We start from the raw sequence: 72,089 nt of genomic DNA on the forward strand, positions 1-72,089 counted from the left end.
CTTCACCCAATCAGATCCACACCTGGTGAGACTTTGGCAGTCCCATCCCATTGGCTATAGCCTGGTGGAACCCTACTATAGGTCATTCAGTCCCTAACCTGAGGACCTGGTACCTTTCATCACCTTTTTCTGGTAGCAGCTACCACTAGAGAAGCAATAGCCCTCATATTTTGAGTATCTACAACACACCAGTAGGCATGGGGTCCAGCTAGCTTCATAATTAATCTCAATTAAACTTTATCACAATCCTACAAGTTCTTTAATACTCTCAATTTAAAGATGAGGAAATTAGGTCAGAGAACCAGGATGTGGCTGAAATAGAATTGAAACCTAGGTCTGTCCAACTCTGAAGCCTGTACTTTTTCCAATATGTCACACTGCTCCTCTAACTACAAGCAGAGTATCCTCTTCCTCTGCAGCACCCACTCCTTTCCCTGATCTTTTTCCAGTGGTAAGCACCATGAATCTACCATAACATAGCTCTTCAATCAAGCAGGATGCTTTTATTGTCACACTACAGTTCCAAGTACTAATAAACCTAACCCAAACTGGGTTAAACAATCAAGGGGGTCTATTTAGTTCATGTAACTAGAAAGTCCAGATGTAGGGAAGCAGCAAGCATACATTCCTCAAGACTCCAGTCCCCTGTCTCTGACATTGTGTTGGCTATGCTTGACTCCACAAGTTGGCTTTGCAAGATGGTTACAAGCAACAGTTTCAATCCTTACATATAGGAAAAAGGAAGTGTCATTTCAGAGAACCATCAAACAAAAGTACTGAGGTTCATTCTGATGGAACTACCCCCAGCCCTCCACCCCCACCCCACTTAAATTAGTTTCAATGGCCAGGGGCAGTAATACTAAGGAGACAGTGGCTGCCTTGGGTCTACATTCTTCATTTCCAAAACAACTCCTGATTGAAACATTCTAGCAAGAAAAGTAAGAGAACCCACTGGTTCTCAGCCCTGGTTGTATATTAGCATCTTCTAGTGAGCTGTGTAAACACTACCAATTCTCAGGCTCCAACCTCGATCAATTCATCTCTAAGGGTGATGCCCTAGTATCTGTAATTTTGTTCAATTCCCCCAGTATTTGGAATGTGCAACAGAATTAGAAACTACTGGTTTACATTAATCAAACCCCGCTAGAGTTAGCAGCCAATCCCACTGACACCCTAGCTCCTCCAGGAGAAGTGGAATGAGTGAGATGAAGGGGGAAAGAGGAAGTCTCCACGCCCTCTACAGCATTTACCAAGCTGTGGTAGCTGTACCTTATTTTAATTGTGTCTCTCTCCCTCTAGACCATAAACTCCATGTCACAAACTGTGACATAAACATTATGTCAACATTACTCATCATTTTATCCCCAGAACCTAGCATCTAGGTTCTGGCATCCAGTAGTAAATGACCACTGGAAATTTTTCTTGAGAATGAAACTCAAACTCTATTAGACTGGCCTTGCAAATGAGCCCTATTATCCTTGAAATGAGTCAGGCATCTCCTGCAGATTAATCTTTCAATGTTCATTGTCAGTCCTCCTCCACCCCCACATACACACTTGAAACTCTCAGGGGTTCTCTTCTGACTTTGTTGTAAGCTTTAGCAACTTTGCCACATGTTAAAGGTTCCCTACAGTTTATCCTTCATCTACCTCTCCAGTCTCATCTCTGAGAATTACTTGTACTTAGAAGACCTCATATTTATTGAACTCCTCTCAAATGCATACTACCTATAAGAAGCTCTGTTTAATTTTTTTCTTTTTGCCAATATAGAGCATGACTATAAAATAACCTATTTTATTTTCCCCTCTTCTTTTAAATTCAAAACCAATTTAATTAACATAAAGTGTATTATTAGTTTTAGAGGTAGAATTTAGTGATTCATCAGTTGCATATAATACCCAGCATTCATTACATCAAGTGCCCTCCCTAATGCCCATCACCCATTTACCCCATCCCCCCCAGCAACTTCTTACACTGTTGCTGGGAATGCAAACTGGTACAGCCACTCTGGAAAACAGTATGGAGGTTCCTCAAAAAGTTAAAAATAGAGCTACCCTATGACCCAGCAATTGCACTGCTAGGTATTTATCCAAAGGATACAGACATTAGTGATTCAAAGGGGCACATGCACCCCAATGTTTATAGCAACAATGTCCAAAGTATAGAAAGAGCCCAAATTTCCATCAACAGGTGAATGGATAAAGATGTGGTGTATGTATGTAAATATATATGAATGAATATTACTCAGCCATCAAAAAGAGTAAAATCTTGCCATTTGCAATAATGTGGATGGAATTAGAGGTTATTATGCTGAGTGAAATAAGTCAGTCCAAGAAAGATAAATGCCATATTATTTCACTCATATTTGGAATTTAAGAAACAAAACAGATGAACATAAGAGAAGGGAAGGAAGGACAAACATTATATGTTCTCATTCATTTGGGGAATATAAATAATAGTGAAAGGGAAAATAAGGGAAGGGAGAAGAAATGGGTGGGAAATATCAGAAAGGGAGACAGAACGTAAAGACTGCTAACTCTGGGAAACGAACTAGGGGTGGTAGAAGGGGAGGAGGGCGGGGGGTGGGAGTGAATGGGTGACGGGCACTGGGTGTTATTCTGTATGTTAGTAAATTGAACACCAATAAAAAAAAAAAAAAAAAAAAAGAGAAGGGAAGGAAAAATAAAATAAGATGAAATCAGAGAGGAAGACAACCATAAAAGACTCTTAACTATAGGAAAATGACCTATTTTACATTTAAAAATTGAACTGATGTTCTGTGCAAAGCAGTCTTGAATTGTATGACGGATAATAACAATAAAAATAATATAACCAACATTTTTACAGCTCTTGTATAAGCAAGGTAATGCTCTTAGCACTTTATATGTTATATATTACCTCATTTAATCATCCCAATAATCTTAGGAGATGGATATGAGTATGATCCCTAGTTTCCCAGATGAGAATACCGAGGCACAGGGAGACTAAATGACTTATTCAAAGCCATACAGCTAGTACATAGCAAATCCAGGATTTAAGACCAAGTTATCTGGCTGCAAAATCCAGGAATTTAACTGCTACAACTCTGAGGTGCCACAAGAGGCTAAACTAAGATGATGGCAATGGAAATGAAGGGAAAGAGTCATCTGTGTATTCACTGAGATCTATTAGAAAGGAAAGAACAGTGAGACTTCAACAGTACCATGGCTTACAACTGTTATCATGAATATATAAATACTACTGTAAAGGACAATAGAGAAATCTTGTCAGATTATAGGCATCCTTAAAAAATGAGCTTTTAACCGATTTTATATGATCTGAAGATTAATAATATCCAGGGAGCTGCCTAGAAAGGGTGTGAAGGTGAGGGTAGCAGGGGTCAGAACCATATGAGAATCTGAGGATCAGGGCCCCATAACCACTGTTATCTGAGTCAGAATAGGACTCAAAACTAAAAAATTCAACAACAAAGTCAAGGTCTCAGAGGCCCAGCACATGTGGCATGCGTCCTCTTGAGAGAGGCCCCTGGATTTCAGAAGTCTAGAAATGTGCATAGAGAAATAAGGCAAAACACAGCAGGTGATGCCAGCTGGAACCTTCTCTGTTTTATTCATGCCTCGTTGGCAGACGGCTGGTTCCCAGGAGGTGGCTGAGTCTCACAAGGTTCAGATGTTAAAGGAAACAAATAACTAATTGTGCTGAACCTCAGCTTGGATTCATTCTGGGGTGTGGACAAGCGTTTGTGTCTCTAGAGCTTGCAGTGAAGTGGAAAGCATGTATTAGCCAGCTTGGTGATCTGAATTGAACAGAATAATTGAACTGTTGCCAAGTCTGTGGGTGACTAGATGTCCTGTGTGAGCCTGGACAGTCCTGAGAAATCGTAGTAATTATCAACCACGGCCTACATTTGAAAGATAAGGCATGTCCCTCTTTTCCCCTGGTAAGACCTTATGCATCTCTCTAAACTTAAATGTAAGTTAAATTCTCATAGGACCTATGTGTTTTTTCATCTTCCACATTCTACCTGGATGAGTAACAAGTTTACTCCTGCCTATCAAAGAACATTTCCCTTTTATTTGCTTTAAAACTACCAATATCATGCACCAAGCCCTCCCTCCTCTTCTAGTTCAATTCAGAGAGGCTAGAATTAGAACAGTTTCTGATCTCTCTCCTGTTTGTAGGAGCTTATGCTCCAAGTTGGACAGGTGAATAGAGAAGGATTAAAAGGTTATTCCCGGCCTTCAAGGAACTCCCAAGTCACTGGGGATACAGACACAACTTTTTTATAATACGAATTTATGATAGTGGTACAATTAAAATAACATGAGATCTCAAGTGGTGATTCCATTCATTATATGGTAGGGATGTAAGGAAGCTTCCTAGAGGAGACAACTCTCAGATTAATCTTAAAGATGGAGTAAAATTTCAACAGGAAGTAGGAAATGATAGTTTGAATCCTCTGAGGTTCCTTTAGAAATAAGGTATGATATGAATACAAAATAAATATTCAAACTGCAGGATGTGCAGAGACCTATATGAAGACATACAAGAGGTGGTAGGAATTCAAGATTGCAACAACAGACATGGAAGCTACATACTTACAGAGAAAAGCAAAGCCATGGATGTGTATATGACATGGCAGGAGTAGAGAGTCAGAAGGGCAGGCTGAGCAATCTTGGGGATCTTGGGGGACACCTGAGTTTGAGGCAGAGACAAAAGTGGAGCCAGCAACATGGGCTGAGGAGCACTGGTCAGAGGGAATAGTAAATTAGCAGTATATCGACAAGAAAAGGGCTCCTGAAAAAAAAAAAATCATATAGGATCAAGATTGGGAAGAGGCCATAGGATTTGACATTGTGAAGCCACTGTCAACTTTCTTAAGAGTAGTCTCAGTAGGGTAGTGAGGGTGGAAGTCAGATTGAAATACAATAAGAAATGAAAGGCAAGTGAGGGAGTTTTGATAGATTGATTGATTGATTGATGTAAGTAAATGGGGTGAAGGAGATATGGCATCTTGAATGGAAGACAGTGGCTAGGCACTATGTATATCAGTTGAACCAACTGATTTCTCACATTTTTAGAGTTTATAGTCTGAGAGAGAATTACAACAGAGAGTGTCAAGATGGGGGAGTTACACAAATGAATAAGTTATTTATGGAAGTTAACATGAGTTATAGGTTTAGAATTTTAGTAGGTGTTGTGGATTTTTATTGTTTTCTTTGCCTGGTTCTTCTTTAGGAAAATCACACTTCTTTCTCTGATGAAATATAGCTGCTCTACTAATGATTGCAATGAAGACTACCAATCTTAGTGTGCCTACACACAGTTGTTGGACCAAGTGACGAGTATGTAACCAACCAAGCTGATCAGAGTCCTTACTAGGATTTTTCAAACAGGAGCTACAAGAAGAGACTGAGTTCCTCTCATAAGACAAGGTTAAAACATAAGCCTGGAAGCTGCTAGTAGCTACGTTTCATGTCTAGTGGGGAAAAATTAAGAGTGAGAGAATAAATCCAACACAGAATGAGAAGCAAAAAAATAGCAGATAAAAAGAAAGAAAGAGAGAGAGCCCCACAGATATTCCAGTCCCTAATTCCAGAGGTTCCTAAGGCCCAACTGGATCCCCACCCATCTTGCACTTCTGTAAGCCTCTCAATAAATCTCCCTGTTCATGTAAACTAGATGGATTCCTATCACATGCAGTCAAGAGGCCTGACTATTATGGAAGAATTGGTAAAGGGCAAATAATTTTTTTTGGAATTTTTTTATGGGTTCAAGGTTAAGAAGTTAGGGTTAGAGTCAGGGTTAGGGATTAGAGTATATGCCTAGTATCCTGCAGTTCAGAGACCTCTCTAGACAATAAAACTCCAAACTTCTGCTGGAGTGAGAATGGACATGGCAGCCATCTACTGAGCTGAGGCAAGGAGGGGGATTTGAGCTCTAAATACTCTTTAAATAGATATTCAATTGGTCCTTCTGTTTTTATTTCTACCCTCACAAGGGGTGATCAATTTTTAGGAGTTGCTGATTGAAGCAGCCTAGGTGGTACAGTTGGTCAGAGTTGGACTCTTGATTTCCACTCAGGCCCTTATCCCAGGGTTGTGGGATCGAGCCCAGCATGGTGATCTGTGCTCAGCACAGTCTGCTTTGGTTCACTCTCTCTCCATCTGCCACTTCCCCACCCCTCAATGCTCACTTGCTCTTGCTCTCTCTCAAACAAATAAATCTTTTTTTAAAAATATAAGTTATCAATTGATGACAATATTTTCAAGATTTCTTTTAGTTGACAATCGTATAGTAAGCTGGAGTTGGAAGAAGACGGCATAGACAAAAAATTACATGGTAGAAAACTTGTAGATACTATTAGATATATAACACTCACTAGAAGATACTCAGTAAATGTTTTAGAGGCAGAATAGAGTAGGTTTATGTACCCAGACTTTGGAGTAGACTGCCTGGGTTAGAAGTCCGGCTTCACCACTTACTAGCTGTGTGATCTTGGGCAAATTTTCCTTTTTATTGTGGTGAAATACATATAATTTAAATTTGCCATTTTAACTGTTTTAAAGTGTGCAATTCAGTGACACTTGGTATATTAATGATGTAAAGCCACTATCTAATTTCAGAACATTTTTATCACGCCAAAAGGAAATCCCAAATCCATCAAGCAATTGTTCCCCATTTTTCCCTACTCCCAACACCTGGCAACCACTAATCTCTTTCTGTTTCTATCAATTTGCCTATTCTTGGACTTTTCCTATAAAAAGAATCATATAGAATGGGGTCTTTTGTGTTTGACTTCTTTCACTTAGTATATTTTCAAGATTCATCCATATTGTAACATGTATCAGTCTTTTATTCCTCTTTATGATTGACTAATATTTCTGGCTGAATAATAATGCATGGGTACTATCCATTTTGCTTATCTATTCATTATTTGATGGACATTGATGTTGTTTCCACCTTTTGAGTGCTGTGAATAATGCTGCTGTAAAGATTTATTTTTTAACTGATTATTTAAGCTTTCTTTATTCATCAACATTAACATCAGGGGTTGAGAAGTATAATTGCTATAGTAACATTCACAACAATTTCATAGGCAGTTTTATTTATTTCAAAAGTTCTCATTACCTAAAGTCTATATATCTTCTTATTTCTGGATCACCTCTAATCCTCTGCATTAACTGGGAGCATGAGTAATGTCAAAGAGTTAAAAATAGAGATTCATTTCTGGGGTGAAGATGGCCAAAGGCTGGTTAGCAAGGCTGCGCCGAGGTGGTTGGTGTTGCTGCTTTTGGCAAAAATCCTAATGAAAACCTCCCGGAGCTGAAACCACCTCATGGACCCATCTGATACACTGGGTCACCAGCTTGCATCTTGCCAATTTTCTCCACTGAATAATAGAACCTGAAAAGTGGGGATGACTTGTATATTTGTTTCTCCAAAGGAGCACACAGGGGGTAGCTCTTCAGGGTTTCCAGGGGCTCCTTCCTATCTATGATTCCAGTATCTGGGTCTGTGGTGGTCAAGATGCACCTGGGGCAAGACAAAACTTTTATCATTTCTACGTTGCCAATGAGGAGTTCATCCCAGGTGTCCTCCTCGGAAGCATCACAGCCTGTCACCATGATATTGGATCTGAACTGGTCCATTTTCACTTTCTTCTCCAGCCTGGTACTCAGAGCCACCAAGGAGGCTTCAGGGAGGACCATGATGGGGCTGCAGTCTGGGTAGGCCAACTGGTAATTCAGTACCACAGGAGAGAAAATTTCCTTCAACCATCTTCCTTTCATGTGCTTCTCAAACTGAACCAGCCTGAAAGCTTCTGTTTTCAAGAAGCTGGTGAATCACTGCGCTGCCTCATCGCCACAGTCCCTGCCCTTAATGTCCATGCCCAATAGCCTGCAATCGTGGACCTTGTTTGAGGGAGGCAGCTTGCTCAGCAAAACCAGCTGGTCCATGCCCGGAGCCTTGAAGATCAGGCGCTCGCCCTCACAGGTGATAGACACCAGTACCAGGCAAGGCTCCTGCCAGGCGGCGACCATGTGCCCATCTTCCTTAGTCACCAGCCAAAACCTCTGACAACTGCAGCATTTTCCTGCTGTAAAGATTTGTGTACAAGTTTTCACCTGAATACCTGTTTTCAAATCTTTGCTTTATAATATAACTCAAAAGCCTCCACCCCAAGATTGCTAGAACTCATACAGCAATTTGGTAGCATGGCAGGATACAAAATCAATGCCCAGAAATCAGTAGCATTTCTATACACTAACAATGAGACTGAAGAAAGAGAAATTAAGGAGTCAATCCCATTTACAATTGCACCCAAAAGCATAAGATACCTAGGAATAAACCTAGCCAAAGAGGTAAAGGATCTATACCCTCAAAACTATAGAACACTTCTGAAAGAAATTGAGGAAGACACAAAGAGATGGAAAAATATTCCATGCTCATGGATTGGCAGAATTAATACTGTGAAAATGTCAATGTTACCCAGGGCAATTTACACGTTTAATGCAATCCCTATCAAAATACCATGGACTTTCTTCAGAGAGTTAGAACAAATTATTTTAAGATTTGTGTGGAATCAGAAAAGACCCCGAATAGCCAGGGGAATTTTAAAAAAGAAAACCTTATCTGGGGGCATCACAATGCCAGATTTCAGGTTGTACTACAAAGCTGTGGTCATCAAGACAGTGTGGTACTGGCACAAAAACAGACACATAGATCAATGGAACAGAGTAGAGAACCCAGAAGTGGACCCTGAACTTTATGGGCAACTAATATTTGATAAAGGAGGAAAGACTATCCATTAGAAGACAGTCTCTTCAATAAATGGTGCTGGGAAAATTGGACATCCACATGCAGAAGAATGAAACTAGACCACTCTCTTTCACCATACACAAAGATAAACTCAAAATGGATGAAGATCTAAATGTGAGACAAGATTCCATCAAAGTCCTGGAGGAGAACACAGGCAACACCCTGTTTGAACTTGGCCACAGTAACTTCTTGCAAGATACATCCATGAAGGCAAAAGAAACAAAAGCAAAAATGAACTATTGGGACTTCATCAAGATAAGAAGCTTTTGCACAGCAAAGGATACAGTCAACAAAACTCAAAGACAACCTACAGAATGGGAGAAGATATTTGCAAATGACATATCAGATAAAGGGCTAGTTTCCAAGATCTATAAAGAACTTCTTAAACTCAACACCAAAGAAACAAACAATCCAATCATGAAATGGGCAAAAGACATGAAGAGAAATCTCACAGAGGAAGACATAGACATGGCCAACATGCATATGAGAAAATGCTCTGCATCACTTGCCATCAGGGAAATACAAATCAAAACCACAATGAGATACCACCTCACACCAGTGAGAATGGGGAAAATTAACAAGGCAGGAAACAACAAATGTTGGAGAGGATGCGGAGAAAAGGGAACCCTCTTACACTGTTGGTGGGAATGTGAACTGGTGCAGCCACTCTGGAAAACTGTGTGGAGGTTCCTCAAAGAGTTAAAAATAGACCTGCCCTACGACCCAGCAATTGCACTGTTGGGGATTTACCCCAAAGATTCAGATGCAATGAAACACCGGGACACCTGCACCCCGATGTTTCTAGCAGCAATGTCCACAATAGCCAAACTGTGGAAGGAGCCTCGGTGTCCATCGAAAGATGAATGGATAAAGAAGATGTGGTCTATGTATACAATGGAATATTCCTCAGCCATTAGAAACGACAAATACCCACCATTTGCTTCAACGTGGATGGAACTGGAGGGTATTATGCTGAGTGAAGTAAGTCAATCGGAGAAGGACAAACCTTATATGTTCTCATTCATTTGGGGAATATAAATAATAGTGAAAGGGAATATAAGGGAAGGGAGAAGAAATGTGTGGGAAATATCAGAAAGGGAGACAGAACATAAAGCCTCCTAACTCTGGGAAATGAACTAGGGGTGGTGGAAGGGGAGGAGGGTGGGGGGTGGGGGTGAATGGGTGATGGGCACTGAGGGGGGCACTTGACGGGATGAGCACTGGGTGTTATTCTGTATGTTGGTAAATTGAACACCAATAAAAAATTAATTTATTAAAAATAAATAAAAAGTCGGAGTCAAAAATAATAATAATATGATAACTCTGTAACTTTTGAGGCTTTTTCTACAGTGGATATACCATTTTACATTTGACAGTATTGTAAGAGTATTCAAATTCCTCCACATGTTTCATGGTGTTTTTCATGTTTTTTTTTCACTTGTCATTTTTCATGGGTTTTTAAACTAATATTATAGCCATCCTAGTAAGTGTGAAGTAGTATCTCATGTAGTTTTATTTGCACTTCCTTAACAATTAATAACACTAAGTATCATTTAATGTGCTTGTCGGTTATTTGCATATCTTTTTTGGAGAACTGTCTATTCAAATCCTTTGCCCTTTTAAAATTCAGTTATCTTTTTATTGTTCAAATGTGAATATTCTTTATAGATTCTGGATACTAGACCCTTATTAGATCTGTGATTTACAAATACTTTCTTGCTCACATTCTGTGGGATTTCTTTTCATAGATAGTGTCCTTTGATGAACAGAAGTTTTAATTTTGATGAAGCCAAATTTATCTATTTTTCCCTATTTGTGCTTACAGTGTCAAATTGAAGGAACCACTATCAAACCCAAGGTCATAAAGACTGAGCCCTATATTTTCTTCTAAGAGTTTTATGCTTAGCTCTTATAATTAAGTCTTAAATCCACTTTGAGTTAATATTTGTATACGGTGTAAGGTAAGGGTCTTGAGCAAGTTTTAACCTCTCCATATCTCAGTTTCCTTATGTGTAAAATAAATATAGTGAAAGTACCTATCTCATGGGATTTTGTGAGGATAAATTGTAAATCAATAAGTTAAGATGTGTAAAGTACTTAGAATGGTACCTAGCACATTCAATAACTAAATATTCACCACTGTTAATTATTATTTTCTGTTGTTGATTTGGGATGGGAGAGATCATCTGAATATGAGCTCATGAAGTAGAGTGGAAGAGAAGAACAAAATTTACCTCTCTTAGTAAAACAAATGTTTTAGATGACTTAAAATCAAGTACCATCATGTGTGTATTGTGGAGTTTTTTATAAGTTAGTATTATCACTGCAGTAATACTGGTGTAAAGTTCTTAAATAAAAGAAGATGATAGTCCTCTGTTATCCTGGGCTAGTCAGAATACACCTGTAATCTTGTGCTTATTCTTGAGTGCACTTAAAAAGAGATTTCAATAACCCAAGTTAAAGCAGGTAGAGCAACCTAGTTGCTAGAAGTCTCAAAATGACTAAATTTGGAAAAGAGCTGAAATAACTGAGAACAGAGGAAAATTTTTCCATGAGGCTGATGAAGCTTAAACTTCAGGGCACCTCTGTTGCACAAACTCCTCCAGGCCCTAATTTTGTATTCTTCTTAAGAAGGAGTCCAAAATTACATACACTCTAGCGCCAACAAAATCTGTACCACCGCTGACTGAGAATACACAAAACTGCCTCCATCTATCTTAAAATCTCACTGCCACTGTAGGTCATTGAGCAGAGGCCGGACCCATGCAACTGATGATCTGTAGAAAGAACTGAGTCCAGCATTCAGCAGAGAACAGAATCCAGGACTGGTAGGGTGCTTTCTAAACACTATGGTTCCAACCTTGAAAAGTTTCACCCCTTTTCTAGAGAGCAGTCTTCAAGGATTTTTTTACTCTTAATTTTTAGTACAGTAGTTCTTAGCCATTATAATTAATAATGATAAATGAATAGATGGATAGGTAGATAGACTGGATCTAGTTATATGTGATTTTGACATATAACTTCAATATGAGAAAATGTTGAAGTTTTTTTCAAGTTCTAAGCCTAATTGTACTACCAACTCATTGTGTGTTCAATTTTATTCTACCTTAAAATGAATATAATTCTTAGATTAACCTGAAATTTTTAAAACTGTCTGCCTGCCTCTAGCACCTTTATTTTTAATTTTCTTTATTTTTTTAATAAAAATAGTTTATATTGATTAGAGTGTCTCTAAGGTTTTGGTATAACTGATCCCTTAGCTTTGTGAAATTAATTGAAAAATTTACCATCTGTTTATTAAGGAGCAGTTTATACATAGGAATTCACCATTCATTGCAAGTTGTTAAAAGATTGTCTGTAAATCCATTTAGCCTAGGGCCTTTCTAGGAGTTAGTTCTTTTTTTTAAAATAATTTTTGTAATTCATAATTTTACAATTTTTATAATTTCTCTAGTGGTTACTGAAAGTTCAGGTTTTCTAACTCTTGTTGAGGTCATTTTGGCAATATATTTTTCCTAGAAAAATAATTTGTTTTATCCAGATATCCAGATCTTTAAAAAACCTTGCAATGGTATTTTTAATAATTATTTTAATAATATCTATATATAATTCTTATTTTCCTTGAGTACACTTGCCAAAAATGTACACCTTTGTTCACTGTTTCTTTATTGAGCAACAATTTTTCCATTTTATAATTCATTAGTCTATTTTCAAATTTCAACTCTTCTGAACTTTGACTATATCTTTCAATAGATGCCAAAGACATCTTGGCAGTGGCCAAAGAAAGGGCTAGGTTGAGGCACTGTTGTAGTTGCCGCATGCATGTGATCTTGGCCATGCATGTTCACCCCATTGTTACCTTGGAAGAGTTAATTGCATTGACAGCCCAACATAGTGTTAAACATTAGCCTAAAATGAGATTCAAAATATCATATTGTATAGCAGTATTGAAATGAAAATTTTAGGGTATGCAGATGATTTTCTGTCTCATATAAGGCAATACAATTAAAGGTAGTCAAAATGGACAAATTTCTCAGACAAATAATAGAACTTCCAAAGCTAGAAACAGAAGTGTGACCAATGCTGGCTGACTTTCTAGTGATGCTAATTGTCATCCAGCTATATATACTTCAATTAAGGGGAAAAAATTATTAGTTTAACCCAGCAGAAAAAAACAAGTGAACCCCTTTCAGTATGCTTTCAAATTAAACTGTCAACTCTAAATGTGAATAGTGGTTATGCTCAGAAAAACAGGAATAAAAAGCAGTGTGTCACCATAATGTTAGATAAAAGCGATGACTACAAGAGATGTAGGAGGGATTTCAGACTTGGAGTATGAAGAAGTCTCAAATTAATACTAAAAAAATAATAAAGTAATATGGAATTGTATTGATAAATATGTACTATATGTATTTATTAGTAGATAAAATGATTGTATACATAGAAAATCCTGAAAAAATCTACCAAAAAACTACTAGAACTAGTAAGTGAATTGAACAAGATCAAAATATACTATGTAAATAAATATATACTGCATTTTTGTATAACAGTAATTGAGAAATTATATCTTAAAAAAACAAGATACAAACTAAATATGCAAAATCAATTATGATTCTATATAACAGCAATTGGTAATGAAATTTAAACAATTTCTTTTACAGAGGTATCAAAAACATAAAACATTAATAAAAGATGTACAAGACCTTTACACTGAATGCCAAAATAAATACCTAAGAGAAATTTAAAAAGAACTAAAAGTAGCAAAGATAAATCATATTAATATAAAGATGTAAATTCTCTCCAAATTGATAACTTGGTTTCAATGCAATTCTAATAAAAAAAAAAATGGCTTAAAAAAAAAAAAAAGAAATTGACAAACTGGGGCACCTGAGTGGCTCAGTGATTAAGAATCTGCCTTTGGCTCAGGTTGCGATCCTGGGCTCCTGAGATGGAGACCCGAATCAGGCTCCCTGCAGGGAGTCTGTTTCTTCCTCTGCCTATATCTCTGCCTCTCTCTCCGTGTCTGCCATGAATAAATAAATAAAATATTAATGAAAAAAAAAAGAAATTGACAAGCTGATTCTAAAGTTTTTATGGAATTGCAATAAATCTAGAATAACCAAAATAATCTTGAAACAGGAGAACAAAGCCAAAGAAATTATAATATCTACATCTAGATTATTATCAAATTAATTCATACACTATAAATCTCCTTTAATAATCATTTTTAACGTCTATATTCAGTTCTATAGAAAGATTTACAATAGATATTTTGGAGCAGTCATTTTCAAACTTTTTTCCATAGAGTCTTAACATTTTGGGGAGGTACCTCACAGGTTGTATGTGGACAACCTCACAGGTTGTTGGTTCTTCATATCCTCTTTAACCTGTCAATGGCAATTGTAGCTGTTTTATATTTGAGGTTTTCTTTTTTTAAGATTTTATTATTTATTCATGAGAGTGGCAGAGACTTAGGCAGAGGGAGAAGCAGGCTCTTCACAGGGAGCCCAATGTGGGACTTGATCCCAGAACCCCGGATCACGCCCTGAGCCAAAGACAGATGCTCAACCACTGACCCACCCAGGCATCCCTATATTTGGGGTTTTCAAGGAAGATTTCCTCTAGATAAAAAATTTAATGACTGAAAATCATTTGATAAACACTGATTGAACATATCCCTATTTTAACTGGTTTCAGACCTCAGGACAATCCTTATCTAGCCTCTTCTCCATTTTTTACGCTTTTCCAAGTAATCAGTTTCAATAAGGGTTTCTGAGTCTTGCATATCTGAGATGTCTTTTTGTGATTTCACCAGTTAAAGATAATTAGACTGGGTATAAAAGCAATAAGTTACAAACTTTGGTTCTCAAAACTGTGTAAATTCTCTAGTTTCTTCTAAATTTAGACTTTTAGAGTAAAAGTTGCAGTTTTTGTTATTTTTTTTTAGGTAATTGGTTTATTTTGCTTACATACTTGTGAAAATTTTTTTCTTGTCTTTATGAATTAAAATTCTTGCCAGGATACATCTTATGTGTGCTTTTGAGCATTAACTTGTCTGGAACACTATGATTTTTCTTTTCCAATATGGGTCTTATTTCTGTTCCTGAATTTTTCCTGTTACATCTTTGGTGGGGAGGATGAGGTTTTTTTTGTTTGTTTGTTCATATTCCTGTATAGTTAACTTACAGTGTAATAATACTTTCATGTGTGCAAAACAGTGATTCAACACTTCCATACAGCACCTGGTGCTCATCACAACAAGTGCACTCCTTAATCCCCATCACCTATTTAACCCATCTCCCACCCGCCTCCCCTCTGGTAACCATCAGTTTGTTCTCTATAGTTAAAAGTCTGTTTCTTTGTTTAGAACCTATTTCTTTATCTCTCTCTCTCTCTCTCTTTCTATTGTATTTTTAATTATTGGTTTTTTTTTTTCATTAGCTTTAGTGCCTTCTTCAAGGATGCCAATTATTCATGTATTTACTCTCTGCTCTTTAACATCCATATGTTTTGTATCTTGCAGTTTCTGGACTCTCCAGTAAGTCACTTCAGAGTTGTGCTCTTCCTTTGGGTGTCTTAGGTACTTTTTCACACATTTGATGTGGTTTTATCCTCCTCCTTATTTATCTTTGAACAGGATGAAACTTATTTCTATTTTGTGTTTATCAAAACACAGAGAAACTAAAGTACCCTTGGCTCCACTCCATTTATTCAATGTGCACAGCATCTGCCCTAAGTCCTGCGTTTCCATCATGGCCTCATCAAAAATTAATTCCCAGCATGCACTGTTAACTGGAGTTTTAGTCATGGTGGTTCATTTTTGTTTGTTTGTAACCCAACCTAAATCTAAGGAGCTTTACCCTTCAGAAATTTTGCCTTGAAAATGCAATATACCTCCACTAATTCTCTGGCTCAGCCAAAGCTGACCTCGTTTTCTGAGGATCCAAGTTGTTTTCTGAGAATTTTAATTTGTGGGATATAGAATGATGTGCAAATACTCTCAGCCTCACAAAACACCCATGGGTAAAAGCCCACTGGCTCAGTTGTGTTGATAATAAACAAGACAGTAGAAGGAGCACAGTAACCTCCCCTCCCATTTCAAAAGTTTTTTTGTGTCATGTAGTAAAGCCAACTTTGTGTGCCATTGAAAGATATTTGGGAAGGTTTGTCTCAATCTTGCCTTATAACTAGTGTAGATTCTTCCCCCCAATTTTGAGATTATTCTATCCATTGTTTTTATATTTGTGTTTAAATTTTCTTTTTCTTTGTCTTTACAGGCATTTTATTTTATTTTTTTAATTTTTTTAATAATAAATTTATTTTTTATTGGTGTTCAATTTACCAACATACAGAATAACACCCAGTGCTCATCCCGTCAAGTGCCCCCCTCAGTGCCCGTCACCCATTCACCCACACCCCCCACCCTCCTCCCCTTCCACCACCCCTAGTTCATTTCCCAGAGTTAGGAGGCTTTATGTTCTGTCTCCCTTTCTGATATTTCCCACACATTTCTCCTCCCTTCCCTTATATTCCCTTTCACTATTATTTATATTCCCCAAATGAATGAGAACATATAAGGTTTGTCCTTCTCCGATTGACTTACTTCACTCAGCATAATACCCTCCAGTTCCATCCACGTTGAACTTTACAGGCATTTTAGTAGGAAAATTGGAAAGACTTCACCAGGGACTTCCAGCCAGGCTCCATTTTTAGCTGGAATTCCTATAGTTTCTTAATGAATAATTAAAACATGTCTGAGGAGGATATTCAGCAACTAAATCAATGCTAGAGATTGTTCATTAAAGATATAAAATCTGGGTATCTCAATATGAAGAGAGAGAAATATTATTTGTCAGGAGCAAAATAAAATTCCTAATAACTGACTAACATTCCTTGCAGAAATGGTGACAAAGAATGGTATTCCCAAAATAAAAGGCTTATGCTGAGAGCTCAAGTTGCTCTCCACCCAAGCAGAATTAAGAGTACCATTCTGCAGATTTGGGATTAATGTCACCACATCGAGTCCTAGCTATAATGCAGGCAATAATGTTTGGTAAAAAAGAACACCATGTGGCGGCCTTGCTAATCTTCTGGATGAGAATCAGTTGGAAGTTGGCAACACGTAGTGACATGCCTTGGACTAAAAGGAGTTCTTAACATGACACTGCAGTTTTTAGGGTTATTCAGAGATAAGAGCTATATGGTCAAATATAGTGTAGAACATGGGCAACTATAAAATAACTGAATACTAAGCACTTAAGTCAAACGAAATTTTTAAAATTTAAGATAGTTCAAACAAAAGCCTTGAAGTAATTAGAGACCACAGATAATAGTTGATATCTACTCAAGTGGGATATGAGAACAGTGCTGCTAGATGAGGGTCCACTTCAAGTTGAATCTTGCCATCCTTTTTAAAAAGAATTTAGGTTAAGTTATTTAGCTTTAACTCAAGAACTTTAATAAAGGAATGGGTAGATGGCTCATTCTGGGAGTTGAAACTGTCTCCACCAAGAATAAAATGTTCCCCCATGAGAAATATGAGCTCTCCATGGCTAGTGCCCTAAATAAAGGAGGCCCAATCACCTTTCTGAGGTCAATGTTAATATCCTCAACCTTCCAAGCACTGAACAGCTCCAAGTTTTTCACCAGCCAAATGAGCAGAATTTAACAAGAAAGGCTTGCCTTCACTATGCTGAAGAAAGGCTAAAACTACAGCCTGCTTAAACCTGATTTCCCAAGAAAGAAGTACCATAAAGAAAGACAGGAACAGGAAAACAGAAAGGGGATAGAAACTGAGCAGCTGAGACTGGGATGGGATCAGGAGGTGGGCAAAATATTTTTAAAAGCAGAGCCTCACTACTCTGGCAACACATAACAGGGAAACATCTTGTTTGAACTAGTCTGTCCTGTCCTCCCAATAGGAGGGGCCCTGCTAATCCTTGGATAAATTTATTTTAGAGCCGAAAGAGAATTTAGAGATTATCTAGTCCTGTCCCCTCACTTGAGGACACTTAGGCCACAAGGCATTAAAAGGCTTGCCAGGCTCATGTGGTAAATACATTGCAGAAATGGAATTATAACCCCAAACCTCATATGCTCATTGTGATGTTCCTTCCATAACAACACCAATCTCCTCATAGCCCTTCTTGTGGGAATTCTAAGGGAGGCAGTATATTACAATGGAAAGAGAAGTATATCAATTATAAGTTCTGAGTTTTAGTCTTTGGTCTTCTAGTTTGAACGACAAAACCCTAGAATTCAAGACTTCATGTAGGTCAACCTGCCACTCAAAGCAAGAAACCCCTAGGTAATATCCATGAACAACTGGGTGGATGGCCAGGCTCTTGTGACCACTTCCACAAGGGTAGATATCTCACTACCTTGGTGAGAGCTGATATGACTCAGTGACCTGAAGTCTGCTTCTCTGAAATTTCTATTCTGATCTCCAAGAAGGGGCTTTCATCTCTTCTACATGATAACACTGCTCAATTAGTTCAACATTCACTAAAAGCCCATGCTTACTAGATTCTGGAGCTATAAACTTAACATTAAGGAATGCATAATCTAGTCAGAGAGACAGATGATCCTTAATCACTATTATATATGATAATGCATGCCTACTAGTGCCAGGCACATATAAACACTCAACAAATATTAGACATTATTCTTATTAACTATTATATAGCTCTTCCATTGCCTTGTGTTCATACTGAGTCTCCACTTTCTATGTGGCCCATAGATCATGAATCAGCAAGCTCTTTTTTCTGGAAAAGGCCAGATGGTAAATATTCTAGGTTTTATAAGCCATATATTGCTGTCACAACTACTCAACTCTGCATTTCTAAGACAAAAGCAGCCACAGAGAATATGTAAATGAACGGTGTGTTCCAATAACACTTGGCCCATAAAAACAGAGGGCTGGCTGGATTTGACCCCCAGATAGTTTGCTAACTTCTGTGCTCCATGCTTTGCCATCCTCACACCTGTCTCAGTAAAAACAAGGGGAGTAAGTGAAAGTTGCCATTCTGAACAATGAGGAACCTCCAGCCCCCTTTTTCCTAATCACTCTCAACATTCTGAGAGGGAGATTTAAAACTCCTACTCACCACTAGGGCAAGAGATTAAAGGATTCTGTTCTAGGGAAATAGAGAGGCCTAAAAAAAGATACTGGCATTTGAGAATCCCCAACTAATAGGAGCTGAGTTCTTTCTCAGTGGGCAGTGAAGTCCACTCTAGCAGTTGCCATCTTTGCCCATGAACATATAGTTTTCAGTCAGCTTTTTAGTGCCTCATTTCAAAATATGAACAGACAACCAAGGATCACCAGGCATTTCAGGAAAACCACAATATCAATATTTAAGACAGAGACCAATATAAACATACAAAAAGAATAAGAAGTAGAAGAAGTAAAACAAAAGAAGAAGGCGAAGAGGATGATGAGGAGGAGGAGATGAGAAAGGAAGCAAGTGGGAGGGAGATGGGGAGAAGAAGAAGGAGAAGTCACCATCACCTGAAGAAATGGAAACAATACAAGGAATTTAAAAAGAAACCCTCCCCCAAAATCTATTATAAATATCTTCACAGCGTTTGTTTAACCTATTAGTTTCACTAAGCAAGAATAAGATGCCATGAACAAAAGGAATATTTAGATATTTGGAGAATAATGAAAAAGAAAAAAGTAAATAGAAAGATTGAAAGATGAAATTGAAGAAGTTATCCAGAGAGCAGAAGAAATAGAAAAAAAAATGAGACTATTAATAAGGAAGATTTAACATTTAACTAATAGGAATTCCAAAAAAAGAAAGAATAGAGATAACAGAAGAGAGGACGTTCTCTAAGAAATAACATAGGCAATTTTCCTAGACCTGAAGAAAACTAGATTCCCTATTGAAATGATCCATAAAAGCTCAACACAATGTGCAAGCACCTTGGCATTTTATAGCCCAAGTTTTAGAAGTTATTCAGACAACTAACCTTTATTGAGCTGGGCTAAGTACTGGTGGTCCAGCAACAAATAGGAAAGACACAACCCGTGACTTTGGAAGTTTATAGGCTATGGTGGGTAAGCTTTTTTCATATATCCTCCAAAAGATTCTCCTCTAAAATGTACGTTTACCCCCAGGCTACAAAGTGTTTCTTAGTAAATCATAAGCCTGGTCCAGATGATCAACTTGCCCCATCATGACTAACAGATTCACTCCTAGCCCCAAGTGGCTAGTACAAATTTAACTTCCTTACACCTCTTCTCTGAAACAGGTTTTGTAAATATTTATGCTTTCTTGCTTCAGTCCATCCTGACAACTGACCTTCCCACAGAGTTGGTATATAGTAGGAAACCATGACAACAACAACAAGCATGATATACATCTGCTGTGTCCAATTCTTTCTGGAAAAAAAAATGGTATCTTAACAAGCAAATGAAGATAAACAGTTATATAACATTCAGTTCAGCACTTTACTGGGCTTTTTCACACATTAATTTTCTTACAGCCACTTTAATCCTCTTTACAACCTTGTGATGTAGATACTCTTGGCCATTTATGTACAAAGTTCAAAGAGGTTAAGTAACTTACCCAGGAGCCCACAGCTAGGTAATGGTACTTCTGGAGACACTTGCAGGTCCTCTGACCCAAAACCCAAATTCTTCCTTCCATTGTACAGACTTAATTGCACAATGAACACCCCTATTTGACTACCCTCAATATACACACATACAAACAAAACTCAGTTTGTGTAAAGTAACATCTACCACAAATCACCTCTAAAATTAATCATTAGCAATCATGACTCACAAACTAATCTCTGAATTGGCACAACAGAGCACTTGGTATTGCCGAGAAGCATGTATAAGGTACCACGCATGTACCTAATCTGAGAAAAACAGCAAAATCTAACAGAAAGCTCAATGAGTTGACAGGTCAGATACCAGCCATAATTCTCTCACATTTGGTCAGATTATATAACCTCCCTGTACAAACTGAACCTTACCTATGAAATGAGAGATTGAGACTAGATGGTCCTGATTCCTTTCCAGCTATAACATGACTCTGAAAACACAAGACTTTAGTCCTTATTTAACTATATTTTATTAAGTAAGTAATAAACATTAAAAATTATTTAAACTCACTAGTAATCAAAAACTTAAATCAAGAGGCCAATTTGCCTATCAGATTATCAAATGTTTTTAACTCTTAAGGTTTCTTTAATATCCAAGAAATAAAATCCAAGAGGGAAAATCAGAAATAGGATATGAAAATGTCATTACCCACAGTCCTATGAGTCAAATATAACTACCATTCACATTTGTATGTCCTTCAAAAGCAACATCATATTATTCTTTTAGTTTCATAACGAATTTACTCCCAAAAATGTATTGCAGATACCTTCCTATTTCAATACAGAGCTACATCATCCTTTGATGGGGCTATATCATTATTTATTTAGCCAGTTCCCTAGTTATAGACATTATTTGTTGTTATTTTACTATTATCAACAGCACCAGGGTGGACATCCTTGTAATATACAGCTTGTCTGCTTACTTCCTCAGGCTAAATTCCTACAAGTGGAATTTCTGTTATGCAAATATTTAAGACTTGTGGCAACTTTTGCCAGACTGCCTCTAGAAGTATATTTCAGTCTCCTACCAGCTCCATATGAGACTGCCTATTTCCTATAGCTTCACCAACATGAGGTATAATAATCTTAACTTTTGCCAAAATGACAGTGAAACCCGTTTAACTTGAAATTCTTTGGTTTTTAGAGAGTTAAGACTTTTCATACATGGCTTATCAAAATTTTTAATTATTTATTTCTTTATGATGATTATATCTTCTGCCCATTTTTCTGTTGGAATATCATGGCTGGCAAGATGGCAATTACTATGTCCCCACGGAATTTTTCATATTAGGAGTAGTTGAAGGAAAAGAAGTTTGTTTAACCTGTGAGACATGATTATAAACTATAAGCATTTGAAGAACTTCCCTGGACACAGAAGCCTGTGTAGGGTACAGAATGTGGACCAACATTTATTAAGTGTTTGAATATGACAGCTGGGATTTGTACAAACCACATAGCCTGAGACAGGTCCCATGCTAATCTGGGTGTCATTTGAAGGTGGTCTCCCATCAATCCCCCCTGCCTATGGATAGATTAGGGACTCTAACCATCCTACCCCAACCTGCAGTAGGTATAGACCCCAGCCCTACACAGCCTAACCCAGAAAATCAGGGACAAGTGGAAATGAATTCTAGTTTGAATTATTACCACAGTCAGGAGATGTTACTCACAGCAGAATTGTGCTTGTCCCATCTTTTGTTACAAATAGTATCACAGAACTGGGATATTGCAGGACAAATGAACCTTAGCCACAAATTTTTGCCAATATGTTTTCAGAATTCTTGGGCCCTAGTTTCAAGAGGAAGTATACTCCTTTAGGTTGGAATTCAATTACAAGTACAAGGATAATTTCATACTCTCAGCTAATGGTAGGCAATGCCATGCCTGGCTTCTCACTCTGAGAACAACCACACAAGGTCCACTTGGAAGGCAGGCTGTGTAGTGATCTTCAAGAGCTACTTGAGTTCTGGAGGCAGTATAACCACCCCAAGACCAAAGTCCAACCACCCCAAGCCAAGCTGGACTCAATACCCAAGATAACATGGGAAGTAGGGAATTCAAAAATGAACAGCCCCATGTGGCCATCTGCCTGGACATCCAAGAGTAAAGTTACTTTATCTACTGGGCAAGCTTTCCCAGCATTAGCTGCCTAATGATGCGTTCACTTTCCCCCACGGGATTTCATCCATGTTAGAAGCTACATTGGTAAGCTATATTGGTAATCTTTTAAATCTGGTCAATATTCTACAGTCCATCACCCCCATGGTCAGCAGGCAATTGCAGAGCTCATCATTCAAAGCCTTTGGAAACACTCTAGAGTAAGTTGTCAACTACAAAAGAAATGAGGACACAAAGCTAGACCTGATGACTTCTTCCCTTAGAGGACAATTCAAAAATTACTCAATAGCTGTAAGTAAGTGATTGAGGAGTCTAAGATTACTACAGCATAGACAAAGCATCACTCCAGTTTCCAGCATCAAGCATTTAGGTAGGAGAGAACCCCCTCATGCTGCCTGGATTCTTCCTCATACATGGGCACAGTCTATCCCAGGACCCCAGCAGGTCTGATTAGCTGGTATGGGCAGTGGTCACTCTACCTTTTCATCAATAACTATACACAAGAAGTCAAACTTGGACAGACATCTCTGCTAGCTTATTTTAAAAAAGGTCTGACAAGGCTCTTCAAAAACTTGGCACCTAAGGCATTAACATTCAAATAATAATTACATCCAAATAATAATTAATATGATCCTCTCTCACTGTTTTTACTCCACTCTCTTCAACCAGAGTTGATAGATCTACCTTTGCCAGGATGGTGCATATTCACTACAGCACTCCTATCACATAAAAAGTTTTCCCACACATGGAATTTCTTTGGTTTGCAGGTGAACATGAAATTTCTCCACCTTCCCATTTAAGAAATACTAAGAGATTTGACTACTTGATATTTTTAAATTCTGTAAATAAAATCACAGCCAAAATAAAAATGTAAACAACCAGCTGGGAAAAATATTTGCAGCAAAAATGAAAAATAAACAATTCATATCTTGGTTGTTGAAGAAGCTGATTGATAAGAAAAACACAAAATCATGAAAGGCAATTAACCAAAGAGAAAACATAACTATTATAAAACACACACACGTACACACACTGACCATCTAAAATATTCAAACATGGCACAAGATTTTATTATTACTTGGCCTCTCAACAAAATGCTTTTAATGATATTTTTCAAAGCCTCTGAACTATAATTTCCATGTTTCTGAGCATTACTATGGGAGCTTCTAGAGACCCTCAGGACAACTAGGATTTGTGCTCCTTTAAAAGAGATTAGTGACCAAGTAGCAACTAAAGCCCCCTGGAGACTCCTACCATCTTCTCCTGCTCTAGACACTATCTCCTTCACTTTGTCCTCTTGGGCCACCCTAGGAATAAGCTCACATAAGCCCCTCAGAGTTCATAGTCCTACTGTAACACATCAGATTTATCAGCTTCATTTCACCACTGAATGCCCCTTATCTCTTTCTGTGGATTCTTTCATGATCAGTCTAGCAAGAGGGAAAAAAATTGGGAGACCAGGCACTTCATATCTGAAAATGTATGGGCCCTTTCTTAAAGAAAAGTAATTCTAACTGTAGAGCAAAAAGTAAGTGTATAAGAGATTGGAACTTCGTAAACTGGTTTACTAAAGATACAACTGAATTTGAATTACTAATTGACACAGTATAAGAGACAATCAAGGAGTGTAGAAGGAATACTGCTGACCTAGGACCTATCCTGGCTTTCACACTTTCACAGTTTTTCAAAACACAGGAATCACTCACTAAATAGTGGTAAGAATTCTTAACATAGAACAGAGGGTCCACTAGAAAAGAAATTTGTCCCTGACCTTTGATTGGTCTACATGCAGGCCAAATGGATTCCATGACTACTAGTTTAATTAAACCCCAGGCAGCTGAGAACCACCGAGGGAGATCTGACCCTTAGAAACAAGGAAAGAGCCTTGGAGACTAGAATGTGCTCCAAGAAGGTATTTCTGATTCTAGATAGAATAAATCATCAGGGATTAGAAATAAGTGCCCACCCTAGGAAGGAATCTTAAAATTTTAGATTGGAGAAGACCTAAAAGGCTATCTTAAGATCCAAGTACCTATGCAATGCATGAATGTCCTCTACAGCATTCTGCATGGGTGAGTTCTATACAGTTTCCTTCCATTTCTTAAGCTAAAAATCTCCCTTTGTGTAAGTTTAACTTTAGGCGTGGGAGGTGTTGCTCATGTCACTTGGAAATCAGTCCTGGTTGCTTCCATCTAATATGGGAGCTGAAAGGCAGAATGTTACTACTCTGAAAGTGTAGGGAGTGAGTGGAGCTCAACTTCATGCATCCCTCTTCTCTTCCCCTTCCTTCCCTTTGCCTCAGAGGAAGGGGTGCTCTCCTCCAGCCAAAAGCTAATCTTTCCATCTGAACTCTATTCCAATGATTCTCAAACATTAAGATGTATCAGAATTACTTGGAGTGCTTAATACAGATTTTAAGTTACCACCCCAAAGTTTCTGATTCATCAGGTCTGGCTGTGACCCAAGAATCTGCATTTCTAAATTTCCAGGTAATACTGATGCTGCTGATCCAGGAACCACACTTTAAGAACCACTGCTGTAGAACAGATGTCAAAGCCCTCTTTCAAGAGACAAATAGTAAATAGGTTAGGTTTTGAAGGCCCTATGGTAAAAAAAAAAAAATATATATATATATATATGTATATATAAATATATACATATATATAAATATATACATATATTTTTATATATGTGTATATATATATATATATATATATATATATATATATATCCATATCCCCATCCATCCTATGGTCTCTTCTGCAATTGTTCAGCTCTGCTGTTACAGTATGAAAGCAGCCAAAGATGATATGTAGATAAATGGACATGGCTGCATTCAAATAAAACTGCATTTACAAAAAAAAGCCATAGACTGGCCTGCAGGTTGCCATTTGCCAACCTTTGCTCTAGACTCTCTTGCTGCTCATAGTTCTACTGTCATCCCTAACTTTTACAGACCAATTTCTTGAACAAGTCAACACTCTTTGTTTCTACCGCCTCACTTCCCATTCACTCTGAAATCCTTGTAATCTAGCTTTCATCCACTCCATTGCACTGAAATTGATCTGAGCAAAGTCTTCAGGCCTGTCATATGAGAGGGTTCGGTCCTTTTCTTATCTACACTTTTCTCTTGCAATGACTCTATTGACTTTTCCATCTCTCTTAGAACATCTTCCATCAGCTTCTTTGACACCACTCTATAGCTCCTGTCATATATCTTTTTTTGTTGCTTCTGAGTTTTCCTTTTCTCTCGCCAGCCTCAGCTTCACAGAACTGAGTCCAGTGCCATTGCATAAGACCCAATGTTCAGAAGGGCCCCTGCTTGGGATTTAATGTACTGCAGTCACTTTTTTGAGATTCCTAATAATTTTCCTTTTGAATTTCTGCTTTGAAGTGAAGTCCAGTGGGACAATGGCAAATGCAGTGGGTTTGGAGCCTCAGCTCATGTTCATCCTGCCTCTGTCTACCTCCCAGAGATGAGTTCTTGCTGTCCACTGTCATGCCACCTTGCATCTCAGGGCCTGCATGGCCTCCCCCACTCATTTCTATTCCATGACTCTTGCTACTCTCTGTCCCTAGAAAGGGTCTGGGCACAGTACTGGGAGGATCAGGATTGGGTACAACATTCCATTCCTGTGCCACACTAGTGTATGTGGCAAGTGATCAACTGGAAGCTGAGTCTTAGTCCACCAACCTCTTGGCCACTCTCATCCAGGTACTCTGTTGTGGTTCAAAGTGCAGAGGTTTAAACATCTTTGGGGGCCACCTATCTGCCATGAGTAAGGGCAGCAGACCATGGTTAGAAGAAATGACTGGCTTCACATCCCCAAACCCACATTTGCCCAGGACTTGGTGTAGAATTCATGGTGACAGAAGGGAAAAGCTAGTAGCCTTCAGGTCCAAGCAAATGAGTATCCCATATCATGGGGCAGGGCCCACACTTGCCTCACAAGCATTCCCTTGCCCAATAATGTTCCTTCAGCCAGTTCAGTAAGAGAACCAGATGTGGGAAGGAGAATCCTCCTTCTTCCTTTGCCAATCTTCTGGAGTTTGGCTTCAATTTGTCTCTTCTGTCCAGCTTGAGGTACCCTCCAGAAATGAGCCATGAAATATGAAATGTATCATTTCAGGAATTCCACATACTAGTTAAATACTCAGATATTTGCCCTTAAAATTGGCATTGCCAAAAGAAGGCACAAAAGACCACATATTGTATTATTCCGTTTATATGAAATATCCAGAATAGACAAGAATACAGAGACAGAAAGTAAACTAGTGGTTACCTAGGGCTAGGGGGAGTGGGTCACCGGGTATGGGGATTTCTTTCTGGGATGATGAAAATGTTCTAAAATTAGATTGTGGTGATGGTTACATAATTCTGTGAATATACTAAAAGCCACTGAACTGTACTTTCAATGGGTGAACTTACTATATGAAAATTATATCTCAATAAAGCTGTTAAAAAACTGGCACTGCACAATATAAAGATGAATGATAAAATTTATGCTAATAATATAAAGTTTCAATTTTTCTTTATTGGAATGACACTAAATGGCAAAATAAAAGCCATCATAATGTCAAAGGAGAGACCTCAAAGAACAGAAAATCTTCGTAATGTAACCATAATATATAATAGTACTTTTTTTCTGTGTTTTGAGCAACTGGTCCTGTATTTCATTTACTTTGACTCCACCTCTGACCTCTTATATTTTAGCATTTCCCGTCATTTTACCTTAAGCTTTTTTTTCCTTACAATCTCCCCAGGAAGTCTCATTTGAGACCCAAATTTCAGTTACCATATGTTTCTTCATGATTCCCAAATCTTTATCTACAGCCCAGAAAACTTAAGATACAAATATCCAAAGGCCCAGTGAATATCTCCACAGGCACTTATATCTCAACATATGTACACATGTAATCATAATCTGCTCCTTCTTTTACTTCATATTCTGGTGAAGGACATTACTATCCACACAACTGCTCAAACCAGAAACACTGGAGTCCTCTTGTTCTCTCTACCCACCCCACCCCCTTTCATTTAGTCATTCACTGAATTCTATACATTTTAAAACCCCAAGTATCTTCCAATCTAGACCTTCCTTTTGGTTGCTATCTTCATCAAATCTTAGCTAGATTACTCAAATAGCTTTTGTATGAATCTTTTCATCTTTAATCTCAACCACCTATAATTCATCTTCCATTTTTCTAAAATACAAAGCCGAACATGCAGATATGTTCAGAATGCAGATATGTGCCACCAGACCATAATTAAATGGAAATTCATCATGGCATGCAAGACCCATGAATTTATAGTAGAAAAACACTGGAAACAAAGTAAATGTCCAATAAAAGGGGAGTAGTTAAGTAAGTTGTAGTATATCAACTTGATGGATGCATTCATTTGAAATGTTAAACTATTAATTATTAAAATAAACAGTGATATATTCAGATGGTACTTTATTAAATTATGCAGTCATTTAAAATCAGATATTTAAAAAATAATTTCTGGTAGTATGGTGCTATAATTGCCAAACTGGTCATCAATTAAGAAAAAAAACTAAAACTGAAAGATAAAATCTTCTTAAATTAATGTATCAAATGATAAGACAATAAGATACCAAATCAAAAACTAAATAAAGGCAAAAATTCAGAGAAGAAAACAGCACTAAAGCTGGGTTTAGCCATGAGAGTATTTGCCAAGTTACCTCAATTTGAGTTTAATTTTTCACAACCTCTTGAGGATTGGTCAAGGTGGGAAAACTAATGGGTAACTCTTCCCATAAAGTTGAGATCTCAAAGGGCTATGCCCCCATGGTAAGAATGAACTAACAGAAATAAAATGACCCCCACCTTCAAAGAACTTATAAAGAAAACTTCATGTGTGGGAACTTCATCATGAGCAGACGTAACAAAATTTAAATCTGCCCTGAGAACTTATAATGACAACCAGCACTCATATGGGTTTGTACCTCCAAACTTCCATAACTTGAGAGATTTCAAAGAAATAAACTTAAAATCTCAAGCTGAGAATTTAACTTAAAATGTCCCTGCTACACACTGATGTTCCTCCCCAGCAGGCACCTGGCAGAAACAAATGCAAATTCTCTCTGAAAGAAACTATCTTCATGAGGGTCTCATAGAGTTTACCCAGAAAGAGTTTCAAGGCACAAATCACAGAAAAAAATCACAAAATGCATAATAAAATAAGATGAAATAACAGCAAAATTAGAGCTGTAAATAATTAAATACTGTAATTAACAGACCAAAACTAACATTTAATAATTTCAGGAAATAATAGACTTGAAAATACAAATAAACAGCAATTCGATTTTTTAAAAGAGTAAAAGGAACATCTAGATATTAAAAATGTAATCTTTGAAAATAAAATCTCAATGGAAAGGTTTAACAACAGAGTAGAAACAACGGAAAAGAGAATCAATGAATCATTAGATCTAAGGAAATTATCCAGAATACAGTGCAGAGGGACAAGCACAGAGAAAGTATGAAAGTTTGAAAAACAAAATGTATGTAAAAGTCTAGAGTCTATTAATTTGGACTTACAGAATAGTTTCATAACCTTTAAAATTGGATTAGTTTTGTAACCATTAAAGCAACTGAATCAGAGTTTAAAAGTTTCCACATCTGGAGAAACCTCCAGATATGGAGGGCTTTGCTAGCAAGTTCTACCAAATGTTCAAGAAAAATGTAATTCCAAACTTAAGAAAACTCTTCCAGAGAACAAAACGTATTTTGCAATTCATTTCTCATTTTAGAAGCCTAGCATAGTCTTGATTCTAAAAGCTGACAAGGACCTGTAGCAATGGAAAAGCACAGACCAATTTCAATCAAGAATTCTGAGGCAATAATCTTAAACAATGTATTAATAAATTAACAACATATAAAAACTTATCCACACATAGAAAGGATAACCTAGCCATAGCAGGTTGATGTATGCCAGGAATATAATACTAGTTTAACACTAAAAATCAATGTAATTGTTCTCCATATTAATAGAGTAAAAATAATGTGATTTCTTCTTATAGACAAAGAAAAGACATTTTTAAATTCAATATCCATTTGTATTCTTTAAAAAAAAACTTTTGATAATCTAAAATTCTTTAACTTGATAAAGGATATTAACAACAACAAATACAAAGCTACAGAAATATCACAATTAGTAGGAAAACTGTGAAAGCTTTCCCTTTGCCATAGAGAATAAGACCCACTATCTCCACTTTTATAAAATATTATACTAGAAATCCAAACCAGTGTGGTAAGGGAAAAAGAGAAACAAATGATATAACAACTAGAAAAGAAAAACTGAAATTGTCATTTTTGTATATGATAGAATCCAAAACAATTAATAAATAATTAGAATTAGAAAATTTACATATTTTTCTTTATACAAAGTCAATTTACAAAAATCTATTATATTTCAATTACAGAAGAGACAGATAATTAGAATATGTATTTTTTCAATAGGTTATTTTCAATAGCATTAAAAAGGAATTTAACAAAAGTTGTACAAATCTTCTATGAGTAAAATATTTTTTTAATTACAAAAAGCATTCACTAAGACCTAGATAAACAAAATTATATTCCACATTCATTTGACTTGAAGACCTGACATTACCAAGATGTCCATTTCCCCTAATTTAATCAATGAATCCAATAATATTCTAATAAAATCCCAGAGCTTTTTTTAAATTGACTTTGCCAAACAGTTTGTAAAATTTATTTGGAAGAATAAAGGGCGAAGATTACTCAAAACACTCCTAAAGAAAAAACTAGGATATTTGCTTTACTAGATATAAAAACTTCAAATAAAGCTGACATAATTAAGAAAATGTAATATTGGCATAACAATAAATAAATTAACCAAAGAAGCAGATTACAGAGCATAGAAATTGACCCATTCATATATGGAAACTTGGTGTATGGCAAGGCTGATATCTCAAGTCAGTGGAGAAAGAGCAAATTTTTAATAAATAAATTGTGCTGAGCCAATTGATTATCCTTATTTAAAAGAAAAAGAAAGAAGGGATGCCTGGGTGGCTCAGCAGTTTGGCGCCTGCCTTTGGCCCAGGGTGCGAGCCTGGAGTACCAGGATCGAGTCCTGCGACCAGCTCCCGGCATGGAGCCTGCTTCTCCCTCTGCCTGTGTCTCTGCCTCTCTTTCTCTCTATGTCTATCATAAATAAATAAAAAATAAAAAATAAATCTTTAAATGTTAAAAAGATAAAGAAAAAAATAAAAGAGAAAGAAAGAAAATATGCTTTTACCTCACTTCACACACAAAGTTAAAAACCTAACTGGAAGACAAACTATAACATTTTCAGAAGACATGTAGAATACCCGTCATACTTGAGGGAGGAAATTTTACTTTAGACACAAAAGGCACAAATTTTAAAATAATTTTTTTTACTTTTGACAACATCAGAATTATCATTATCTGTTTACCACTAGATACCAAAAAGACAGTGAAAAACAGAATGGGAAAAGATGATTGAACCCATATATTCCAAAGAATTATTATCTAGAACTTCTATACACCAGTCAAGAAAAGAAAACCCAAGAGAAATATGAGCAGAAGATTTGAACAAGCTCTCCACTAGAAGATAAACCATATGAAGAGATGTTCTGTCTCATTACTAATTGGAAAAATACATATTTAAACCAAATGAGAAAGCATTTCATAGCCACCTTATTAGCAAAAATTATACTGTCTGACAATATCAAACATTGACAAGGGTGTAAAACAACCAGAATTCTTACACATTGCTGTTAAGAACATAATTTGGTACAACCACTTTGGAAAATAATTTGGAATTATCTCAGTGTTTGAAGAAGAGTTGCTCTTAGTTATACTTTACAAAGAAACTCTTAAATAATTGTAATAGGAATTATATATATTACAGTGTTCTTTGCCCTACCATTTATAATGGGAAGAAAACTGAATAAGCCCAAATATTCATTATGGACAATAAGTTGTGGTATATTCATATATTGGAATACTTTACAGTCATGCAATGAGTACAATGTAACACATGATTACATGGAAACAACACAGGTGTTTAATACTGGATGAAAAAAAATCACAAGAGAATGCATCCAGTATGAATCCACTTAAGTATAGATTAAAAAGTATCTACTAAACCATATGTTGTTTAGAGAAATAACCAAATACATATAATAAAATTATAAAGAAAATCAAGGGTACAATAAACACAAGATTTAGGATAGTGGTCATGTGAACTTCAGGAGGTAAGAAAGGATGAGATAAGAAAAAGGCACACAGGGACAAAGATAATGGTAATGTTCTTCATCTTAAACTGAATGATAGGCATATGGGTATTAATTATACGTTGATTCATTACAGCTTATATGTAATTTATAAATTTTTGTATGTATTAAACACTGAATAAAATTTTAAAAGAGTACCTACTGATATGAAAATGTGTATTTGTTCAAATGGTCATAAATTATACTATGTAGCAATATAGAAACATGCTTTTGATGTATTAGTTGAAATTAGGATACTAAATTATGGATCAAAAACTATGGCTACAACTACACACAAATTATGGTTATAAAGGGATACAAACTGAATATAAGCAAGGCCAAAGAAAAGGTACTTGATTTTTAGATCAATTTTTCTTCTTTATTTTTATTTTCATTAACACGATCATAATTCCATGACAATAAAATGATATCATTAAGACAGAAAACTGATGCTCTGAACAGGTCTCCCGTGAAAACCATCTGGACTCCAGATCAAATAACCAAGGCACCACCATTCACCTGGTAGTAGCATATCTCAGTTGCAAACAAAATATTTAAGGAAAAAAATCAATCTCTTGATTGCTGCACTTATGAACCTTGCTTTATATAGCAACCAAAACATACCTCATCGGCCTTCTTTATCCATCTTACCTTTGACCATAATCCTGACAACCGTAGAAACATGGTACCCAGAGAGCTGAGAAAGGACACTGCCACAAAAATCTTTCCTAAGGACAACTGCAACCCAATGACCTCATTCTATAAAAGACATTAGAAGAGAGAGATAATGACCAATTGACTCCTTGTTACTAGGGGACTAAGAAGCAGGAATATGATTTAAGGAAACCATACCAGGTTCAATTTGATTTGCAACCAAAACTGCTCCTACTATCCTGCAATTAAGTATCATGAATAAGTCAAGGTCATCAGAAATATTTCATCTCAATCACCTTAAGAAAAAATAAAAATGTTTAAGGAGATATAAAAAGGAAATTTGAGGAAGACTAATAATTATTCCTGTACTCATTCAAATATCTAAAGTTTGTGAAAAAATAGAAAATGAAGTATAGATTAGTGATGGTGTTGAAATGACTTTAAATCACAATTAAGCGTTCATACCATCAAACTTAGAAGAAAAAAAAAAGCCAATACTGCTATATTGAAGTTAAGAATAAATTAGAGGCATGTAAAAGTCTGGAATAACAATATGCTATAAAAATTACTGATATAAAAATATGCCATTTAACAAATTTGATACTACAGAGGCATAAAATTCTACATAGAGTCTGGAAGCAACCATGTGAGCATAAGGAGGTAGCTGGGGTAATGCCAACATGGTTAATTCAGAAAGGAACTCAAATTTATAACTGGTTAGGTTTAATTTCTGTTTTGAAGATAAATTACATGCCAGAAATCTATATGTTTCAGAAATTTTTCTACTGATATTTAAAGGTAAAAGCTGGACAATATAAAAAATATTTTTCAGTAAATATCTTCCATCTTTTTTACCCAAATCTCACAAACCCCTCAGTTCACACACATGTATGCACACACTCTCACACATAGTCTCATGCACATCTCCTAACTAGATTTCCAGTGATGAACAATTCTAGGTTACCAACTATCATGCAATATATAGGTATAAAACATTGTTATTTTTTTAAGAACTAGTTGTGCAATTTTGGTGTTCAAAGATTTTAAAAGAAATTGATTTGGGAAAAGTTGGAAAGGAAGCCCAAGTTGATTGACAGTCTGGAGTTTGTGTTTCCACCATCTGAGCATAGCCAAATGCAAATGTGATTAAGTTCTGAGAGACAGGAATCTGGGAAGTGTCTGAAGCTTATTAGAATCTTCTCTCTAGACACTATCCTGCAAGGGCATCAAGGGTGACCTCCAGCTTAATGTTTTAGGAGCCCCCTAGATTAGGGAAGAGAAAACAATCTTTATTCTACACATCAAATCTAATCCATTGGTGGCTGTTATTGGAAGTTAGGGTTCTGAGTTCATGTCCAGGACCAATGGGAAGAAGAACAGAAACAATTTGTCTGCCATAAGCACACCAAGAGAAAATGGTGGCAGAGCTACTACATGGTTGCTATCTTTGCCCTAAGCAAATTCTGCAATTACTTACATCATTAGGAGGTTAAACATACACATGTTCTATGACAAGTACATTTCCTATGCCATTGCTTTTGTAAATAGAAATTTCATAAATGTAAACCTATTTCATGCAATCATTCAACAAAGACATTCTCCAGTTCATTTAGAAAACCCATTTTTATGTATCCACTTAACAAACTGAGTCTTAATTATATGTACCACACATCATTCTGGGTACCTAGAGATATAAAATAAGAACGGGCTCATGCTCTCAACAAATTCACAATCTAGACTAAAAGATACAAAAATCATCATCATACACTATGCCAGTGGAGAAAGGTACAAAATATGAAGGAGACACAGAGAAGGGGGAACTAACTCTTTCTAAGAGAACTCATAAGAGTTTTATCAGAGGAGGTGATACTGCTTTTGGTCTTGAAAGACAGGTGTTTGTCAAGTGAGACTGGTCAAGGCATTCCATTCAACATTTAATCAACAAACAGGTTCCTTTAGTTGAGCCAGACTCTTTGCAAATTGCTGGGAATAGAAATAAATGCCAAGTCATACCCTTCAAGAGCTGTGGTCTACAAGTTTGGAGGCAGATGAGTAGAATCTGATAAAGAAACAGATTGGAGTGGTAATAAAGATTGGAATGGTAATAGGAATTGTGATTCAAAGGAATATTACAAAAAGATATTTTACCAAGTGAAAAATATCTTTATAAATCACCCTCCTGGGAATTCTGTTTCAATTTAGAATACAAAAGGCTGGAAAGAGCTCCAAACCTAACAATAAGAAGCTGGACGGACTACAAATCATAACTTTTCTTGAACCATCAGAGAGCTGCAATTATAGGACAACCTAGTAACCTGGATTCTAAGAAAAGAAAGGACTTTCCAAGGAAAGCCAGGGCAGGAGCACTTGCTCATCAGAGCCAGAGCAACGGAGGAAGAGATACTGGGTGCTATATAAGTGGTTAAGAAATATGCAGCTAAAATTTTTAATCAGTTGCAAAAGGTCAACCATCTTTTACCTCCCTCAGCTTGTAACAGCTATAGTGCAACCATTTGAAATAGCAGGCTTGAGTAAAAAGGCAACAATTTATTTAGGTTCAGGAATAGTTGATTTTTTCCAACCCTAATAGGCCCTATATTTTGAGACTATCTATTATTCCCTCTGCTTCTGCTATCAAATCAGCTAATTCTTACCCGAGCTCATCTAATTCTTGAAAGATGTTGCTACAAGCAGCAAGTGAAAGCCTAACACATCAACACTCTGGTTCTTTTAACCACTTTCCTTAGAGTACCCACATGAGGATCATCATATAAATGATCGTGGGTTCATTGAACACACACACACAAATCTTCAGGTGGTAAAAGATGCTTAGTATAGGATTCCTACACTAATTCATAAACCTCTAGAAACCTAAGACTCTCAATCCATTCCTATTTCAAAATCATTACCAACACTTAGAAAACAGGTCTAGAAACAGAATAAAGAGTCCAGAAATACACCCACTCACATTTAGTCAAGTGACTTTGACAAGGCACCTAAGAAATTCAGTGAAGAAAGGAAATCTCTTCAACAACTGTGTTGGAATAACTGGATACCCATACCAAAAGTGAGAGAGAGAGAAAAAAACCACCTTATACCATACACAAAAGTCAATTAGAAATCGGACATATACTTAAATATATATAAAGGTAAAACAATAAAGTTACTAGGAGAAAAAAAATCATAGTAGAAAATCTTTACAGCCTTGTAATAGGCAAAACTTTTTCAAGAATGATATAGAAAGTATGAACCATAGAAGAAAAACATTCACATGACAAATACATTGTGTCCAGAACAAATAAATCCTATAAGCCAATAATACAAAGAATTAAACTTTTTTAAAGATTTTATTTATTTATTAGAGACAGAGAGAGAGAGAGAGGCAGAGACACAGGCAGAGGGAGAAGCAGGCTCCATGCAGGGAGCCCGACGTGGGACTCGATCCTGGGTCTCCAGGATCACGCCCTGGACTGAAGGCGGCACTAAACCGCTAAGTCACCAGGGCTGCCAAGAATCAAATTTTTTAAATGAGTTTAAGACTTCAACAGTTCACAAAAGAAGATACACAAATAACCAATAAGCACCTGTAAAAAGTAGTCAACCTCTCTATTTAACACAAAGTAAAATACAATGACACACCACTACATACTACACATACACATACATATGCACACACATACGCACACAAAAACACCTGTAATCTTAAAAATATTAACAACACAAAAGTTGGAGAGGATGTGAAGAAAACCAAATTTTCATTAGTTCTAGAGGGAGTATAAAATGGTACAACTACTTTGGGAAACTGTTGAGCAGTTCTTAAAAAGTTAAACATACATCTACCCTGTGACCCAGAAATTCTATTTATAGATATTTTCCTAAGAGAAATGAAACATATGTTTATATAAAGCTTTATATAAGAATGTTCATAACAGTTTTATTCATAGTAGCTAAAAACTGGAAACAATCCAAATGTACATCAACAGGAGAATGGAGTAGTTAAAAACCATGATACATTCAAAGATTGAATACTAATACTACTCATAAATAAAAAGGAATGAACTACTGATACGCTCATGAATGAATCTCAAAAATATTATGCTCAGTGAAAGAAACAAAACACAAAAGAGCACAGATCCTATGATTCTGTCTATAAGAAATTCAAGAATAAGTAAGGGATCACTAACCTATAGTGATAGAAAGTAGAGCAGTAGTTGATGGATGAGTATAGGGACTGACTAGAAAGATGCATGAGGGAACGTTCTGGACTGATGAAAATTTTTTATGTCTTGATATGCGGTTGTCAAAACTGATCAAAGATCTGAGCATTTCACTGTACACAAATTCTACTTCTGTTCTGTAAAAAGGTTAATAAATGTTGCTAAAGGTTTCGATTTCAGGTGGCAGCTTCCTAGACATAATTGATAAAAATGTAAACTTTTCCTGAAGTCTTGGCCTTGCACTTTCTTTTGATAGATATAAAGTTTGAATCTCCCTGTAATTCCATGAATCTCCTACACTTGGGCTGGAGGAGAGGTCACGCCTACCCATCTGAAATGTTGGCCTCAGATCCTGGAAGAGTGAAAAAAGTAGCATTTCAGAAGAAGCTGAAAATAGGGTGGGATGAACCTAAGGGAGACACTACAAGAATAGGAGCCTTGCCACTCTACTATAGGACAGTGACCCAGAGCTGACTCATCAGATACAAAACTACATAAAGGTGGTTGCCGAGGACTGATCTTCATATCCACCCGCTCTGTGCATAGATGCAGAGCCACAATAAGGATGTCTTGCCTTATGTTTCAACTAACCATAAGCTGAAAATTTACTGAAACCAATTACCTAATCCGTTGGCTCAAACTTTTCCCATTTTGTCTTTAGAGTACTCAATTTAACATAATCTTGGCTGGATGAAGCCACCTGTACTTCGATCTCACAAAAGACTTTCCATAGAAGCAAACACAATTGACTTGCACTTAAGTGTTTTGTCTTGTAAGTGCTTTAAGCCATTGGTGCCAGCCTCAAGTTAGTATCATGGCCAAAAATAACCAATTTGGTCCGTGATTCCTGATAACAGCTGGCACAAATCAAGCTACCATCCTTCAGAACTGAAGTCTTTGGGTGTATTGGTAAGTGGATGAAAAAGTTTCAGCAGAGAAAGCTGATAACTTTATTTTTAATGTGCTTATTCAATGCTGAGACAAGTGTTAGTGGATTTTAGAGACATTTGGAATAAGAATGGAAATTTGGTGTTCTTTGGTCATAGGAACACACTGTGACTTCTCAAATATAGAAGCAGATTACTTTTTTTTTTTTTTTTTTTAGAAAACAAAAGCAACTTAATGATTTTAGGGGGCTGTTTATTTATTTACAAATGAATGGGTCTTGCAGAATCCAATTCTGGACCACAATATTCGCTAGTGAAAACTACAGCCAAAATGTAATTTGTCTGCCTGTTACCAGTAAATACAGAGGTGGGGAGACCCTGGCCTTAATGCTTGATTTGTAGCCATCCCCAAACGTTGAAAGCAACTATATTATGGTGACAACAGTGTTGCAATTCACAGGGTAATTTCTTCCTGGTGGATCTCCACTGTTATTTAATTCAGGGAAGTACATAAGAGATTGTAATAACAATTTAAAAAAGAGCCACATTTAGTGGTTAAATTTCTTACTTTCTTGCAATAATACCCTTCTATTTCTGTGACCACTTCTTTGCAGGTGCAACCCTACTTTATTCACTCACCTGACCTGGTTCTATACGGTGGTTATTCAATATAGCTCCTGAACCCTCATTATTTTTCTTCACTATCCTGCCACTTGTAGATTCCTCCTCTCACATCTTAATTACCATGACTTTATGGATAGGTCCCAATATTATAACTACAATTCTTTTGTCTCTTTTAAAAATTCTTTTTTTTTTATTTTTTATTTTTTTTTTTTCTTTTAAAAATTCTAATCCTACTGCTTACTTTTCACTTGGATAATCCATCATACCCCCAACTCTGCATATCAAGCCAACATCACTCCCCACTTTCTCTAACATCCCTTAAAAGCACTTCCAGGCTTCAAGACTCCCATATCCAAAACTTTGTTGATTTCTTTTTCTCCTTTCTTCATCCACATCCTATCAGTCCTCAAGTCCTGGTAAATCTTCTCTCATGATTTTCTCTCTCCACTACCTTTTCCATTGTTCTATACTACAAGATTCCTTCTTGAACTGCTGCAGTAGCCTCTTCCCAATTTCCCTGAGTGTCCACCTCTGGTCTATTCACATAGCAACAAGGGCAGCCATTTCAAGATGTGAAATTGAACATGTCACTTCCAGGTTAAGAATATTCCATTGCCTTCTTATTATTCTCAAAGTAAAAACAAAGAATTCAGTATAAGCTTTTCTGTTTAGTCTCAAGTCACCACCCTCTACTAGTCACATTTCATTTTTTTGAATGTATGCTCCCTGCTACCACGGGACCTCTCTATATGCTGTTCCCATTGTCTGGAATGCTTTTCTCCCTTTCCTCACTTCCCTTGGCATAGTTCACTCCTACTCACCATCAACCCAAAAATCTTTTTTTTTCTTTTCAGAGAAATATCTCTGATTTCTATCTACTCATACTAGAGCAAATTCCATCCTGTTATACATCCTCAAATAATCTTGTACTTTTTCTTCATAGCTTTATCCTAGTTTGTACTTAACCTCTATGTGATTATTTAACAAACATCGGATTCCCTTACTGGTCTATAAACTTTCAAATGGCAAGAATCATGTCTGTTTGGCTCACTAATATTGTATCACTAGCATGCTCTAACCCATTCCATAGCCTCACTGACCTCTCTTCTGTAATTAGCCACAGTGATCTTCATTCCTGAATTCCTAGAATACATCTTATCTGTGCAATTCCCTTCATATATACTATAGGCTACATGATGGTTTTTAACTTTTCTTGTTACTGTGGTGGAGTGGAAAGAGTACTGGAACTGGAGTCAGAAGACATGCCTGGGTCTACTTCAGCAATAGTAAGGGCACTTCAGACAACACAGTTGGGTGATCTTGGGAAAATTGCTTAATTTCCAGAGCCACAGTTTCCTGTCTGAGAAGTGGGAATAATAGTACCTCACAGGCTGCTGTGAGGGTTCTTGAAGGATCTAATCCCACAGGCTGCCAGAAGAATGATTTGTCTGAAGGCACTTTGCAAACAATGTAGCATGCAAAGTGTTTGCTGCCAGCTGGTAATTATCTTCCAAATAGACTAGAAACCCCTTGCCAGAAGGGGCAAGTGTATCACATCCTGTGTCCCTCAGAGTGCCTAGTAGAGTGTCCTCCACATGATAAGTGGTCAATAAATATTTGTTGTATAAAGAGAGAAGTCAGCCTGTCAGCTGCAGACAACAGATGATGGGTGTCCCACAGCTCCACTGCTACTGGCTGCCATCCAGTTGCCCCTCCCCCTCCGGCTGCACTCACCCCCTAGCCTGCATATCCCAGCCTCCACCGACACCGAATTCTCAACATACACCCTTGAACCCAGCTAACGGCTGTGTAATATGGCGTCAGTAATTTCTGGGTACTTTTCACTTTTTTCACTCTTAGGACAAAGAATGGGAGCAATGAGATAGCATGCTAACGCTAGAAAATGCTGTGACACTTTAGGTACCAAGGAAATTAGTACAGAGAGCTCTTTCCTCAGATCGTTCAATTCTCTGGGAGCTTTATCCCCCCAGAGAGTGTGAATGGGAAATCACAACTCAGCCTAATCAATATAGGCTGTAACAGCTCTCACATAATCATTAAAGAGTCTATATCTCCATCAAGAAAGTAGGGCTAAGGGGTGAGGATGGGGATGGATAGGCCTTCTGAATACATACAAAAATATTTTCTTAGAATTGAAAGAGATCTTTGATGTTATTTAGATCAAATTCCAAATCAAATGCAATAATGTCTACTTTAATATGTCTCATGGGCTACTTAAACATTTCCAATGATAGGAAACCTGCTATCTAGGATGACAGACCAACTATAAATTCCATTTTAGAACACACTTCATCTAAATCCTGATTTCACAGATTATGAAATTGAGGCCTGCAGAGTGGAGAGACTTAAGATCACATCGTGATTTAGAGATAGATCTAGAACAGAAATTCTTCTGCTCATAAGAGAAAGTTAAAGCACTTCTGCATCCCACATCATCCCGTTATTCCTACTCTCTGCTCCATGTTCTGTCTCCAGAGCAACAGAGACTCTAATCCCTTTTCTACATGACAGCCCTTCAGATTTTTCAAGAAAGCTTTATGTCAGCTCTTGAGTCTTTCTGCAAAAGAAATAATATTCTCTATTCCAGCCCTTTCCACTTTTCTTCACTTGGCATGACTCTACACCCTTGATCACCTTCAGCACTTGATGACCCACAGGTTGAAGACACTTTTTAAATTAGGGACACCCAAGTTGAACAAAATCCCAGTAGAGTACAGTGGGCTATGAGATTCCTTTGGTCTTTACACCCCACTTCTTTCATTGTACCTAAAGATTGTTTTACCTTGTTAGCAACCAGATCACACTGCTGAAGCTGTTATAATAGTTATCTATAGAATACTTAGTATGCTCTGCCATCGTTCTAAGTATTTCACATGTGTTTAAATCTTACAATTATTCCAAGAATATTAGCTAGAACTAATATTATAATTCTCATCTCCCAGGTATGGAAGATAAAACACAGACTTTTAAAAACATACCCTAGATCTCACAGTCATTAAGTAGCAGAGCCAGGGTTCTAACTCTAGTAGATGACTTCAAAACCTGCACTCTTAACTTAATGCCACACATGACTTAATGAAAAATAAACAATTTATAAAAAAATGTTAATTCTATTCATTTCTGCCAAGAGAGACCTCTCACGACCTGTGAAATGGGATATTTTTACTTTATTTTGTACCCATGCCTATTAAATTTCAGATTGTGAGTTTGGGATGCTCCTTCTCAGCTTCCATTCTATAATTCATTATATTAACTTTTTTCCTTCAATGTGTGTCATCTTCAAACCTAATAACATGCTTTCTAGCTGTTCATTTAAGTTGTTGATAAAAATTTTATAACTAGCAGAGGGCTTGGTGATAATAAAAACTTGACTGGCATTAAAAAATAATCCAAGAGTTGGTCCTTCTTTGCTCTTCCTGCTTAGCCAGTTAGAAAGCTACATAACCACTCGATGCTCTGGCCCACATTTCTCCATTTTGTCAGAAGGATATAATAAAGAAATTAACAAATACATACAAAAATCAAGATAAGATTCTAAGACTACAGAATTCCCAAACCTCTGTGCCTAGAATATCTTTATGGAAATGAGGCTAGCACAGTCTGATGTGTTCTTTGTGAATCCATGTTACCTCTAAAACATTACAACTTTTGGTAAATTACTTATAAATCATTGTTTGATGGTCTATTTTAGAAATGAGGCCTAAAGTTTTCATTAAGCTTACTGATTCTCTATTGGGTCTAATATTCACCCTCCTTAAGGTTTATTGGAACTAACTATGGCTTTCTCACTCACTCCCCATCCATTATCAGAACCCCGATAAAAGTTTCCAGCACTGCTACCTCAAGCACATATGCACATTCTTTTAAAATCATGGGCAGCTGGTCATCTGAACCTAGGAACTGAAACATATTTTCACAGCTTCAGATTCTTTCATCACCTGCCTCTGTGACATCTTCATCTAGGCATCTATGAAGTGTTTCTGATTTAATATGTACCAAATGGAGCTTCTAATTGTGACCCCAGTCCCAAACTTGCTCCTCCTACAGCTGTTGTGAGTGCATCCATGAGAACTGCCCTTCAGCAATAGAAGCCACTGCACCAGGATGTGCCTGGGACTTACACTCTCCATCTCTCTCCCCAGAGTCTTTGGCCAATAACAAGAGGAGGGTAAAAAGCACCTCTCCCTAGCCTCAAGTAGGGAAAACTCAACAGCGAAATTTATGCTCCAGAGCTCCCCATAGGATCGGGCTGAAGGTTCATTATCATCCAAAACCATTTTCTTGCCATTCTTCTTCTTCATTTCAACCTTACTTCCTATACCAGTTTCTTCATAAATTATATGCACACACCCATCTCAGGATGGACTTCTAGGGAACTCAGCCTAACACACTCCTCTTGCAGCACTCCCAGTTGATCCTATTAAAACGTTCACATAATTCCTTTGCTCAAAACTCTCCATTGGATTCTCATCTCCCCCAAGGAAAAGAAAAATCCAAAGACTTTACCATAACCTAAAAGACTCTCCATGGTCTTCCCCAGCTACTTACTGACATGTTCCCTTTCCCTCTCCCCCTCATCCATTCCACTCCAGTCTCACTGACCTCGTTGACATACCTCCAATGTTGGGCACAACCTCCTCTCTCAACTGTGTACTCAACTATCTTCCACCAAGAAATCTCTCCCCCCAGGTGTGCATGAGGCATCTTCACTTCTTTCAAGTCTTGAGTAAATGTCACTTATTATAAGGCCTCCTCTAATTACCCTATTATAAAAGAGCATACATATTCCATTCTCTTGTCACTCCCTTTGTTGTCTGACTACCATAAGAATGTTAATTCCCTGAGAATGGGAACATTGCTTTGTATACTCTTGCATCCCCATCACCTAAACAGTGTCTGGCATATATTAGGCACTAAATAAACCTGTTGAATTATTTCAGTAGACTATCTTTTGACTCCCTCTACATAATCCACACAAACACACATATACATCCAACAACTACCTCTGATTTCAAAGACCAATGAATAGTATTTGTTCTATATTTTTATAACTTGGAAACCATTACCTGTAATAGCCACAATAGAAGCAAAATAGAAGTTGAGTTGTTATGACTTTTTGCTGTAATCTATTCATGTTGTTCCACTAGAAAAGAAAATGGATAATATGTGGAAGTCTAGAAACAATAGAGCATTGCAATCCAGAAAGCTTGAGAATTGTACTGTTAGTTTAAATGGCTCATAGTCAAGTTGCTAAGCAGATAACTCCAAAATATGGAGCATGGTTGCTATCATTAGTGAAAATTAAAGAAGTGAAATTTAAGTTAAGAAAAGATATGTGGGGTGCCTGGTGGCTCAGTGGCTGAGTGTCTGCCTTCAGCAGGTCATGATCCCAGGGTCCTGGGATTGAGTCTGGCTTCAGGTTCCCAAACAGGGATCCTCTGCCTCTGCTTCTCCCTCTGTCTATGTCTTTGCCTCTCTCTCTCTCTGTGTGTCCCTTATGAATAAATAAATTCTTTTAAGAAGAAGAAGCTATGTAACAGAGATCATTGATATTTAAAATCAAAGAAAGTCCTATAACTATTTAATCATATATACAGAGTGGATATATTTCTCTTATTACTCACAGAAAGGCTTTTGTGGTAGGTTCTTAGAAGGGACAAAAACTAACACAAAAGCATCTTGGATTTGTAGCATGTGGACCATGGAAACGAAACTGAGATGCTTAATCTATAATTTTTAAATGTACAAAATTGACCTTGAGGCATGGTATGAGAGGCACAGGTTAGGACATGCTGCTCTATACTGAAGTCTTCTCACTACTTTCCTCCAGCAAGGTCCCCCAGAAGCTGCCCACGTCTCATGTCTGTCTGGCATAAGTGCCTGCCCCCACAGTCTGTCCGTCTGAACATTTCTCCAGTGTGCACCGTGCTCTCTGTAGCCAGGCTTCACAGCTCTCCCTCCTGCTTCTGCTCTCTCAACCACCAGGTCTCTTGCTCTGTATTTTTTTTTAATTGAAGTACAATTAATGTACAGTGTTATATTAGTTTCAGGTGTACAATGTCATAATTCAAGAATTTTACATCACTCAGTGTTCATCATGATAAGTACACTCCTTAATCTTCATTGTCTATTTAATACATCCTCCCACCCACCTCCTCTCTGGTAACCATCAGTTTGTTCTCTATAGTTAAGAGTCTGGTTTTTATTTGTCTCTTTTTTTCCTTTGTTCATTTGTTTTGTTTCTTAAATTCCACATATGAGTGAAATCACATGGTATTTGTCTTTCTCTGACTGATTTATTTCACTGAGCATTGTACCCTCTAGATCTATCCATGTTGTCACAAATGGCAAGATCTCATTCTTTTTTATAGCTGAGTAATATTCCAATATTCCATTGTGTATGTATGCCACAGCTTCTTTATCCATTCATCTATCAATGGACACTTGTGCTAATTCCATATCTTAGCTATTGTAAATACCACACTGCAATAAACATAGGGGTGCATATATCTTTTCAAATTAGTGTTTTTGTTTTCTTTGGGTAAACACTCTGTAGTGGAATTACTGAATCATACAATTCTATTTTTAATGTTTTGAGGAGCCTCCACACTGTTTTTCACAGTGGCTGCACCAGTTTGCATTCCCACCAACAGTGCATGAAGGTTTCTTTTTCTCCACATCTTTGATGGCTGTCTCTGCCTACTCTCTGCTTTCTCAGTCACCAGGTCCTTTGTTCTGTTTCTCTATTGACCCTAGTGGGATAAACCTCTATCTCTCTGATAGAGTCTTCAGTGTTCCCAGAGGGAGTCATTATTTATTTCCCAAAGGTACCTCTTTTACCCTTTGACTTTTCCCCAACAGCTCCCCCTACAATCTGTTACAGAGCCTCTCAAAGAGTAATCTCAGATCCCCTGAGAAAAGATCTTGGGTCTGAGCCTGAAATTCTCAGCGCATCATGTGTCATTTCTAACAAGCTTTCTAGGAGATTTTGTTGCTCATGCAAGTTTAAGAACCACTGCATTCATGTACCTTGAGAGGGTATCTCTCTGTAAATCTCCCTCCTTCTCTCACAGAAGTCTCCACCCCTCCCCGAGAGTAGCATCAGAGAGGCAGATGGTCTATGGTCAGGGCCTCTTAGAGGCCAGACCCCTTCCAATTTCTGAGAACGACAGTATTTTAGAAAATGAAAACATGTCAAAACAGTATTATCAAAATTTATGTATTTTAATGTTTGCATTCAATAATTATACATAGTGCAATGTAATTAGATCAGTGTATGTCTGTGGCTATGTTAGCTCCATTTGGAAATAACGTCAAAAGTCTAAATTTGAGGCTGTTCTTAAATGTGAGGCCTTGGCAATATGGCCCTCCTGACGCTCACTGTGACTGGCCCTCTCCCTTCTCTCTTCAAAAGTGGCAAGAGGGAAGCCTCCTGGTGGCTTTGCGGTTTGGCGCCGCCTTTGGCCCAGGGCCTGGTCCTGGATCCCCAGGATCAAGTCCCGCATCGGGCTCACAGCATGGAGCCTGCTTCTCTCTCTGCCTGTGTTTCTGCCTCTCTCTCTCTCTCTCTCTCTCTCTCTCGGGAATAAATAGATAAAATATTTAAAAAAAAAAAAAGTGGCAAGAGTCCCCTTCCTGGGACACAATCCTAGATTTGTCATTCTCTGGGAAGGGTGAGTGTAGCCAACGTGGAAATGGAACAAGAATTAACTGGGAGGTTTTAGGGACATTTACAAGGTGAGCACTCCCCAGGCATGCTTTTTTGTTCGAGGCAAAACCAGAAGACATCACTGACCCAGACTTGGGAGAGAAAACCACCTCTGTGGAGCCAGATCAGTGTACACTCTTCCCTCTGTGGTTGGCGTCTGCATATTACCTCCATTTTCTTCCCCCCACCTCCATCCCAATCCCAAGTCTTCATTGATCCTTTCAGCCTGGTCTCTACCATGTTATAGAAAATTAAGATGGGATGCCTGTCTGAGCCAGGGGTACTCTGGCTGTTGTAACAACTAGTGATAGAGGGATGTGGGTGGGGGATAGGCTAGATGTGTGAGCATCTATTAAGGAGAGCACTTCTTAGGATGAGCACTAGGTCTTGTATGTAAGTGATGCATTACTAAATTCTACTCCTGAAACCAACATTACACTATATGTTAACTAACTAGAAATTAAATAAAAACTTGGGGAAAAAAAGCTAGTGAGAGATTCTCAAAGAGGAGTGGATGGCAGGGTCTTGGGCTCCCTATCACACTTCCCAGTAACACCCTGGAGGGCTGGGATTTTGTTTCAAGAGGGAGATGGTGGGGTTCATTCCAGTTACATAAATTAAATTTTTCCTCCCATGCTCACCTTGTTTTAATCAAGAAAATCTGAATCTCCACAATCAGTGACACTCACTAGAGAAAGGGATTTCTAAAGGAAAAAGGCTTAACTTCTTCTTTTGAGTCTCATTCCCACTTTACAATGAGAACCCTGGATTGAAATTTACATGACTTGGCAGACACTTGGAGCTGATGTTGTTCTGTTTCATCCATTTTTTCCCCAGGGAAGAATAAAAATCCTTTCCACACCTGAAAGCTTTCTGCTTTCCTGCCATCGTACCAAAGTAAAGCATCATCTCCTTGGCAACTTCTGCCTAGGGTGAGAAAAGACTAAGCCCCTGGGCACATGGGTCCAGTGCCTCTCTGGGAGGTAGAGGGGTTTCCACAAACATACTCCTTCCTCTTCCCAAACAGACATTCTGGCGTTACATTCAATCCATAACTATGTGGATTTATTTAGCTACAGTGTTATCTCCATTAAGCCACAAGTAAGAGACAATTCTCTGCTTTTATTTATAACCTGAAGGGATTATTTTTGAGTTAAGGCTTTAAGAATTCAGATATATCAGGAAAGAACAGCTTGTGTAATGAACTTCCTGTTTTCATCATATTTGGACACCAAGCCTCCTTGTTGCCCGTTATTATTACCCAGTTAATATGAACTGCCTGGAGTTTATTTTTAGCTGCGTTGACTCTATTGTAAGGACTGCATAACTGCTTTCAAAATGAGAAAATGTAATTACGGGATCTAACACTAAGTTGGGGATATTCTTAGGTCCTTTCACAAGGCAGTGGCTTAAAAAATGAAAATAGACCATTTTAAATGGCTAAAGAAAACACAGTTATTTGATCCAAAATAGCCCATTGATCCTTTTACAAACTAAACACTTACTTCACAGAATAGAGTTTCATTTTTGTTTAAGTGACATAAACATATGAATTTATTTCAAAGTTCAGAGTGGGGGGAGGAGGGTGAGAAGGAGAACCGGTAAGAGAATTGAGACAGGAAGGGCTTAAGGATCATTTACCAAAAGAGCTCAAATTTAAAACTGTGCTGGAGGCACCTAAACACTTACCAGGAGGATTAACAGTTGGGGGCTGGGGAATGTGAATCTCAGCACATCTTGGGTCACCCTGTCATGCGCACCAAGTGCCTCATTCAGCCCTGTCATGGGCAGGAAGAGAGTCAGCACTCAAGAGGGCTACATAGGCTTGTCCTTCACATTTAGTGGCCTTGAATTAGTCACTTGTATGGCCCACCACCTCAACACCCACCTCCTCCAAGACTACAGGTACTTGTCACTCCACTATCCATTCATTCAACAAAAATATACAATATGTCCCTCTTATCTGTGAGATTCGTTCAATGATCCTCCATGGATGCCTCAAACCCAAGAGAGTACAGAACTATAAAGATATATACACACAGATATATACACACACATCCCTATGATAAAGTTTCATTTATGAATCAGGCACAGTAAGAGATTAGCAATAATAGTAAAATAGAACACTGATAGCAATATACTGTACTAAAAGTTATGTGAATATAGTCTGCCTCTTGAAATATCTTAACTTTATGGTACTCATCCTTTTTTGAGTATGTGAGATGATAAAATGCCCTCATGATGAGATGAGGAGAATGACACAGATGTTGTGTCATTGTGCAATGTCAGAAAGAGGAGTATCTGCTTCCCTACCTCTGGAATCACCAATGACCATTGACCGTAGTACCAAAAGTATATTAATATCCAATAATACCATAGTAGATTGTTCATACAATATTAAATGTAGTATTAATCTTGAGTTGAGATTTATATCATCAAACCATCAGCACTTGGACATCTCAAATTTAATCGGTCCAAACCAAAGTCCTGATCTTCCTCCCATAATCTTCCCCATCCAAGATATGGCAATTCCATCCTTTGCATTCCTTGACATACTCGCTCAGACCAAAAACTTACCTTTTTTATTTTTAACAACTCCTATCCTAACAGTAACCAATCCTAGTGGCTCTACCTTCAAAAAAGATCTAGAATCTGACCACTCCTCCCACTCTCCCTACTACAGCCCAAGTCCAAATGGTCATCATCTCCTGGTTAGGTATCCTGCTTCCACTTTTCCCACATCTCACTATTGTCTATTTTGCACAAAGCAATCAAGTGATGTTTTAAAAACTTGTCCCTGTCTCATTTTTAAAACCTTGCAAAATGGCCTACATGATCTGGCTCTCTCCTCCATCCATGGCCTCCCAAGCACTCTCTTCCCATGATTCATTCCTGCCATGGCTGTCTCCTTGCTTTCCTCAAACACACCAAGCACATACTTGCTTTAGGGTTTTTGCACAAACTGCTCCCTCTGAATGGAAACTTTTCCCAGGGAGACTCACATAGCTCTCTCCTTCCAATCTCTGCTCAGATGCCACCTGGTCACACTATTTAAAATAGCATTCCCACCCTCACACCCTGTGCCCCCTAACTCTCCCTTACCCACTTGACTTTTCCCCATAGCACTTTCACCAACTGTCACACCATGTATTTTTTTGTTTATTATTGACTATCTTCCCCGTTGCCCCATTAGAATGCAAATTCTGTAAAGGCAGGAAGTTCTGTCTCTTCTGTTTACTGATATATCCTTGGCACCTAAAATGGTCCTTGTAATATATTAGACTCACATATTGATGACTGAAAGAATGAACAAGTGAGTGAATGAGTCTGTTCCCAAGTAGATACACTGGTGTCAGACCTACAAAAACAACTCTACTTAACTGCCTGCACTTGTCCTAATAAACTACCATAGTTCTACCCACCATCTTTTTTACTAATTTCTTCTTAAGATTTGGGCAAAAGGTATTGGCTTAATTCAATTATGAACCTTATGTCATAATTTCCTTAAATAGTAGAGCTGTAGATGCTATAATAAAATGGATCTCTTCAGGGCTTAAAAAAATCTATGAAGAACATTCTCATCTAATTTTGAATTTTAATGAATAGTTATAACGATGAGTAATTAATTTTGATATTTATAGAAAATGAAATGCATTTCTTCCTTTATGAAAATCTAGTACTTCAGGAACAACAGATTCTTGGAGGAAAAAAAACCCTAATGAGATCATTGAAGTTGGAAGGATTGCACCTACCTAAGCCATAACAGGCATAGCAACTGAATGGACACCAAATGGTACCCTCCCTGTTGTGCCCAACTCTGCTATCTGAGCTCATCGATTCCTCCACTCTGTATGAAACTGCCAGTGGAGGAGTACTAAGGGTAAAACACACTTCTTGGTACCTAAGACACAAAAAGAAATGCCTAGTCTCTAACCCATGTTCTGAGCAAAGAAAAAAAGCTAATGTCCTGAATCCAAAAGGAATTTATCATATATTTTTTTAATAATAGATTTTTTTAATAATAGATTTTTAATAAAGAGCATTGCACAACATCCTCAGCAATGATATTTGCCAAAAAATGCAAAGGTATTGTTCTAGTGGACAATTCTTCTATTGATTCTCACAAAGGTTCAAACCAGGCCCCTAAATGTTTAACACAGTGCAAGCATTTCTATCAGGAACAGAGGTAGCCCAGCCCAGATACATTGCTTCCCAATACCACACAAATCATGAGAACAGAGATTAGAGTTCCTGGAAGAAAAATGGAGAGACCACCCATTTTAAATCGTCCCTCTTCAATATCATATGTCTTAGGTGAGCCTTTGGCAAGTGTGCAGTTACAAGTCACTTCAAGATTGAATTCCGTGACAAGTGCCTGAAGTGCCAATAGTCTACTCTGTTGATTATCCATAAGCTTTAAACACCAGATGTGCAGGAAGTGAGGCTGACATACTGTTGTCAAATTTTTAAGAACCTAACTTATATTCTTGCCATTCCATTTCTGCACAAAGAGAAGCAGCAGGGATTCCTGCAGGTGACAACAGTATTTCCTTCAAATTGGAGCTTGAATCCATGCACACACTTAGACACTCTTTTGAGGATCCTGAGTTTTTCAGTGTATTGCAGAAGATGATTTGGTCCAGGGCTTATCTTAGGGCAGGTGTAACCAATCAATCATTTTTTACTCTTTTTAAAAATAAAATAAAAACAACAAAATGAAACACCCTCCTTGTGGGCCCAGTTGAACCAATATCTGGTAATCTGGTATGCCTATCACAAGAAGTTAGCTAAGGAAGAAAAAAGGAAGGGAGGGAGGGAGAAAGAAGGAGGGAGGGAAGGAGGGAAGGAGGAGGAAATGCTCCTATGGAACAGAGGACCTGACTTCTTGATTAAGGTTATCTGACATAGTATTATCTGATGTTGAGGAGCATCTGCCAAAGGCAGCAATTTTAGCTCTGATAGAATTGATGCTAAGCTGCTCTTTCTAACAATAATTAGTCAGCAGGTTCAGCTGCTTCTTTTATAGTATTGTTTATTACAAAACATTACAAAAACATTGACAAAACTCAAAATAAAAGAAAGAAAAATCCACCCAAAATCCTGCCATCCTACAAACCAAACTGTTTACATTTTTTTCATGCTCCCTTTTAGTCCCTGTCCATATGCAGACAGAATTTTTACAGTTGTAATCATAGCACAGACACAATGTTGTAGTCAGGTTTGTCTCAATTAGAGTTTTTAAAGCATTTTTCCCATTTACTCCATCATCCTTGGTTCCACTACTAGGAGCATTTCACCTCCACCATCCTTACTGACCTCCTGATCCTAAAGAGTGAAGAAGCCTTTAAAAGAATAATAATAGAATTAGGAGAAAGGGCTATTTTTAAATTCCCTGTTAAGTATGGGGGGGGGGGGGTCTAGAGTAAAACCTGTGTAGAAAAGATTTCTCTCACCTTTTGTTTGCTCCCATAGCTGGAAATCTTTATGACAATAATGACATTTCCCCACCGTCAGGCATGTTTTTGTTATCTTAAGAAAGAACCCTTGCAGGTATTTCCTCTTCACCTAGTTTCTTTTGAAGGCCTGCTTAGTATTTAGGACATAGGCATGTACAGACATCTTTTCCTCCATCTGCTATAGGGATTTATGTAACTTGGAATATAAGTGTGGATACTAGATACTGAATCCATATGAACATGAGGTGAAATATTCAACTGTCAAAATGTTGAATACTTGGATGTGTCTTTTTACATTTTCCTTTGCAGCTATGCAGTCCACTGGCTTCCACACCAGGCAGCACCTGAGACTCATCTTGGCCGGAACCGGTAAAAAAAAAAAAAAAAAAATTCCCAGGACTCATCCTTTACTTTGTGAAGCAGACTCTTTTGGGGTTATGGACTAAAGTTTGATAACATCATACACCATAAAATGTAAAAAGCCTCTATTTCTTGGTAGAGGTAGCTCAGATTATCATGAGTTGTGGATTTTTATGAGGATGAAAGGGCAATTAGCTATAAGGATTTGGAGAAGGGATGACAATATGGAAGATGAACGTGGCCAATAGAAGTTTTATTGGATTTTTTTTCTTTGAAGGGCATCTGGGTGGCTCAGTCACTTAAGCATCTGACTCTCGATTTCAGCTCAGGTCGTGATCTTAGGGCTGTGAAATTGAGCCCCACATAGACTTCATGCCAAGCATGGAGCCTACTTAAGATTCTCTCTCCCTTTCCCTCTGCCCTACTACCCTCCTGCTGCATACACATGTGCACTTTCTCTCTTTCTTCCTCGAAAGAGAAAAAAAAAAAAAAAGGAAGGAAGGAAGGAAGGAAGCAAGGAAGTTAGTTTCTTTCTTTGAGCTAGGTAGATTTAAAATGTAAATTATCTGCTGGAATAATCCTAGCAAGCATCACAAAGTCCCATGTTTTGGTGAGCCAACCCAGCTTCATTTTTCTATACACAATCCTGAAATGCCCAAGGGCCATCCATGGTCACAAAGGGGTAGGTTATCTGTTGGTGACAATGTTGGGGCAGCATGTATCAAATCTTCGGGGGTTTTTTAAATTATAATACTTTGACCCTAGAAAGCTTTCATTTTTAATTCTATATTATATTCTATATTGTTTTAATTTTTACAAGAATTAATTTTGGAATTACTGGTTGACTTTTTCTTTTTAAGTGAAGAGTGAGTTAGACACATGTGTGGACGTTTCAAAAACAGTAATATTACCTATGGCCCAATCAGTGTCCTAGAATCTGACCAATCAAATTGCTAGTCCCTCCTTTTCGAGCAAAGAAGTTAGAAGACAGAAGGACAGGATATTTTCCTCTCTCCCCACATTAGACAAAGAAGGAGAGAAGATTTCCAGGAACAAAACAAAACAAAAAAAAATCAAGGAAGAGAGGTACTGCATACCCTAGTATGTGCAGAGTTTGTGATTCACCACCCAACTCCTATCTACAAACCAAGGGGCACTTTTGTTCCCTGGGGAAAATTTAGCAATGGAGTTATTTTTGGTTGTCATACCCAGGAGAAGGAAGTACCACTGGTATCTAGTGAGTAGAGGCTAGGGATGCTGCTAAGCATCTTAAAAAGGCACAGAATAGCCCCACCAAAATAAAGAATATCTGGCCCAAAATGTCAACAGTGCCAAAGCTGAGACAGCTGCTGAGTATGAAATGAATAGTAGGTAGAAAATAAATTAACCTGAGAGGCTCATACAAACCAGATCATGAAAGGCCTTGAATTTTGTGTCAGAGAGCTTAGGGTTTTGTTTTGTTTGTTTTTTTCATTTTATTTTTATTTTTATTTATTTATTTTTTTACTGTGAATGATGCAAAGCCACTGAAATTACCTGATTAAAATTAGTTTTTAAATATATCACTCTGAAGGCATTCTGATGGGTAAACTTGAGGAGGCCACAACTGGAGGCAAAGAAAACCTTTAAGATACTGTTATAAAGGCCCACAGAGAAATGTAAGGGCCTGGGCTAGCACAGTGCCAAGAGGGACCAAGGGAGAGAGGGACAGCATACATGTAGGATGTAAGAGTCAGCAGGTGTTGGGAATTGAATTGGTATGAGATGGGCAGAGAGGATTCCAGAATAACTTCCAGATTTCTCTTTCAGGTGATTGGATGCACAATGGTTAGATAACAGGAAAGGAAGATTTATGGGAGGAAAAAAATAATGTGTCTAGATAAAAGCTTCACAGAGTTATTCTTTGGAGGAGATAAAACAGGTAATAGAATCCACTCATTCAACAAATATTTTCATAGCCACCATCTGTAGAAAATAGTTGCTACCCAAAGCTGGTTAGTTCCTTATGCAAGCAAACTAAGAGTTGAGCCTTAAGTCTTTCAATTTAAGAAGAAATTTGATGTTATTTTGAGGAAGTCTCTAAGAGCCTTAATGGTTCTCTAATTTCAGGAGATGGAGAGTTTTCCTTTTTGAACCTAGAGTCAACTACACTTAGGCTTCATCTTGAGGGAACCATACCTGTGGAGTTAATTAAGGTAAATAGGTTGGCAAAGACTTCAGCCAACTACTCAAGCAAGATCAAAATAATTCTGTCAGCAAAGATTTTCTTCTGGAGTTCCTTTCAGCCTTGAAAGATTAGACTTTTTTTAGAGTTATGAAAAAATGGATTCTGACTATGGAGAATATACTGGAGACAACGAAATGTACGTGATTCTGAATTTCCTCATACTGAAGTGACACCAAAGAAGATAAAGTCCCAAATCCATGTGGTTGGTGTCCCTGAGGAGGAGCACAAAATATTACAGAATATTTTAAGTAATTTAATTTTTGGAAAGGATAAGTTGTTTTTAGAAGAACTGTAACTTAATGAGTCTTTGGAAGACTTGATCTCTTGTTATATTTGAGATAGTATCTTGACAATATGGCCTGGAATTTTTTTTCTTTCTGATCTCTTTTATGAAGCAAGAGATAAAAGAACTTCTTGAATAGTCCAGCAACATAAGTACTATAACCACAGTTTGTTAATATTATAAATAGTTATTTTTTAAGACTTCCAGAACAAAATATGTGCTATAAATTCTTTATCATAAATTTACTTGTTCACTTCAGTTTAACCTTATCCCTAAAATCTCACCAATTGAGTTATGTATAGGGACAGATACAAGGACAATTTTGAAAGTTCAGATTAAGTTTAAGGGAAAAATATTTACTTTTAACCACTCTAAAATATGCAACTCAAGGTTGCAGATAAGCTCCAAAGAGCTAATTCTTCAATCATCAGTAATGCTGCCTCTGCTTGGAAATGTAAGTGGAAGTCCACAGATTTATCCCACAGCCTGCCATTTACCATTATTGGACTATGATTATAAATGAGTTTGACCAGATATTTTCCTCTTTGATTCAGACAGTTATTCCTGGAGAAGTGCCTTAAAAGGAAGGATCTGACAATTGCTGTTTTCTGATAGATGTAGCTCTGGTGGAACTGCTGCCAATCCTGGCATTCAAGTCCCCTGAAATTATGTCAGCTAACGAATACTTAGAAAACATAAAGTTCAGAAGGCTGCCAAATTACCGTATGATTTGAAGTATCAGTATGTACATTGTAGGAAAAACGTATGTGTTAAAACCCAAATCAGCCTTGCCAGAGCAAGATTAAACCATAAATTCCATAGCCTATAAATTTAACTTTTACTCAGTAAGTGCCTCCTCTGTGCTGGCCACCATGTGAGTAGTTTTCATGACAAAGTATCTCCATTCATCTCTGCAACAATCCTTTGAAGTAGTCATTATAGTCTCCCATTCAGAGATGAAGAAGAGCTAGAGTCCAAAGTCATCTTCCTAGTCATTGCTGGTCCTGGTCTTTTGACAATAAATCTACCCTTTTGGCATTATACCATTCTCTCTCCTAAAACTCCAATTTCAAGAAATCAAGGTTGGTGTGTCAATCTGAGTTCATCTTTTTCCTTCCCAATTTAGTTCCTTCTGTTGAAAATTCACCATCCCTCTTGTCTCCTGTCCCCATGACCAATCAACTGTCAACTTCTATTAATCCCATCTTCAAAGTCCTTGCTTGTCAGCGTGCTCCATGTGCCAGCATTATTGATATCATTTGGGATCTTGTAATTAATACAACACTGCAGGCCCCACTCAAACCTACCAAACCAGAACCTGCATTTTATAAGATCCCCAATGATTCATACAATGAAATTTGAAAAGTATGTCTCTAGGAAAGTAGCCCCTCTCCATTCCTGCTACCATCATTATTCACAGGTTCTCAATGTCTCTGATCCAGAGTGTTTAATAAACCCTTAACTAGTCTTCTTCACTTTTGGTCTCTCCCTAATCCTTTATCATCCAATTCCTATTCATAAACCACCAACAAGTTGACTTTTCTAAAGAAAAAATTGAGTCAGTCACTTGCTCCTCAGAGCCCATGAAAAGTAATAATAATAATAATTAACAATGACATACTTTGTGCCACATATTTTATAAGTGCTTTACATAAACTCCTTTATTCTTTACATCAGCTATGAAATTGGTCCTATTATTACCTCCTTTTTCTTTTTCTTTTCCTTTTTTTTTTACCTCCTTTTTCGAGATGAGAAAACTGAGACTGAGCAAAGTTAAGTAACTTTCCCAAGGTCATGCAGCTAGTAAATAGTAGAAGCAGGGTTAAGGCTCCCCCAGACTCCTAAGCCTGGCTTTGAATGTCCTCCTTAAAAATGGAGGGTTTTTGTCCAAGCATCCACTCTTTGCCAGAAACTTTGCTAGAAATGTCCACTTGACTGTCCCTCACAACAACCCATAGCTAGGTTTTGAGGTTATTATTCCAATTTTTACAGAAAAAAAACTAGGAATTAGAGAAAATTGAACCAAAGTTCAGTTAATTCCAGGCCAATATAATTTCAACTGTATAGCTCTACTATTACTTCCACATAGAAAATGTTCCCTCTATCTCTGATTGCCCAGATTGTACTATCTTTTAAGACCAGTATAAATCTTATTCACAAATTTCTCCTTTCCCCTCAAATTTGGAAGTACTCCTACCCTCCTCTGAAAATTTAATATCTCTTTACTTCCTTTTTCCTTTGTTTTTTTATGGTTATCTCTGTATATGTATAATGATGTATATCACATGAACATTTCAGAATACTGAACTCAACTTCCTTTCAGTAACTCTGATTATTGTTTCTGAAGTTTTAGAAGATTAACTTGAGACAAATTAAATTAGAACCATGATATTAATAAAATGTAATATAAATTCATGAACAGAAAAAAATGCAAGTGTGATCACTCAGAATTGAAGTAAGAATTATTATCCTGGATAAGACAGAATTTGAGAAAGAGGTAAAAATTTACATTTACTATTTAATCTCTCCCATAAAATCAAGCAAATCCCTGTTATGAGTTGATTTTCATGCAAGATGTTTTCTGGATTTTCTACCAACTCATCACTTATTTTCTGTCACTTCACTTACATATTTTTTTAAAGATTTTATTTATTTATTCATGAGAGACACAGAGAGAGAGAGAGAGAGATGCAGAGACACAGACGGAGGGAGAAGTAGACTCCATGCAGGGAACCTGACGTGGGACTTGATCCTGGGACTCCAGGATCATGCCCTGGGCCGAAGGCAGGCGCTAAACCACTGAGCCACCCAGGGATCCCCACTTCACTTACATCTTTCATTCTATTTTATTTTTCCTGATGGTGATTACCTGTTATGAACAATCCTTTCAGATAGCTCCATTCTGATAATAATTCTAAAATTATCTCAGTATAATTCCAGCCTTTTCTTACTACCTGATAGCAACAATTCCCACAAATAGCCCACTGTAAATTAAAAGTGGTATGAAGAGAAAAGGAGATAAATCTCGGCTAATTTTTTTAAGGACTTCTGTTGTGGTAGTTCCTGTAACACTAAAAATCCTTTGGCAAGTAAGTTTAAAAGTTTACCAGCCCATGTTAATTATACTGGATTTTTTTCTAAGTTTATCAGCCCATTATTTTTCCAAGATATATGTCACATACTAGGTTGTCAGCTAAATAATAAAATTTATACATTTTGCTATTAATACTTATTTATCATTATTACTGATACGCAATAAAGAGCTCTATAGTCTAGAGCTGAATACAATCTTATAACTCAATAAGTATTATCATATTGGCAGCAACCAAGAAACTTTTATTTCCTCTTTCACTGATGTTGACTTTCAAATCTCAATACAGGTCAGTCTTAATTATTCCAGTAATTCTCTTTTTTTTTTTTTTTTTTAATTCTTTTTTTTTTTTATTTATTTATGATAGTCACAGAGAGAGAGAGAGAGAGAGAGAGGCAGAGACACAAGCAGAGGGAGAAGCAGGCTCCATGCACCGGGAGCCTGACGTGGGATTCGATCCCGGGTTTCCAGGATCGCGCCCTGGGCCAAAGGCAGGCACCAAACCACTGTGCCACCCAGGGATCCCTCTTTTTTTTTTTTTTAATATATTTCAAAAAGCAGAGCTCTGAAGTATATTTCCAAAGGTGTTGTAAGATTCACTTTAAGAGGGGAATATAGTATGCAGCTCTGACCTAAATTCTTTCCAAAAAGAGCATCTCACACTGGTTTCCCTATAGGACAAACTGTAAGGTATTTATTTTAAGCCAAAGGAATCCCCAAAAGCCAAAAAAAAAAAAAAAACTTCAGACATATTGCATTTTTTTCCTATTCTGTTCAAAAGAGAATTGGAACTAAGTAAAAGTATCACATACACTCCAAAAGGCTTTGGAGTTTATATCATTTAATAGCACTAGAATATACATCCCATGAGAAGAGGCACCTTGATTATTTTTGTTTGTTGCAGATCATCCAGTATCTAGCATAATGCCTACAATTTAATATTTGCCTAATAAATACTTGTTGTGTAAACGAACAAAATCCCTTCATTTCACAGATGAGGACATTGGAAGCCAAGCAGTCAAACGACCTAACGAAAGTCACACAATAACTTTGAAGCTGTCCCAGCCCTAGAACTTCAGTCTACAATCCCTCATTTAGTATCGTTTCCACTGGTTGTAACATAAGCAAATACAGGTGTTGGAGAGTGAGCAAAATGAATGAAAACATGAAAATAAAATAGAAGCCTGAAGACTTTTTTCAAATACATCATCAGAAGCCAAAAATAAAATTGTAAATAGCATTGGGAAGGAATAACAAAAAAACAAATTTTTTAAATTAAAACTCTTACAAGAGCAAACAAACAAACAAACAAAAGCCCCACCTGTCTGATTGATGGCCAAAACAGCAATTACAGTTTTTTTTAAAAAATCAGTTTTTAATAATAGAAAAGTAGACCATATAAGGAAAACAAGGAAGCTAATAAACATAGCAAGTTAACTATAAACTATAAAACCAAAAACTAAGCCAAAAATAATTTGAGAAATACTTTGAAAAGGACTCCAAAGGCAATAAAACACTTTTTATAACACATTTTTAAAATGGGCTGAAGAGGGATCCCTGGGTGGCGCAGCAGTTTGGCGCCTGCCTTTGGCCCAGGGCGCGATCCTGGAGACCCGGGATCGAATCCCACATCGGGCTCCCGGTGCATGGAGCCTGCTTCTCCCTCTGCCTGTGTCTCTGCCTCTCTCTCTCTCTGTGACTATCATAAATAAAAATTAAAAAAAAAATAAAAATAAATAAATAAATAAATAAATAAATAAATAAATAAATAAAATGGGCTGAAGAATCTGAATAACAATTTCATGATCAGGGTCTAAAAAAGGTACACTTATCAAAAGATCTGATAGCAAATTGGGGAAGTGAATCACTTTCCTTGTCTTCCTGGGGGAAAAAAATGCTAGAATGGAGGTTCTTGAAGCATAAATATGTTTTGAAACATACAAGTCAGGCCTACTATATTAAAGAGTGGCAAATGTAAACGAATGAACAGGAAAGAGGCAAAGAGGTTTTAATGTATGCAAAGTACATATTTATGCAAATGAGGATATATCAGGACACCATCCTACCCAGAGAAAGGATACAGAAATTCCCTGAAGGGCACTGCCTTGATGTGATGCTGCAACCAAAAATTCTACTAAAACACTGCTAAAAAGTATCAAATAGAGGAAAACAGGCATAAAACTCACCTACTTCTATTTAAAACTGTGGCTTATTCATGCTGGAATAAAACATACATTACTGACTATTGGTGTTAATATAATAGGGGGTGCCTGGGTGGTTTAGTCAGTTAAGTGTCTGTCTTCAGCTCAGGTCATGATCTCAGGGTCCTAGGATTGAGCCCCACATCAGGCTCCATGCTCAGTGGGGAATTTGCTTCTCCCTCTCTCTCTGTCCCTTCCCTCTGCTTGTGCTTTTCTCTCTCTCAGGTAAAAAAAATAAAATCTTTTTAAAAAGAATAATATGGGATGCCTGTGTGGCTCAGTGGTTGAGTGTCTGCCTTTGGCTCAGGGTGTGATCCCAGGGTCCCAGGATCAAGTCCCACATCAGATTCTCTGCATGGGGCCTGCTTCTCCTCCCTTTTTCTAGGTCCCTGCCTCTCTCTGTGTGTCTCTCATGAATAAATAAATAAAATCTTTTAAAAGAAAAGAATAATATAATAGAACTGGATTGGAAAAAAAAAGAGGGATTCATGGTCAAGGAGACTATGGAACTAACTATCAAGGCAAAGTTTATGCTCTTGAGAGTTGTACTTAACCTAGGAATTCTTCAATCTCTCTGGACAGTCTATTCCAGTATGTACATGTGGCTACCATTTTACAAAGCACTTAATCATGTACCAAGCATTGTGCTAATCAATTTATATCCATTAAATTTGTAATAAATGTATATCTCAAATTCATATCTCATTTAAACCTCAAAATAATATGAACATGTAAGTATACCCCACTTTATAGATAAATAGACTGAAGTTTAGATAAATAATTTGTCCTTTTCACACCACAGATAAAGCCTGGATATGAATTGTGATGGTCAGACCTCTATATCAAGGTTTTATCCAACTTTCCCTCAGCAGATTTGCACAAACCTTGCTAACATCATGCAGCCTGCTCCTGTGCTCTCCTGCAGATAGCCCAATCCAATGTGCCCTTGGCAGGAGTCCAGATCAAGTGGTTCCACAAGAATGGCATGTGCAAATAGCCCCAGCAGCAGCCAACAGCACTCTGAAGTGATTCCTGCCCTAGGGAGAGGGGAAGATAACCACTCACAACAGTTTGTGGCTCTAGCAGTGGGCTGGGGGCAGACATCTGGTCTGACAACAGGCCCCACTCATCGCAAAATTCTCCCATGGGAAAACACAGTGAGAGCACCCAGCAAGTCTGGAAAACACAGTTCTTGAAAATACGTGGTCGGACCCAACTCAAGTCCAAGATGGCCACAGACTGACCCATTAACAATACAGGGACCAAACATTGCCCATAACAGCCAAAGAGAGCCATTGCAGAAGACTTTACTGAAGGCAAATGCAGCTCAGCCACAGTAGTAGGGTGTATTAACACATAGAGACAACATCCCTGAAGTCCCAAGTTCTTGTGAACAGGGAACATTACACTACAGGGCACTACAGGACCACTTCTCCATAAGGTCACTACTTGCAAAAGCAGGAGATGTAGCTGGCTTTCCTAACACATAAAACAGACATAAAGAGTTAGACAAAATAAGAAGACAGAGGAATATGTTCCAAATGAAAGAACAGGAGGAAATCACAGCAAGAAAGCTAAAGGAAACAAAGGTAAATAATATGTCTGATAGAGAATTTAAAGTAATGGTCATAAAAGTACTCACTGGAGTTGAGAAAAGTGGAAGACCACAGCAAGACCCATAACCAAGGAAAGAAAACATAAAAAAGAACCAATCAGGGGTGCCTGGTTGGCTCAGTTCCAACTCTTGGTTTTGGCTCAGGTTGTAATGTCAGGGTCGTGAAATCAAGCCCCACATTGGGCTCCATGATCAGTGGGGAGGCTGCTTGAGATTCTCTCCCTCTGTTCCTCCTCCCACTTGCATTCTCTCTCTCTTTAAAAAAAAAAGAACCAATCAGAGATGAAGAACTCAATGGTAAAAATACACTAAAGGGAATAAATAATAGACTACAGGAAGCAGAATAACATGTTGATCAGCGACCTGGAGAACATAGTAATGGAAAACAAGCAAGCTGAACAGGAGAAAGAAAAAAGATTAATAAAAAAAAGAGAGAGAATAGATTAAGGGAACTCAGCGACACCATCAAATGTAAAAATATTCACATTATAAGGACCCAAGAAGGAGAAGAAAGAGAAAGGGGAGAGCAGAAAATGTATTTGAAGAAATAATAGCTAAAAACTTCCCAAATCTGGGGGAAAAAACAGAAATCCAGATCCAGGAGGCACAGAGAGCCCCCAACAAAATCAACCCAAAGAAGTCCACACCAAGACATACAGTCATTAAAATAGCAAAAAAGTAGTAAAGAAGAGAGATTTTTTTTAAAATTTTTATTTATTTATGATAGTCACAGAGAGAGAGAGAGGCAGAGACACAGGCAGAGGGAGAAGCAGGCTCCATGCACAGGGAGCCCGACGTGGGATTCGATCCTGGGTCTCCAGGATTGCACCCTGGGCCAAAGGCAGGCACCAAACCGCTGCGCCACCCAGGGATCCCAGAAGAGAGAATTTTAAAAGCAGCAAGAGAGGGATTCCTGGGTGGCTCAGCGGTTTGGCACCTGCCTTTGGCCCAGGGTGTGATCCTGGATACCCGGGATCGAGTCCCACATCGGGCTCCCTGCATGGAGCCTGCTTCTCCCTCTGTCTGTGTCTCTGTCTCTCTCTCTCTCTCTCTCTCTCTCTCTCTCACTCTCTCTCTCTCTGTCTATCATGAATAAATAAATAAAATCTTAAAAAATAAAAAATAAAAAAATAAAAGCAGCAAGAAAAAAGAAAACAGGTACATATAAGGGAAACCAAATAAGGCTATCAGATGATTTTTCAGCAAAACTCTGTAGGCCAGAAGGGAGTGGCATTATATATTCAAAGTGTTGAAAGAAAAAACCTGCAATGAAGAATGCTTTACCCAACAAGGCTATCATTCAGAATAAAAGGAGAAATAAAGAATTTCTTAGACAAACAATAGTTAAAGGAATTCATTACCATTAAGTCAGTCTTACAAGAAATGTTAAAGGGGATCCTTTGAGTGAAAAGGAAAGAGGATCAAGAAAAGTAGGAACCACAAAAGGAGCAAAATTAAATAGATCTATTAAGTATATCCTTGACCCAGTCAAAGGAATCTCAAATAAAAGAATGTAATGTATGATACTATATACCTAAAACATGGGATGAGAGAAGTAAAAATGAAGTGCTTTTAGAATGGGTACAAACTCAAGTAACCATCAATATAATATAGACTCGTATTTACACAAGATGTTATATATAAACTACATATATAAAGATAACCACAAATTAAAAAAAAAACAGTAATAGATATCCAAAATATAAAGAAAAGGAATCCAAGTATATCACTAAAGAAAGCCAGCAAACCATGATAGAAGAGAGCAAGAGAAGAAAGGAATGGAGAAGAACCACAAAAACAATCATAAAACAAGTAACAAAATGGCAATAAGTACATACCTATCAATAATCACTATGAATATAAATGGACTAAATGCTCTACTCAAAAGACAAAGAGTGATGAAATGGATAAAAGAAGACTCATCTATATGCTGCCTGTAAGAAATTCATTTCAGGCCTAAAGACACATGCAGATTGGCACTGAGAAGCAACCACTGTGAAAACCAGACTTTACTTTTTTCCACACCTTGATTCCTTATTCTGGAACCATGTCTGAAAAATGTGATATGGCTGAGGTTGAGAAATTTGATAGAAGTTTAAGAAGACAGAAACTCAAGAGAAAAAATCCACTGCCTTCAAAAGAAACAATTGAACAAGAAAAGCAAACAGGCAAATTGTAATTAGGTATGCACAGCCAATATGCACTGTATTTTCCACAAGCATTGTTTTCTTATTTTACTTCATGTAAATGGAATTGTATAGAAATCCAAGGTACCAATATTTATATTGGACAAAATAGACTTTAAAACAAAGAATGTAACAAGAAACAAAGAAGGACACTACATAATCATAAAAGGAATAATCCAACAATAAGATATAACAATTGTAAAAATGTACCCAACAATGGAGAACCTAAATACATAAAGCACATATTAACAAACATGAAGGAAATAAGTGATAGAAATATAATAATTGTAGAGGACTTTTACACCTCTTTACAACAATGGATAGATCATTCAAACAGAAAATCAACAAGGAAACAGTGGCTTTGAATGACACATTGGACCAGATGGATCTAACAGATATAGTGAGAACATTCCATCTTACAACAGTGGAACACACATTATTTTCAAGTATACATAGAACATTCTCCAGAATAGATCATATGTTAGGCCAAAAAACAAACCTTAACAAACTCAAAAAGACCAAATTCATACCATGCATCTTCACCAACCACAACATTATGCAACTAGAAATCAACCACAGGAAAAAATCTAGAAGAACACAAATACATGGAGGTTAAATAACATGTTATTAAACAATATATGGATCAACCAAGAAATGAAAGAGGAACTACACGGAGACAAATGAAAATGAAAACTCAAAGTTCCAAAACCCTTGGTATGCAGCAAAAGCTGTTCTAGGAGGAAAGTTTATAGCAATATAGGTCTACCTCAACAAGTAAGAAAAATCTCAAAGAAACTTACACCTAAATAACCCTAACTTGTACCTAAAGGAGCTACAAAAAGAACAAACAAAAACCAAAATCAATATAATAAAGGAAATATTAAACCAGTAAAGCAGAAGTGAACAAAATAGAAACTAAAGAAATACTTGAAGAGCTGAATGAAAACAGAAGCTAATTCTTTGAAACATCAACAGAATTGATAAACCTTTAGCCAGATTCATAAAAAAAAGAAAGGAAAAAAGAAAGAAAGAAAGTGGGCTCAAATAAAATCAGAAATGAAAGAGGAGAAATAACAACTGATACCACAGAAATAAAAAGGATTTTAGGAAAATATTATGAAAAACTATATGCCAACAAATTGGACAATCTAGAGAAACGGATAAATTACTAGAAACAGGGCAGCCCGGGTGGCTCAGAGGTTTACCACCGCCTTCGGCCCAGGGCGTGATCCTGGAGACCCAGGATCAAGTCCCACAGCGTGCTCCCACATGGAGCCCGCTTCTCCCTCTGCCTGTGCCTCTGCCTCTCTCTCTCTCTCTGTGTCTCTCTCATGAATAAATAAATAAAATCTTTTTAAAAATTACTAGAAACATATAGCCCTCCAAAACTGAATCCAGAAGAATAGACAATTTGAACAAACTGATTACCAGCAATGACTTTGAATTAGTAATCAAAAAATTCCCAACAAACCAAAGTCCAGGATGAGATGGCTTCACAGGTGAATTCTATCAAACATTTAAGAAAAAAATTAGTATCTATTCTTCCCAAAATATTCCAAAAAATAGAAGAGGAAAGAAAGCTTCCAAATTCATTTTAGAAGCCAGCATTACACTGATACCGAAACAAGATAAAGTCATCACCAAAAAACAGAACTACAGGCCAATATACCTGATGAATATAAATGTAGAAATCCTCCACAGAATATTAACAAACTGAATCCAACAATATACTAAAAAATCATTCACCACAATCAACTAGGATTTATTCCTGGGTTGCAAGGGTGATTCAATATTTGCAAATCAATCAATTTGATACACCACATCAACAAGAAAAAGGATAAAAACCATACAATCATTTCAATAGATACATAAAAAGCATTTGACAAAGCACAACATCAATTCATGATAAAAAATCTCAACAAAACAGGTTTTGAGGGAACATCTCTCAACATAATAAAGGCCATATATGAAAAACCCACAGCTAACATCATTCTTAATGGGGAAAAACTGAAAGCTTTTCCCATAAGATCAGGAACAAGACAAGGACGTCCGCTCTCACCACTTTTATTCAACATAGTACTGGAAGTCCTAGCCACAGAAATCAAACAAGAAGAAATAAAAGGCATCCAAATTGGTACAAAACAAGTAAAACTTTCACTATTTGCAGAAATACAGAAAACTCTAAAGGCTCCATCAAAAAACTACTAGAACTAATAAATGAATTCAGTGTACAAAGTCAACATACAGAAATCTGTTGCATTTCTATACACTAATAATGAAGCAGCAGAAAGAGAAATTAAGAAAACAATCTCACATATAAATGCACCAAAAAATAATAAAATACCTAATAATAAACTTAACTAAGAAGGTGAAAGACTTGTACTCTGAAAACTATAAAACATTAATGAAATAAATCAAATATGACACAAAGAAATGGAAAGACATTCTATGATCAGGGATAGGAAGAACAAATGTTAAAATGTCTAAAGTACCCAAAGCAATCTATATATTTAATGTAATCCCTATCAAAATATCAACAGCATTTGTCACAGAATTAGAACAAATAATCCTAAAATTTGTATGGAATCACTAAAGACCCCAACTAGCCAAAGCAATCTTGAAAAAGAACAAAACGCAATCTTGGATTTCAAGATATACCACAATGTTATAGTAATCAAAGTAGTATGTCCTAAAACAAAAATAGACACATAGATCAATAGAAGAGAATAGAGACCCCAGAAATAAACCCATGACTATATGGTCAATTAATCTTTGACAAAGGGGGCAAAAATATACAATGGGGAAAAGATACTCTCTTCAACAAATGGTGTTGGAAAAACTGGACAGCTACATGCAAAAGAATGAAGCTGGATCACTTTTTAACACCATACACAAAAATAAACTCAACCAAGACCACTTTCTAACACCATATACAAAAATAAATTCAAAACGGGTTAAAGACCTAACTGTGAGAGCTGAAACCATAAAAACTTTATAAGAAAGTACAAGTAGTAATTTCTTTGACATCAGCTGTAGCAATATTTTTATAGTTCTGTCTCCAGAGGCAAGGGAAACAAAAGCAAAAACAAACTATTAGAACTACATCAAAATAAAAAGCTCCTGCAAAAGAAAACAAAGCTGCTGCAAAGGATAGAGGAAAAAAAAAAGCAACAAAACTACAACCTACTGAATGGGAGAAGATATTTTCAAATGATATATCTGATTAGGTGTTAGAACCCAAAATAAAGAACTTACAGTACTCAACACCAAAAAAACAAATAATCCAATTAAAAATGGCTAGAAGGCAGGGCACATGGGTGGTTCAGTTGACTGAGCATCCAACGTCTTGATCTTGGCTCAGGTCTTGATCTCAGAGTCATGAGTTGAAATCCCAGGTTGGGCTCCATGCTGGGCATGGAGCTTACCAAAAAAAAAAAAAAAAGTTAGAAAACACAAACAATTTTCTCCAATGAAGACATCCAGATGGCGAATAGGAACATGAAAAGATGCTCAATATCATTAATTATCAGAAAAATGCAATCAAAACCACAATGAGACATAACCTCACACCTGTCGGAATGACTAAACTCAAAAACACAAGAAACAACAAGAGTTAGCAAGGATGCAGAGAAAAAAGAACCCTCCTGCACTGTTGGTAGGAATGCAAACTGATGCAGCCACTGTGGAATACACTATGAAAGTTCCTCAAAAAATTAAAAATAGAATTAACATACAATCCAGTAATTCTACTACTGGGATTTACCCAAAGATTATGAAAACACTAATTTGAAAAGATATATGCACCCTGTTTACTGCAGCACTATTTACAACAGCCAGATTATGGAAGCAGCCCAAGTGTCCATCGATAAATGAATGGATAAAGATGTAGTATAGAGGTACCTGGGTGGCTCAGTCAGTTAAGCATCTGACTCTTGGATTTCAGCTCAGGTCATGATCTCAGGGTCATGACATTGAGCCCCATGCCAGGCTCCACACTGGTCATGGAGTCTGCTTAAGATTTTCTCTCTCCTTTTTCCTTTCTCTCCACTGCTCACAAACTCTCTCTCTCTCTCTCTCAAAAAAAATGCAATATATATATATATATTATTCAGTCATGAAAAAGAATGGAATCTTGCCAATTGCAACAAAATGAATGGATCCAGATGGCATGATGCTAAATGAAATAAGTCAATCAAAGAAAGACAAATACCATATGATTTCATTCATATGTGGAATTTAAGAAACAAAACAAATGAACAAAGAAAAAAGGAGACAAACAAACAAACACCCCAGACTTCTAAATATAGAGAGCAAACTGATGGTTACCAGGGGAGAGGCAGGTAGGGGGACGAGTGAAATAGGTGAAAGGGATTAAGAGTACACTTATGGTCATGAGCACTAAGTAATGTACAGAAGTGTTGAATTGTACACCTGAAACTAATATAATACTGTATGTTAATTATACTGGAATTGAGAATAAATTAATTAAAAAATATAAACTACCATGTTATACTGCCTTCTCCATCCTTAATCCTACCCATTCATTTTGTTTCCTTTGAGTGTGACTGAATTGGTTTGCCTGAACCACACCATGATATAACAAATTAAACAGTTCTAATTCTAAATATGACCAGGAGGAACTGTGTCTTCCTTGACTTTGCATCCCCAAAGCCTGCACCCCCATGTCTTATACCATGTTCAGTAGGTGTTTGGTGAATTGAAATCAGATGGATAGAAACAATGCATACTGTAGTAATACAGCAACTTCCTATGTCTGGATACACAAAGCCTATACATTAAAAACTGAGGCTTAAAGGACTGTAAAAGATAAAGGTTAGACTTCTCTACAATGGATGCATTGGCTGTGACATAAACAGACAGCTATAGTAGTAGTAGTAGTAGTAGTAGTAGTAGTAGTAGTAGTACAAGATCAGTGGGTCACAGAAAATCAGTGCACTGGGCAGAGTTTCAGGTTGCAAACAATAAAGCCAACCCTGGCTAACAACTAAGAATGAATCAATTGAAAGCTATTGTTGAAAAAAAAAAAAAAAGAAAGAAAGCTATTGTTGGATAATTCATAGAATCAACACAAAGACTGAAGGACTAGGCTCAAATATCAGCAAAAACCAGGAAAATATGGGTAACCAGAACCAGTGCCAAAGCCACATGTAGGGAATAGCCTGATTAGGTGCTAAGCCACCACCAATGAACGCTGGATGGCACAACTAGAATGCCACCACCTGCAGCTTAGAGACCTCAGCTAAAACTGTGGACACAACCACTGCTGGCTGCCAGATGCCACAGGCACCACCCACCACCACAAGAAATTCTAAACTGACCCTGCTTCTTCAGGTAACTCACCACAGATTCCAATTCTTGAGCAGGAGACTCTATTGCAACTGAAGCTAGCCAGCCCTAAACTCAAGCTGTAAGGAAGAAAACAATCACACTTGTTGGCCTCTACCATGAGGTGGACCTTTGCTCCTCCCCAAGATTCCACAAACGTAAGAAGTGAATTTGAATGTGGGTGACCACAATAAAAAGAAAAGATATGTATTTACTACAAAATTATAATCTGAGAAAGAGATCTACAACTAGATTGGGACTGACCTCCTAGCTAAGGGGATCTCCAAAATCTTATTAGATTATTAATAAGATAATAATCTTATTATTAGGGGGACAAACGAAAAACAAATGAACGAACAAACAAACCCTACGAGTGAATTGTTTCTCAAGTGGAATGCATTCCTGGAAAAGGAAGCATGAACTGTATCAGTGCTGAAGAGGAACATCACTACAGGTGTCCCATGAAGACAGGCACATTTTACACATCATAAATTGGCAATTATGGTTTTGCTCCCTTCAAAGTCCTTGAAGTCATGACATTCCAGTTGCCATAATTTCCTACCATCCCTGTTGCAGACATTTGCTGATTACTTCCTCCTAGGCTGCAGTGATGCTTCTGATGCCCTTCATAATAATGATGATGGTTACACTTACTGAGTGTCCAGAGCTGTGTGCTAAGGGCTTACCTGTATTCAATCTATTTTCACAATAATGCTGTGAAGTAGGTACTGTGAGTACACTCATTTTATGGATGAAGAAAGTTAGGCAGAGAGGTTACTTAACTTTCCAAAGGACACACTACAGGAAAGCCAGCAGTGCCAAGGCTGGAACCAGGCAGCCTGGCTACAGAATCTCTCCTCTTCACCACCTTCATTTTGAGAGAATTTCCAGAAGTCCTACTGGACTGCTGCTTTATACCATCTATATACTTAATCAGATCAACCAATACAGAAAATTAGCACCTTATATGTCCAGTGTAATACCAACACTTCCACTTGCACACTTTTATCAGTCCCTAAGCACCAAATCTATTTATCAGAGTGAAACAGAGAACACAGTAGAAAGAACAAGCAAACAGGGTGGTGAGTTCCACTCCACAGGCTCTTAGCTGTGAGCCTTTGATGGATCCCAATATGTTGCACTCCATCTAAGTTAAAAGAACTGTATTACCATAGTATCCAGCATACTTTGTATATACTATCTATATACTTCTTTGTTTGTTTCCATTGCACTCTGTGGTCTGGATGCCCCTGCCCAGACTGACCCTGTTCATTTCAAGGGCCAGGAAAGCTCAGACTCATCATCCTCCCTATAATATGCCCAAGTTCCCAGGCAAACTTCAGCTTCTGACTTTTGGTTACCTTCTTTCAGAAAGTGGTCATCCTCAGTTTAGGAAACCAAAAATATTCCACCCATGATCCCTCTCCATTAAGATTACATCTATCAGGCAGGTATCAATCAGGAAAACAAGACCATTCTAAGCATTGAAGAAGAAATTCAATACACAGAATTGGTCATACAAGTAACAGAAGAGCCCATAAGTCAAACAGCACAGTGAAGCAATTCAAGAGCTTAGCAACAGGAAGCCACTACCACCCCTAGGCTGGAGGGACAAAAGAAGGAGGTAGTAATATGGGTACCCAGAGTTTAGGGTCACTGGGGAAGGCAGGGACCATGGCAGACATGTCTGAGGAGAACTAGAGTCACAGAGAAGATGAAGATGCTAACGATGGCACAGAAGAGGAAAAACACCCTGGGCTCTCCTTTTTTCCTGCTCTTCTATGGCTTATCAGGGAAAGGCCAAGGAATCCATCTGAGAGCAAATAGATAATGGACAGCACAAGCTTCAGAATTCAAATTACATTTGTTAGAGGATTATTTAATTTCTAGAACTAAATGAATTTATGTGTATTAATGAATATATAGTATTTTAATATAAAAAATATTTGAGGGGGTGCCTGGGTAGAACAGTTGATTAAGCACTGGACTCCTGGAGGAACCTGGGTGGCTCAGTTCCTTAAGTATCTGCCTTCGGCTCAGGTCATGATCCCAGGCTCCTGGATCAGGCCCTGGGATGGAGCCTTGCTACCGACTCCCTGCTCAGGAGGAAGTCTGCTTCTCCCTTTTTCTCCCTCTGCCACTTTCTCATGCTCTCTCTCTCTCTCATTCTCTCTCAAAGAAATAATAAATAAAATCTTTAAAAAAAAATAAGCACTGGACTTTTGGTTTTGGATCAGGTGGTAATCTCAGGGTTGTGAGATTGAGCCCCACATGCCACTCCACACTCAGCAAGGAATGTACTTGAGATTCTCTCTCTCCCTCTCCCTCTGCCTCTTCCCATCCCTACCCCCACGTTATCTAATAAATAAATAACTCTTTAAAAACATACATTTCTGAGATAATCATCACTATTTCAAATCACAGTTTGATGCAGCCTTAAATAAAGTGTGCCTATATATTATTTGTAATTTATTATGTGGTGGTAATACATTTATGTTTAAGCTGGTTGTTTAATGAACTGTATATAATCCATTTAGTAATACATAATCAGCTCTCATTAATATCATCGATGCCCTTTTCTTCATTTTGCTATTTATTTTTTCTATTATGTTAGCATGAAAACTTTCAAACAGAAAAATTGAAAGAACTCTATTTTGAACATCCATACACATACCAACTGAATTTTACAATTAACATTTTGCCATGTTTGCTTTATCACATATCTACTCATCTTTGCACCTGTCTACCCATTCATTAATCTATCTCTTTTTCTGTTTTGTTTTAAAGTTTTTATGCTAATTCCAATTAACACAGTGTTACATTAGGTATAAAATACAGTGATTCAACACTTCCATACATCACTCAGTGCTCATCACAACAAGTTCACTCCTTATTCCCCATCACCTATTTCATTCATCCCCTGACTGACCTCCCCTCTGGTAGTTTGTTCTCTATAGCTAAAACTTTGTTTCTTGATTTATCTCTCTTTTTTCCCTTTGCTCATTTGTTTTGTTTCTTAAATTCCATATAGGAGTGAGATCATATGGTATTTCTCTTTCTCTGACTTACTTATTTCCCATAGCATTATACTCTCTAGCTCTATCCATGTTGTTGCAAATGGCAAGATTTCATTCCTTTTTATAGCTGAATAATATATATACATATATAAACAATGGGATATTATTCAGCCACAAACATATATATGTGTGTGTATGATATATATATATATATATCACTTCTTCTTTATCCATTCATTAATTGATCGACACTTGGGCTGCTTCCATAATTTGACTATTGTAAATAATGCTGCTATAAAGATAGGGGTTCATGTATGCCTTTAAATTAGTGTTCTTGTATTCTTTGGGTAAACACTCA

At 37.3% G+C, this 72,089-nt stretch overlaps 1 protein-coding gene and 1 pseudogene across 1 annotated transcript; one reads left to right on the forward strand and one right to left on the reverse strand.

The window, feature by feature from the left end:
• Positions 1-7,337: 7,337 nt before the first annotated feature.
• On the reverse strand, positions 7,338-48,284 carry LOC112649719 (mitochondrial amidoxime reducing component 2-like; annotated as a pseudogene).
• Positions 48,285-63,229: 14,945 nt separating this feature from the next.
• On the forward strand, positions 63,230-63,361 carry LOC112649721 (thymosin beta-4-like). The gene has a single exon (XM_035696700.1). It carries the CDS (start codon positions 63,230-63,232, stop codon positions 63,359-63,361), a length of 132 nt encoding a protein of 43 aa, XP_035552593.1.
• Positions 63,362-72,089: the final 8,728 nt, after the last annotated feature.

The sequence above is a fragment of the Canis lupus genome, chromosome 11, assembly GCF_003254725.2.
Source record: "Canis lupus dingo isolate Sandy chromosome 11, ASM325472v2, whole genome shotgun sequence".
Taxonomy (NCBI): Eukaryota; Metazoa; Chordata; class Mammalia; order Carnivora; family Canidae; genus Canis; species Canis lupus.

Excerpts from the sequence above, each read along its gene's own strand:
- LOC112649721 (XM_035696700.1), top strand. The coding sequence starts at position 63,230 with ATGTCTGAAAAATGTGATATGGCTGAGGTTGAGAAATTTGATAGAAGT.